Here is a 72,089-nt window from a genome sequence, read left to right on the forward strand (position 1 = left end):
AGTGTGTAGCTACATGAAGCTACAGAGGGACCGCTTAAACCACAAGAGAACTGAACTCTTGCAGTCCGGTAGAAACCGACACTGGGTCTGTCTGTACAACTGCGTTTTTGTTCTTCAATACATTTGGAGTTTTTCCTCTCAAGGCCAAGACACCGTAATAAGATGATGGTTTAAGCTCTGTGTACATATAGACTGGAATGATAACTGGTATGTTTTTTTCCCCCCGCTGTACGCTTACTGGCAAGCTACAGGAGAATTTCCCATTAAGTTCAGTTAAACTGTGCTGGTGAGGCACCCATGTACCAACATAGGCACCCACATATTTGGTACAGCCACTTTCCAAGGTTGCTGGCAGGGATGTCATCATTATATTGGCTAAATAAACCACTGCTCAGTATTCCAGTGGACAACCAAAGGAAAAAACATAAGCCTGTAACTAACTCAGTAGAGGCCGCTGTCGTTGTTGTAGGAGCTGGAGCTGGGGAAGGTGGGGCAGGGCTTGTTCCAGGGGAGGGTGCCGGAGTGGTCGGCGGTGGGGAGGCTGAGGGTGCTGGCGCTCTTCAGCCTGTTCTTGAGGCCCCAGCTGAGGAAGGACGACTTCTTGGTCACTTTGCGGGACTTGGGGTTCTTGTCGTCGTCGTCGAAGGCCAGGCAGATCATGGAGTAGGTCTTGGGCAGGTTCCCGCAGAAGGTGGCGCTCTTAGCCGGCTGGGCGGAGGAGAGAGGTCGGAGGTGACGTTTAGTGGAAAAGAGGTGGATGCATTTGTTTGGTCAAAGACCGGTCAATATATTGGGTCAGTCAGTTAGTGTTTAAAGGATAAGGCTGGTATTTTTTTATGCATTTCTTACCATCAACAAATCCTATGAAAATAACAAAATCAACAATAATTTTGTTTTACTAACAAGTCTCGTCCATGTATCCGGGTCCCAATGCAGCCATGTCCCAGCAGCCATAGAACTCCATTGTATTAAAAAAACGATTAAAAACCCGTCACAGAGCCATGCTGCTGCTCTGCAGCATATTTCATCATCACCATGCACCGGGCCGGACCACTTTTTCCTCAAACAACTTAATAAGCCGGCTGTAAACACGTTTTCCATCTCAGGAAAGTAGTTCCGTAGCACAGAAAATAGTCCCCGGCGTAATGAAGAATTTGTTCCCATTTGAATTTGATTTGGTAATAACTACAGCAGCCTGACTTTTCATGGTAACAGTTAGCGATTTTTAAAATGTAAACTATGTCTTTGTGAGCTGTATTTAAAGGTTTTTAGCTTACAATTGGAGCCGATGACTTCCGGGTTAATGGCTAAAAACGGAATGTAGGAAGTCAGAAAGTAACGGGAGTAGAGCAAACGCATTGTTGATTTTGTTATTTTCATGGGATTTGTTGACGGTAAGAAATGCATTAAAAAACAACAGCGTTATCCTTTAAAGTTTTTTTGTCACAGTTTTAACATGAAGGCCAATAAATACCCAGAATCATAATCTGACTTTTACTTATGTTTTTATGTGATATCTTATGTGCAACTGTGGATTAGTCCACAGCAAAATGACAAACTTTAGCCCTTTGTCGTTAAATGTTGGCTACTGGCATATATTATACCATTTCATACACAATCCAAATAAAGGAAGCTCTTCTGCTCTGGGTTGGTCAGCTTACTTTCTGGCTGTAAGATCTCAGACTCTCAGCTTTTTCTCATGGGAAACAGTATGGTCTATTTCCCTTTGTGGGAAACACTACCTCAAAAGAGAAATCTGAGACTTGCTGGTTAGCCACCTGATGCAAAGACCAATTTGTTGTCACCATCAGAGAAATCAGACGGATGACTTTCCTCTGAGCCAATAGGAGAGGAAGGGGGGTGTGGCTTACCATGGGCGGGTTGCTGTCCATCATGCTGACCACCTGGATGTTAACCCCCTCCTCTTCCACGTCTTTCAGCAGCCGCATCACCTCGCTCACGCCCAGCCATTTGCAGTCGGCGTCGCCCACGGCAACGATGTAGTCGCCCTCTTTCAGCCCGTCGGCCTGGGCAACCGGAGATAAGGAGGAAGAGGAGGGGTTACTGAGGAGGGCCAATGAAACAGTCAGTATTCACAGCTGCGGGTTTATTTGCAGGGGAACAGATTTGGGTTCACCTTTCCTTCAACACTCTGGTTTAGTCTGAGCAATCCAGGACAAAGCTATTTTTAAATGAGGTAAAACACTTGGAACATGGTGGCTGCGTGTGTGTGTGTGTGTGTGTGTGTGTGTGTGTGTGTGTGTGTGTGTGTGTGTAGCAAGGTGACGACACTCCAAACTGTACCGGAGCACATCATTCCTGAGCTGTGGGAAACTTGCCTTATCAAATCAAGCTCGGCTATTTCTGTCTGATAACGCGATCCACTTTAGCGAGAGGCGTGTCAACACAGCTCGCAGGAATCAGTCAATTCTACAATCGCGGTCCTGTTGAACGGAGTATTAAAGTCATAAATAGTTTGGCCTGGCTGGGTTTATGTAATACCGCTAATCTGGTTCTCTGCACAGCTCTTTGTTAGCGCCTCTTAATGAGCCGTCAGCCTGAATGGATTGCACTGGGCAGAGACTCGGATTCTTAATTAAATTAGCGGCCAGAGTGGGCAGGGGTAGCTCCCAGTGTTCTCTGAGGCTTAATCCTGTTTCGGGTTTCCAAGAATGACTTTGTTTCATTTCGTATTAGAAAGTTCACGCTGTTGGGTCTCCCGCCGTAGACAAAGCTGCTCCCTGTCGGTTAATCCTGCTGTAGGCATCATGAGTTAACGTGAAGTAATCTGTGCATCTGGCTTTTGCTAATACAGGAAAAAAAAGTATTGAGCATGGCAATAGAGGTCCGTGAACGAGCTTCAGTTTACCTCTGGCATTAGAAGCTGTAGATTAGGGCTGAACGATTTTGAAAAAATATCTAATTGCGATTATTTTTACTGACATTGCAATTGCGATATGATTTGCCATATTAGAGGGAATGATCATTTTTACATCATTATTCTCATTTTCATTGAAAAACGTTTTAAAATGATTATGGTGTGATTTTTGCAGGGATCTGTACCAAACAAAGATGTTTTCTTAAGTCTGTAGAATATGATGTGTAGGCCAGGACATCTCTGCAGCACCACAATATTTCATTTAAAATGATATTTTGACACATTTCACCTTTAACAAATATTGCGCCTCCTGCGATTTGAAAATTGCAGTAGGCCATATTGCGATTTCGATAAAATTTCAATTAATTGTTCAGCCCTACTGTAGATGCACCCAGTGATGTAGTGGTAAATAAAGAGGAGGGTAAACTATAACAGCCAGTTGGTGATCATCATGACACAAAAAACAACAATAAATACAAAATATTTTCAGAAAAGCATCAATTTCTGCTTTTTTTTTTTTTTTTTTAAAGGTACTAAAGAGTACTTTCTGTGATGTACACAATGGATTTACATTAACAATATGACTGTCCCCTAGGCTTGGGCGATATCCAAAACGTAATATCACGATACTGTCCTGCCAAAATATCGCAATATCCGATATTATCACGGTTGGGGGGGGTCTTTCTTTTTTTTTTCTCTCAGGTTTTTTTAGGGGGAATATTTTATTTTATTTCTTCCAAATTACATCAAATTACAGCAATTTCTAGGCTATAACAATAATAATCATTATTATTAACAAGCTAGAAATTTGATCTTACTATTCAAGCATTGGAGGAAACAACGCCCATTTAGTATAATTTGCTCATTCCTGCTATTTCCAGAAAAAACAGGCTGAATTAACATGGTGCCATGGCCGGGAGGGGTGGGAATTTTTTTTTTTTAATCTTTTTTTTTTTTTTGGGGGGGGGGGGGCATATTCAAAATCGCAGGAAATATCGCAATATTCACAAAATATACTGTCACCCTAAAAAGACGGGTACACTGAGTTTAGGTGCATCCCTGGGTGCGCCATAGCTCTGCCAATATCTCCCCCTGGTCAGTCAATGGTGAAGTATGAGGGGGCGAACTCACGGCTGCCGGGCAGAGGGGGTCCAGGGAAACCACCTGGACCGGCGGCTCTCCTTTCAGGGTGAAGCCCAGGTCTCCGTCGTCCGGGCGAAGCCGTATCGTCCGCGGGGCCGTCCACCGCTGCTTGGCCGAGAAGACCGACAGAGGGCCCTGCATGGAGACGGGGCGGGGACACTGGGGTTAATACGCGGGTATTCTAGACTGTGCCGGATTATATGAATCAACTGCATAAGCACAAAGAGCTTAGTGAAAGCCTGAGGGGGAAACTTGTTAAAATCCAACGAGATAATCCTAGTCTTACCAACAGAATAAACAGTTACAACGGCACTAACTTCAACAGGCAACTCCTATCTTCCATTATTAATACACTTCATATCTGATAGGAAAATCTCTCGGCCTTTAATTATCATCATAGTGATTGTATGGAGCAATACTGCTGGATTTATCTTTTTATCCTCATCTCTCCCTACGGTGGCCCTGAGGGTCAAAACACAACATTTCAGAAAACACAACATTTCACAAAACACATTTCAGAAAACACATTTCACAAAATGTTCACAAAAAATGTTGTTTTCTGAAATGTTGTGTTTTCTGAAATGTGTTTTCTGAAATGTCGTGTTTTCATGTCGTGTTTTCTGAAATATCGTTGTGTTTTGTGAAATGTCGCTGTGTTTTCTGAAATGTTGTGTTTTCTGAAATATCGTGTTTTCTGAAATGTGTTTTTTGAAATGTTTTGTGAAATGTCGTTGTGCTTTCTGAAATGTTTTGTGAAATGTTGTTGTGTTTTCTGAAATGCCATTGTGCTTTCTGAAATGTTTTGTGAAATGTTGTTGTGTTTTCTGAAATGTCGTTGTGTTTTCTGAAATGCCATTGTGCTTTCTGAAATGTTTTGTGAAATGTTGTTGTGTTTTGTGAAATGTTGTGTTTTGACCCTCAGGGCCACCGTACTCCTCGTATCTCAAGAGATTTGAGCCTCGTCACTGAGGTTGTGAGTGAACCCAGTTATAAAGAACTGGAAAGGATTTTCCAGCAGGACCCAGGGAGGAACTGATTCATAGAGATACTTTAAATCTGCTGTCTGGGAACTACAGCTCTGACCCTTGACCTCCTTACTAGTGGATGCTTGTTGATCTAGGAATTAACGTTAAATAAGTGTTAGCAAAATGGTAAACATATATACAAGTGTCTCTTTCAGGAGACTTAGACAATAGATTCCCATTTGAGGAGTTTGGTTTCTAAATGATTCCGGCCATTTGAAAAAATGGACACCTACTCCAGATATTGAATGATGAACTTCAGGTGAGACTTTGTGAATATGCAGCATTTTAGAAATTAATTCAGCATTTGTATCTTTTTCTTCCAGAAGTGTAACGTTATAAATTCCACATAACTATTCACAGCTATAGTAATAGGTTTATTGTTTTTCTTACTTGTTGTTAATGCATTTTGTTGTTGTTCAACCATTTTCCTTCATATTGTGTTTCTGATACTCAGTTCAGCTGTCTTAGGTGCCTTTCACACCTACATCGTTTGGTGCAAAGTTTTTGCCAAGTTTGGGTCATTTTGACCATGTGGACTCGGGCATAGACCGAAAACTTCTAAAGGTTCACCAGATTCAGACCCTGCTGCGGCTCATTTCTGGTGTGAAAACAATGTCAAAAATTAAGTCCGACCCAAAGAGAGGAAATGGTGATGTGTGTGCACTGTGTGCGGGATGTGGATTTGGGTTCTTCTTGCTTTGAAAAAGTTACGATAGCGAACTGCCAAGTGGAAAATTTGTTTTTCCAATTTATCGATAGCACATGAATGCACCATTCTTCTCTGCTGCACTCTCTGTTGCACTCGGAATTGCTTTCCATGCAGACGCCCACACCTGTTGTGTGGGTGTGGACACCAACTGTCACCTGTTGTGTGGGTGTTGTGACACCTGTTGTGTGGGTGTCTGCATGGAAAGCATTTCTGAGTGCAACACTACGTCTCCGCCAGACAATAGTGCCTGCAGAAAAAATAGTTTTAAGAACCAAATTCAAACGTCCATTACTTCTAAACCCGGGCACGAATGTTAGCTGGAACAGTAGAGGAAAAAACATAAATCTAAAAGAGTATGGTTAAAAGGTATGGTATTTGAAAAATGGTCAGTAGTAATGTAAGGTATGTGTGCAGTGTAGTAAACAGGCTAAAACATTCCAAAACAGTATGGTCCTTTAAAGCCCGCTCTTCAGCCCTCTGGTTTTATAGAGTGACACCGAATCAAAACACAACAGACAGGACTGACAGAGGGAGTCACCCCCCCCCCCCCCCCAACACACACACACACCCACACATACCCAGAGGCTTTTATCCAAAGCACCTTACAGGACCATGAATGCATAGATTTTTAGGATGAGTTGTCCCAGTGACACAGGAGGAGTGTAGCAGTACTGCTGTCGAGGCAAAACCTTGCATCTTTAATAAGTCGACTTTTCAGGAATGTAGAAAACCAGCCTTCTTTTCAGATTGACTGCCATGTATTTGTAAAATGTCATCATGGGTGTTGAACAGGTTTCATGGGGTCAAGAGACTGGTTCTGGACCATGGGAACCTTCAGTTCATTTAAAATCACCAACGTTACAGTGCGTTTTCTCCCCGCGACAGCAGCGCTCATTTATAATGGCAGTGTTCAACTCCTGGGTGATTTTGATTTCTGGTTGAATAACTTGTATGTCGTTCAAAGCAGGATCAGAGCACCTCTGTCCATGGTTAGTGTTAGTGCTGCATTTGTTGAGAGTCCAGGAGGCTTTGGGAAATAGTTGAGACTATGTACGGACTGTTGGTCCATGCCAAAGCTTCCAGGAGACTCACTCTCGGCTGGTTGTATTCAGGAATGACAAGAAAAAGACACTCTGGGTGTTATAATTAAGTATGCTTTAAAATTGCAAAACACAAACCCAGAGCCGTTTCATGTCCTGTCCCGAATAAACCAACATATGTATGTGAAAAACAGCGGTGTGAGTGGAAGAGGATTAGTAGCCCACATACCAGCCTCTGGAAAAAGTCGTTGACTTTCACCTTCGTTGACGCGGGGACCTCCAGCTCTGCTTTGTGCTCTGTTTTAGCTATGGGGAGAAGGGGAAAACAAAGCTGTCATCCCACTGTGTTTATTGTCACAGCCGCACTTCAAATGTCCTCCATAGAGAAGCAGGCAGTGTCAACATTACATCATCTGTACCTGGAAATACGTCTGGTTTATCTCATCTGATTACAAGATGTGGAGGTGTGGCTGGCAATACAAAAGCCCTTTTAGAAACGGTTTGCAGAAAGACAAACCTCATAAAACAACAGACAGCGCATGGCTACTGCTTGGCATTAGTGTCATTTGTGAAGTGTTTGTTGCGGTGTTGCTGGAGTGACCGGACCGAGTTTCTGTGTCAACCGCAAGAACAATAGCCGTCACCTCAGTGACAGTAAATGGAGACTCCAATAAACTATACACTTCCCACTGAGCAATTTTACGTTGATTAGACGTTTAAAACACGTCTAAATGGCCCATAGCCGTCTAGCCTAAATTAAGTTTAAATGGGGTTGAAAAGTGAAAGTTTATTGTGATGTCTACGTGTATTTACTGCTTGGTCTAAAATAGGTCTATACATATCCGTAATGATCCTGGGCTATATGAGAGCTAAAGCATAGACGCGACGTTGAAATCATGTCTTTTGCTCAGTGGGTTGTCCTATTCAATACTAATATATCCTGTACCATTGTATTCTATGCTATCCTATTTCATTCTATTCTACCCTCACATGTCCTATTCTATACTCCTGCATGCTAAGTCATTCTATTCTGTGCTATTCTATTTTATTTCATCCTATTCTATATTTTGTATGTTATCTTCGGCAAACGGAGCATTTTTACTGACCATTGTTCCACACTCAAATTCTATCATATTCTGTTCTACTCTATTCTATATGTTCCTATGTTATAGACAAAAACGACTCTGAACCATGGTTCAGCTGGCAGGTAATGTCTGATGATATTCTATCATGTCATATATTCTAGGAGATAAAATTAAAAGAACCTTGTTTGAACTTTGCCCATATGTATCATCATATGTATGTTCTCTTTTGTAAAACACAAATAACTCAGTAACTTTCACTGAATACATTTTCAATTAAATCTATGACTTTTATCGCCCTCTATTAGGGACCAAGGCATTGCAACAACAGTGGCAGACACAGCTTGGTGGCCTATAACTGACATAAATGATAAAGTTAGTGTGTGTGTGTGTGTGTGTGTGTGTGTGTGTGTGTGTGTGTGTGTGTGTGTGTGTGTGTGTGTGTGTGTGTTGATAAACTACCCTATCAACCCCCCGCAGATATATTCTGGTCATTTTGTGCTATGGGACCATAAAATTCGGACTTTTTGCACTAGGGCTGAACAATTAATCGAAATTTTATCAAAATCGCAATATGGTCTACTGCAATTTTCAAATCACAGGAGGCGCAATATTTGTTAAAGGCGAAATGTGTCAAAATACCATTTTAAATGAAATATTGTGGTGCTGCAGAGATGTCCTGGCCTACACACCATATTCTACAGACTTAAGAAAACATCTTTGTTTGGTACAGATCCCCGCAAAAATCACACCATAATCATTTTAAAACGTTTTTCAATGAAAATGAGAATAATGATGTAAAAATGATCATTCCCTCTAATATCGCAATTCATATCGCAATTGAAATATCAGTCAAAATAATTGCAATTAGACATTTTTTCAAAATCGTTCAGCCCTATTTTGCACCTTTAAGTATATTTTTACACCAGTAACTGACTTCACGCTCTCAGAAAATACTGTAGCTGTCTTTCCACTCACAGATGATGTCCGGTGCCTCCATGTAGTCGGTGAACTCGTCCTCATTGTCGTTGTCGGTGAACTTGTTGAGCGAGCGCTGCAGGCTGGCCTGAAGAATGTCGTGCAGGACCTCCAGCTTCCTCAGGTGGCGGCACAGACCGTAGATCCTCAGCGCCTCCTCGTGGCCCAGGATGGCCCGGCGAAGGTGAGCTTTGCCTGAGGAGAAGGGAGGAGAGGTCAGCGGGAGGAGGAGAAGGATATGGGGATGGGAAGGACAGAAGAAGAGGGGTGAAGAGGAGAAAGTGGAGAGGAGAGGGGAGATGGAGAAGAAGACAGATCAGAGGAGAGGAAGAGGGAAAGTCAGACCAACGGAAAGTTAGCGGAACCTGGATCATAGTCAGCTATTAAAATATGGATTAACCACGGGACTGACAGAATCTACTGGGTTCTACTGCATTCTGCTGGCTTCTGCTGTATTGAACCTGCATGTTGGGTCTTACCGATGCGGCGGCGTTCCTCTCTCTTCTTCAGGATGTCCAGAGGAGAACGTCCCTCGGGAAGGCGATCATAGACCTGAGACAAAGTCTTCTCCTGCTGGTCCTCATCATCGCTGGGACTCACTGGTCACACAGAGGACAGGGGGAAAGAACGACCTATTAATTTTGAATTTTCAAATAAATTCTAAATCGAGGGTCTGCTCTCAGACAGTCTGTTTAAATAATAATATCAGAGCCTTAGTTCTCAATAATTGAATAGACCGGATAGAAGAAGACTTCCACTAGAAATCCACTTCTTCACAGTTGATAGAAATGAACTATATCAAGATATTTTAAGGAGGCAAAGTATAGTATGTACATGAAACTACTGAAACCAGTCACTAAGCAATGAGAACCCAGACACCTGAATAATCCTTGTAATCCATCCGTCTAATAATCCATGAGTAGCTAGGCTACTTATACAGATCACATAAGAGGAAAATTCAAGACAAGCAAGTTTCATGTGAATAAGAAAACACAGCCGAAAAAGTAAGTTATAATCAAGCTTTTAAGCTGAATGGCCCCACAATTGAATGATGATGAATTTAATAAGAAATGGTGTAAAATGAAATACATGAATTACATGAAATAGCAAACCATGTAGCTTGGATCATTTTTTTTTTTGATGTGCCAAATGGTAACATGCCTATAACATTACTTTTACAACAATCAGAAGGCAACATACATTCTAAGGCAGAGAAATAAATGGAACTACGGAACTACCCAACACCGACAATGATGCTACATGTTAACACTTTAGCATTTTAGCATACACTATGTTGAGTGATAGTAGGCTCGATGCTAACACTTTAGCGTACACTATGTTGAGACAGGGCTCCATGCTAACATTTTAGCATACACTATGTTGTGTGATAGGGCTCCATGCTAACACTTTAGCATACACTATGTTGTGTGATAGGGCTCCATGCTAACACTTTAGCATACACTATGTTGAGTGATAGTAGGCTTGATGCTAACACTTTAGCGTACACTATGTTGAGTGATAGTAGGCTTGATGCTAACACTTTAGCGTACACTATGTTGAGATAGGGCTCCATGCTAACATTTTAGCATACACTATGTTGAGTGATAGTAGGCTGTATGCTAACACTTTAGCCTACACTATGTTGAGATAGGGCTCCATGCTAACATTTTAGCATACACTATGTTGAGTGATAGTAGGCTGTATGCTAACACTTTAGCCTACACTATGTTGAGATAGAGCTCCATGCTAACATTTTAGCATACACCATATTGCGTGATAGGGCTCCATGCTAACATTTTAGCATACACTATAAGTGAGGCCACTAGCATTATACCAAAAGTGAGAAAATGAGAACTTGTAGCTATAAAGCAAATGGTACGTCATTTTGGTACGTCATGCGGCTAAGTCTGGCAGCTTTGTGAAGGAGAGTAGAATTTACATGAAATATGATACAAAAATACAAAAATAACGTACTCTTTCGCACTACCGGGACTACTTTTCCTGTTTCCATAGGAAGTGAAGGTGGTGATCGATGGGAAACTGTGTGCAGCTAAAAATCATCGCACAGTGGATGAATATGTAGTTGCTCACTTAAAAAATAACATTTTGTAAATAATACAAAATAGTTCCAGAAATGAATCCAAAGGTGGATTCAACAGGTAAATCATAAGGCATAAGAGCTTTCTATTGAATTCACCTAACTAGTCAGACAGTATTCAGTGTTTTAATATTGAACTGTGGTTGTAGTTTATCTGTTTACAGCAGCATTCTTCATTATGTCCAGTTTCTGGGCTGAATCCTCTCTCCACAGTCTGTTAATTACTACATTCTCCTCATTCACACAAGAATCTGTTAATGAGCTGCCAAACTCAAAGTGGCTTTGCTCTGTCACCCCTCCACCCGGTCCTGTCCCATTCAGACTGCACTGGACCAAACTCTAACCCCTTATCCCCCCCCCACCACCACCATATAGTGCCTCTATTAAACTATTTCAATTTGTTTCTTCAAGTTCAAGTTTCAACTTGTTTGTTCACAGGGGGCATTTGGAATCACAGCAAGTATTAAAAAAAGACTTACTTTTTTACTTACACAGCCTGTAATGCTTGTGGCAAGATTATTGAAAGATTTATTATATCAATGTACATTTTCATATACATAAGCTTCTGAATTCATTAATTGTTTAATTTGCTTTCAATTTTGTCTCTCCCACAATTACCTTTTTATGTTAGGTTACATTTGTTGTATATTTGTATGTCTGTCTATACGACACATTGTAAACGTGACGGTAACGCTAACCCTAACCCTTACAGTTAATGCTTAATAAGGGTTAGTTAATGCTTAACAAACATTAAAACTAACCCTTAATTAACAGTTAATGTGTAATTTACTAATGGCGTTCATGTTAACTAAGGTATTAATTTATACATTATTTAATAGTCATATTAAATGACTATTAAATTATAAACTATTAAATAATGTATAAATTAATACCTTAGTTAACAGGAACACCATTAGTAAATGATTACCAGAAACATTAGTTAACTGTTAATTAAGTGACCCTTATAGTAAAGTGTTACCAACGTGACTGATTGCCAATGCAACAGATTTCCAATGCAGGGTGTCAGTGCAGAGTTTCAGGCAAACAGCATCAGACTAAATCAACAGCAACACCAATTGTGGAGGATTTCTACTCACACAGATATCTTTCTCTTCCTCCTTTCCCTCCTCCCTAAGTCGCTCAACCTTTGTCTCTCTCCCTCCCTCCCTCTCTCTCCCTCTCTCTCCATCTCACCACCTGATTATGCAGATAGCATTAAAACTGTAATCCCCCCCACCTGACTACTTCTATTTCAATCCAGTTTTTTACCTTTCAACCATTCTCTCACTCATTCAATCTCTTCGTCTCTCTCTCTATCTTGCTGCCTGACCATGACAGCATAAAGAGGCTGCAGAGTTCCTCACGGCTGGAAACACAGCCTCTCTTTACCATGGGGAGTGTTTTGTGTGTGTGTGTGTGAGAGAGAGAGTGAGAGAGAGAGAGAGAGAGAGAGAGAGAGAGAGAGAGAGAGAGAGAGAGAAAACTCTAAATAGCTGTTATGTAATAGTGTTGTGGCTGGCTGTGGTTCAGTCCAGCTCTCTCATATGACTGTAGCGCTGGCCAACACAGTGCTCTACAGTTTGTTTGAATGGGATATCTGATTCTCCGGGGTGTTTCAAATCAGACAGGTAAAGTCCTGAAACACTGATCCTGGAACAGCCTGATACCTTCCTGGTATGTGAATGTACACTGCAAAAACTGACAGACTTGTTATGTTATTTTCTCTTGTATTTTAGTGAGATCATCTTACTGCACTGGCAGATAATTTTAGTTTTAACACCTTTGTTTTTCAGGATAATGTAACTTGTTAAAATCGTCTTGGAGGTTAGTGTTAGGGTTAGCTTCTTGTTTCAAGATTTTCTTCATTGTTTTATGATGATTTCTTGAAAGAAGTCATATTGGCAGTGGTGGCCTAAAGGTTAGAGAAGCGAGCTTGTGACCGGAAGGTTGTCGGTTCAATCCTCCGGACCGGCAGGATAACTCTGGGTGGGGAAAGTGAAAAGCAGCGCTTGCCCCTCCCTCATTACCACCACTGAGCTGCCCTTGAGCAAGGCCCTTAACCCCAACCACTCCAGTGGAGCTGCTCAGTGGCCAGCAGATCAGACTGAGGTTGTACTGGTCAGCTTCCAGGTGTGAATGTGTGTGTAAATGTGATCAGGGCGTTCCTGAAACTCCCCCTGAATAAATAAAGGTGAAAAAAAGAAACTGGCATGAATCAAGTGAAATTTATTGAAACCACCAATATTGTTTGCCAGTGCAGTGAGATAATTTGACTAAAATGTCATGAAATAAGCTTGATAGGTCTGGAAACAGGATAACATCACTTGACAACGTGTCATTTTTTGCAGTGTACTGTACACCAACCTAGAGCTGGCCTGGTGTATGAACACACGCTGTGTTTCCCTCACGCAGAGAGCTCAGAGTGGTTTGGAGTAGAGACTAGTGCAAGACAAGACAGTTTACTGTGTCACAGTAACCTACATTTAGAAACAAATCCACCTTATCACACTATTTACTTTTACTTAGAAAATACTGACTTTCACCCACACCACAACGATCTTTTTCAGGAATCTCTCTCTTTTTCTAGCCTGGCTGTTATATACTGGATTTCAGACATTATTTGCCCTCAGCCAATTCAAGGTAGATTTGTGACACAACTGCAAAGCCTCTATTGCCTCTTAAAATATTATCTTTCTTAAAGCAAGTGCGAACACATCTGCCAGTGTGGTGAGATCTTTTCCACTGTTTCAAAGACAAATGAACTTGTTTCAAGAATTTTCTCAAATCAAGTGTCATTTTCTTGATACTAGTGAAAAGGAGAGATAAGTAATAAGAGACTAAATTAGTTGTTATGATAGTGCATATGGCACTACAGTGTATTTGGTTCAGTCCCACTGAAGCGGCGAGGTTAGTGGATGTTTCCCTCAAACTAGTTACATATTGGTTTTCTGCATCTTTATAATCACTGTATTTGGCTTACTGCTTCAGATATTTCTATTAGTCTTTAAATTTTCCTTGATTTCCTCTAATTCTCAATGCATTTGCTTTAATTTTCAAAACCAGTCAACCACATATTTTTATCTCGGTAAGTGAGTTGATAAAAACGGAGGGCGAGAAAGACAAGCAAAATGGAATTAAATAAGAAATCTGTCTATGAAAGCCTGTTAGGTCAGCCTGAAACTGGCTATCACATCCAGTCTAAATGAAGGTTAGAAGCTGTTTCTCTTACACTGGTGGTCCAGTAGCGCAGTGGCTACGAAGTAGTGAGCCAGGGAGCGGTAGTGGTTGGTTTTGACCTGCGACATGGTGGACCAGAACAATGGGACGTTGTCTTTGATTGGCGTCTGGATCATGGACTGGTGGACGTGGTCGTAGGTTTCTGAAACCTGGCAGGGAAGGCAGGATAGAGTTACCGGGAGTACATTAACAGCGCCGACCGGTACAAATTCCAAACACACTGATAGAAGTGGGGAATCTGACTCTGAAGTGACATTATTACTTTACATTCACACTTAATGCCATTCCTAATGGGGCCACAGGACCCATCAGCACTTCAAAATAACCATATTCAGTTAAAGGGAGAGTGCAGTACATGGAGAAATCAAGTCAAGTATAACAAAAAGCAGAAGGTGCTTTACAGAGCAACAAATACAGAACAACACAAGAAGGACATCACATTTTGTATAGGATAGAGCCTGTGTGTGTATGAATGTCTGTTGTGTGTGTGTGTGTGTGTGTGTACCTTCGCAGCCTCCTGGGCCATCTTCAGCAGGGAGTAGAAGTGGTTCCGGATGCCCGGCAGAGCGGTCTTCTCAAACAGACACTCCTGAGACTGGGCCAGCATCATCCGGATCAGCATACTGAGCATGGCTGGACTCATGTCATAGCTGGGGGTGTGGGTGAATGTCTCCTTCAGGTGGTTCAGGATACCTGAGGGGGGTCAGCACAGCTCAAACTCAGACTACGTCTTAAATTCACAATAATCATAGGTAACCCTCATTTAACCAGGCAACTTGACTAAGAATGTGTTCCTGTTAACAGCAATGGCCTGTCCTGCACCAGTTAAACTTATGTTCAAATGTAGGCTAGTTTGAACGCAACGTCTAACCAAGTCTGAGTTTACGCATTACTAAAATTTTAAATGATGGCACTAACTGAAATAGCTATTTTAATAATCCAATATTTCAGTTTCCCAGATGATGTACATTCCCGATGTTAATATTGCCTACATTTGAATTCACTTCACTTAATGCTCCAGACAGTCAGAACTGGGACGATCTAAATTATTGCTAAATTTGTTTTTAGAATTTAGATCATTGAACTGACGGCAAACTACATTTTTCGCTAGCTATCAATAAAACAAATGGCCTAGGCCTAACGTTTTTCCACCGTTAGTGATGGGATTGCATGCTTTACTGAAATTAACGGTTAAACCACTTGACGTCACTATTGCTGTCTGTAGCCTATTAGTTACATCCAGTTGTGTAGATTTATGTCTGTGGTTGTAGAGGGTAAGGGAGACTAACGAGAAATGAATCCTAATACTTTGTAGCCTATGCCTTGGCTACTAAATAACATAGGCCAACCTATTTGTTAACGTTTGTTGACATTTCTAAATTTGTAACTTTTATCCTCTTTTTTATGATATTAATTTATCAACCGTTGATTTGCAGTGGTGGAAAGTAACTAGGTACATTTACTCAAGTACTGTACTTGAGTCTAATAAAAGGAGAAAAAAACACTGCTAGCAGTGAGATCAATGTCTATGTGCTGCTTTTAAATTGAGCCAAAACAGAAACCATCTGAAATTAGTTTTTCATGTTAGCTGGAAGCAACAAGGCTTTCTGCGTTCCAACTGAGCACAACTCCCTCTTATTTTACAGATTAAAAACTTGGCAGCAGAGGGCTATAGACAGCTTAATAACAGAGCGCTGTCTCAGTAGTCTTCAGCTGTGGTTCTGCCCATGTTAGCTCACTCCTCCCATTCTCTAAACCTCTCTTGTTTCCCTGACTAAAGGCCGCTGCAGCAGCCCATGATCTGCCCCCAGGGCGAAGGCTGACTCCCATCTACACCTAGCATCTCTGGCTGTCACCTCCCGGCCAAGTTTATTACAGGTTCTTCATACTGGAGACAATGTTTCCCATAACAGTATAATTGTTTTATTTCATACAAGACTAAATTATAGCCATCGCAACAACATAACCAAGCCCTGGGCAGAGCTGTAATTATTGTGCAATACTCCCTCCGCTGCCAGGTCATAATTCTATCAAGACTTGTTTGAGCTTTCTCAAACCACTGAGGGCAGGGGAACTACCAACATGACATGGGAGCCACAGGAAGATCGTCAGCACTCATCCTCCATCATAGATAAGAATGGCGATGACACGGCAGAAAGGCCACACCTACAAAGCGCGGGGCAAGTGCGAAACCCTAACAAAACAATAAATCATAATTTTCTGTGCTTGCTTCATCTGTGTTCTAATAATTTATGTGAAATGTATATGGTGTAAATGATTTGTCGTTACCTTTTCATGGCTGTCAAACAATAGCAAGATCATTAAAAAGTTTTTTCTTGAAGCCTCAAAATGCTAACATGAGTCCTCTCTTGAACAAGAGTTCAAGAGAGTTTGTGCAGAAGTTTGCTAGCTTGTTAGTGAGCTAGCTTGTTAGCTTGTTTGACAGACGTGAAAAGGTTATGGGCAACAACACCACATTTCACATAAATTACTAGAACACAGAAACGGCAACCATTGAAAATGTTGATTTTTATGTTTTCGGGTTGTCCGTACATCGTACGTATGTACGTCCATCCGTCTGTCCGTCCCATTCTCGTGAACGCGATATCTCAGGAACGCCTTGAGGGAATTTCTTCAAATTTGGCACAAACGTCCACTTGGACTCAAGGATGAACTGATTAGATTTTGGTGGTCAAAGGTCAAAGGTCAAGGTCACTGTGACCTCACGTCCTTCCCATTCTCATGAACGCGATATCTCAGGAACGCCTGGAGGGAATTTCATTACATCTAGCACAAACGTCCACTTGGACTCAAGGATGAACTGATTCGAATTTGGTGGTCAAAGGTCAAAGGTCAAGGTCACTGTGACTTCACAAAAGACGACAACCAGGTCAGGGGGCCTCCTGTTCCTCTGGTAGTCCACCACAAGCTAATTGGTTTTGCTGATATTGAGCTTCAGGTGATTGTCGTTGCACCATGTGACGAAGCTCTCTATCAGTCCTCTGTACTCCTCTGTAAAAATAGTCTCTAAGTGAAGACAGCATGTTTCTCACTGGAAATTATTCACTGGAATCATACATGTCAATATAGTGATAACTTCCATTTCGCCAAAAAATACACTTAATATCTTTTATTAAATTCCTTCAAAGTCTTCACAACATACTGTATATTTTATGAGTCTGGACAGACATGGATGTAAACTGCAACTTGACTTGTTGGCGGAGGCATACAAATGTGAGGCGGTTATTTCTAGTTTCTTTTGCCAGTAGAAAAACTGAATAGGGTTTAGCACTTGTACCGCACCTTGTAGGCGTGGCCCATTTGAAATGTCACACCATTCTTATCTATGGAGGAGCAGTCGCAGGGTGGATATGGCACATGGCTCTGCTCCTTCTGGAGAATGAGGCGTTCACACTAGTCGTCTTTTTACAAACTGCTTAATGTCTTTTTTATATTAAAGTCAATGGTCAGAAGTTAGCCTAGGTTCTGTTATCATTTCTATCAACTTTCTATCAGCTATTGGGCTTGTGGCTAAACTGTAAGGTTGGGGTCTGTTCAGCTGAATTGTTTCAGACTGTAGCGTATACTGTATGTCCCATTTTGTGATGGTATTGCTCTTCGTTGGTCATGTTGTTGGGGCGGCTGGGGATGGGGAGAGGTGTTGGGGCGTGGTGGAGGTGGGGTGGTGGGAGGTCGTTCTGTCACTGGCTCCCTATTCTCAGTCTTCCTCTCTCACTCCCTTTCTCTTCCTTTCTGTCTCTCTCTTTCTCTTATCACAGGTGCCGTCTCAGGCTATCTGTGAACACTGTCTGTCCGTGAGAACTCATGTTAGAGAAGCTCAATCAATCCCATTGTTCATTGAGACTGGAAGATCCTCTTTTCTGCCAGTTTTCCCACAGGATCATTAAAGTCTTTGGGGGGGTGGGGGCTGCCCAACACTGGCTGCATTTACGATAAAGTTCATAATGCTCATATTGTACAACAAGGTAGACAACACCACTAATATCATCAGCTGCATGTGTATACTACACATTCTATGGTTCCAGATGTCCTGTGTTAATAAACATAACTCCGGAGGGAAATGAATGCAACAGTTGGAGGATGAAAACCACATATCTGCAAAAAGTCTGATTTGAAGGAATGAAGGAAACAATGCTACTTTTCTCATTTGACACCCATGAATCTTGGAAATTATGCAGTGGGAGTTTTAACAGGTTCAAGGGTGCAAGGATGGTTAAAAGTCAGTCAACATTTAGAAAAGTTGACATTAAAGAAAACATCATGGGTGTGTGGTCTTTCTGACTATGTTAGTGGTTTTTCACAGTTATTTGACATCACCAGGATATCGCTCCTCGCCACTGCATACCTGCAGCTTTCTGGAAGCTGGAGATGGCCTCCTCCAGGCCAGCGATGGTCTGCCGGTCACTGCGGGTACCGATCTGCGTGTAGAGGGCGGCCATGTTAAAGAGGATGCTGGCCTTCTCCAGCGAGAGGTTCTGCTGGCACACCGGCACTCCGGTGAAGGAATCGTACCTGAAGGAGAGAGACAGGAGCACTCAATATCACATCCTTTGTTGTCATAGGCGGGTCACAAATTTATTGAGCCTGCAAAGAAGTGATTCCACCTGTGTTTTTTCACAGTATGACTTTATGATATTGGTCTTAGGTTTTGCCATGATATGCAAATTACTTCACATTTGTCTGATATAGTGGAAAGTTTGAGAGTTTACCAAAACTTACGCCTCACCCAGGTGGTGATAATGTAATACATCAAGTTGAATATCACATTTATTGCAGTTTTTCTCAACATGACTTCATCACTTGACTAATTATCACATTTAATTGGGACTATTTTCACTTTTCCATTGTTGCACACTGTTACCTCTGGTAGCAGTGAAGAGGCAAAACAAAACTTGAAGCAGAATGTCTCCCTCGAGACATTTAATTCTGGCCGAATGGATCTACTTTTGATACAATGGCAACTACAATAATTGTGGCGCTATAAAGTCACGTTAGGAAAAAATACAATAAACCTGTTATTTAAATGATCGAATATGTTAGTCAAGGCAGCAGTATGTCTCTGCGAGTTATTTAATGGATTTGGTCTAAAAATAAAATGACACCTTTAATACTGTGTACACATGGCAATATTAGGACATTCTTTCTCATACAGACTTCCATCCCCTTCAAAAAGTCCATGTCTTAGTGTCTCCAAGTTTAAAACTCCTTCTTTAGTCTGTCGCCTCTCCTTCATCTCAATGTCTCTTATGGCTTAAACCTCGGACGGTTTAAGCCTTTAAGCTTATCCCCTCCATCTCTCCTTTATGGCTGAAGTGGATATAATAGATGATATCAACAAGAGATCAGAGCTTTCACCTGGATTCACCTGATCAGTCTGGTTGATGGAGAAAGCAGAAGCTCTGATGGGTTGGACACTGGTAATCTGACCCTGTTGCATGCTGGAGGTTCATGGTTATCTTAATCACTGATCAGAGGTTTTAAAAACAACACATGACCTGGTTAGACCAGCTACATGCTCACAGAAGTCATGTTTAGATGAAAACAGCTGATGCTGAAGCGTCTGTTGTGAGTACGGTAAAGGTTTAAGTTTTTAGTCATGCATATCAAATGTATTCAATATTGAAGGAGATAAGGACTTGAGATTGCCAAAGTTTCCATCAACAGGCATGGGTCCTGTCCGTGAGCAAGGCAATGACTTGCTCAGGCTGACTTGCTCACTCATTGTTAGTCCCTCTCTGTGGATAAAAGTAACATAAATATGATGTAACATTACTAATCTATAAATTACATGAGCTTTGAAGCCATTTCTATCTGTGCTCTGGACTGGAACCACCTGCCAACTCAGTGTCCTCCTTTAAAACACTTCAAAACACACTTTACTTAAACTACTGTTTGTATTGCTGCCTTTGCTTTAATAATTCTGTGCATTTTCCCTTTTGTATTTTATTCTTTATTTATTGTTCATGTATTTTTATGCTAACCAGAGGGGCAAGCGTTTCTGTGTCCTGATGTGTCTAGGAACCTGTAGTATTTTCATTAGGTCCTTGTTGAACTGCCATGTCTGAAATGCCTGTGGTTTTAACCTTTATAGGCCAGCTGATGGACCGCAAGTTAATGTGTTTGTTAAGTATTTGGCTAGCTAGCAGACGATTCCTTTCAAGTTCCCTGTTTTCCTGGTGTGTCATGTCATTTTACAATGTTAGATTGTTTGATTTAGGTTTTGCAGAAAAGTGTTATATCAATAAAGTTTATTATTTTAAATTTTTTATTATTGTTATTACAATTATTACATAATTTGGCAAGATTCTTCTAGGTGGCAAGCTTGTAACTAGCATTAAGCTAGTTTTCACTTGTTTGTTACCTCCGCCAAAGAGGTTATGTTTTCGGTGCCGTTTGTTTGTTTGTCTGTTAGCAGGATTACGGAAAAACTACTGGCCCGATTTTCATGAAACTTCGTGGAAGGCTGTGGGCCAAGGAAGAACCCATTAAATTTTGGAGCGGATCCGGATCCAAATCACGAACAAGCTGTAATAGCACGAACCTTGGCAGAGGTCTGCGCTCTCCGAGTGCCCTTCTAGTTATTGCTGTTTTCATGTACCTTGTAAAGCACTTTGTAACTCTGTTTTGATAATTAAGGTGGATATCATTATTATTATTATAATCATTATGTACCAGGTGAAGAAGATGCCGGTCTGGCGAGTTGGGGAGAAGAATCGGCTCTCCAGCAAAGGAAGATGGCTGAAGTATTTTGCCAGCATCTCCATCCCGGCCTCACTTCGGCTCGGCGTCCGGCAGGCCTGGGAGATGAAAGGAAACCGTAATAATGGAGAATGTCTGGTGGTGAATTAAGACGGGCGGAAACCCAGTAACTCCACTTTGTACTGGGATGAAGGATTTCACGGTCCTCTAGGTGAAAGAACATTTTATGACTCTTGGGAGTATTAAACTTGGCTAAGCTTGGCTGTCCTCATTCCTAAAAAGTTCACACTTTGGATACTAATGGGTTTCACCAGACAGCAGTGATAGACTAGTGTAAAAAAGCTACAGTGTCAGAAATGGTATTATATCATATATCCAGGGTTGGAAAAAGAAAGTACTTTTACTTAAGTTGAGGAAAAAAAACAACTTAAAAGTAAAGCCAGTTTACTCTTCTGTCACACACTGTGAATGGCTCCACATTTGGCCAGTTTCTGATGCAATGCTTATGGAGAGTTTACAAAAATTGTACTCTGTGATGGATGTGATTTAAAATGTAGCAAAGTACAATACTCTGATCAAAACATACTTAAGTTTAAGTAAAAGTATTGATTACAATAAATACTCAAAAAGGTACATTTACACAAAAAAACTGCTCAATTACAGTAACAAGAGTGAATGTAATGAGTTACTTCTACCCTTGCATATATCATATATCAAATGATGAATGTACAGTACCTGTCGCAGGTCCATTAGATCTGCAATTTCATCATCGAAGCTGTTCCCATCCTCGCTATAGTGCTCCAAGATGAAATCCTGTGAAAAGCCAACACATCACATCTCACTGAACGCTACTGATCCGCACATTAACACTACTAGTCACCAGTGGTGGAAGAAGTACTGAGATCTTTTACTTAAGTAAAAGTATCAATACAACAATGTAAAGATACTCCATTACAAGTAAAAGTCCTGCATTCAAAATGTTACTTAAGTAAAAGTACAGAAGTATTGGCAGCAAAATGTACTTAGACTATCAAAGTAAACATACTCATTATGCAAACTGTCCCCATTTAGAGAGTTATATTTTTCATAAATTATTGGAATATTAATACTGATTTATTGACACACATGTACATGTAAGTAGTATTTTAAAGTTGTCAACGTGAAGCTAATCTTAACAATTTAGCTTTACTTTTGGGTAGTCTAATCTATAACAATGCTATTTTATAGTTATTTTATAAAGATGATCAAATATTTTAAATATAAAATATTGATCTGAGAAGTAACTAATTTAGTAACTATAGCTGTGAAATAAATGTAATGGAGTAAAAACTACAATATTTCCCTCTAAATGTAGTGGAGTATAAGTACAAAGTAGCATAAAATGGAAATACTCAAGTAAAGTACAAGTACCTCAAAATTGTACTTAAGTACAGTACTTGAGTAAATGTACTTAGTTAGTTTCCACCACTGCTAGTCACCATAGCAATACGAGTAATCAGTAAAAAAAAAAAAAGGAAAGTAAATTGTAGATTGTGGATTTGACTGCATCTTGCGACTTAAACCAGGTGGCCTAGTTGAGCTAATCCGGCAGCCTAATTGTTTGGTCTATTTAAGATGGCGACTATATACCTTTTTCAAGTCTGAAGAGGAGCTGTGGCGGTCGAAACGTCACTCTGTGGTGCTATACAGTAAAGTCAAAGGGAGCTACAGCTACTTTCTTGCGTAACAACTGTCACAGTTAGGAGGTGGCCTCTTTACCGATCTGGCCACTCTGCCACATCATCCCTAAACTCTAGCGTAGAAGCCAAGTGCAAGTCACGAGTGCCAAGTGGGCTGGTGAATGCTGTCATTGTGTCAGAGCCAGCCAGAGGTAGGAGACACCTGGTCATTAAGCCCGAGGTGCGATTACAGTCGATAAGTGGAGCGAAATTAACCCGCCCAAAGATCAGGAAGTCAGGACGCCTCCCACAATGCCAGCCAACAGCCCTAATCAGCATGCAGCTCACTGTAAATGTGCCATCGGGGGTATTTACAACATGCTTCACTGAGCGGAGAGGCAGCTGTGTGGTGGTAAGGCACTGGTTGTGGCGGGCAGGCTTGGGCGATATTCCAAATGTAATATCGCGATACTGTCCCGCCAAAATATCGTGATATACGATATTATCGGCAGTTTGTTTTTCCAGGTTTTCATCACTTTTATTACTGCCACTTGCCACTCAGTCACTTTAAGATTCTACCCTACCTTAATGTATAATTATTGTGTATTGTTATGTATGGTGTGCGTTGTCTTTTATGCCAGTGCCAAAGACGAATTTCCATTCTATGTAAATTTAATGGACAATAAAGTAGTCTGAGTCTGAGTTTTTTATTTCTTCCAAATTACATCAAATTTCAAGGCTATATTAATAATTATTATTATTATTATTAACAGCCCAGAAATTTGATCTTACTATTCAAGCATTGGAGGAAAAAATGGAGGGGTTATTGTATGTAAAGAACTTTGTAAACATTGTTTATTATCCTTCCAGTCAATAATCACTGACCTACTTTTGGGTAATTAAACTATTTTCGTTTAGTCAGACGATCTATTGTTCCTCAGTTAATTGTGAGGATAACATAATGACTTCTTTTTTTTTGTTATCAATTGTTTGTATTTCAAAAAAGCAATAGTCATTGCAATGACAAACACAAAGTATCAGAGTATATTTTCCCCCACTAGGACCAAGATAATGACTTCTTTTTAAGTCATAGAGAAACTGTGGTCAGTTCTACTGTACCTTGAATGCAACGGAGAAGTCCACCTCTTTAGTCTCCTTCAGACCCAGAGGAATGAGGGGGATGTTTGCCGTCTCCCTGTATGCAAATCAGACAGAAACAGAGATATCGGAATGAGTCACAACTAACATAGCAGCACAGTACATACTGTCATACAGTGCATGGTACAGCAGGGCCGAACACACAGACACTAGACTACACATTCACTGCCTGTCAAAGGTTTGGGGACACCACATTTTTCTTTATTTTTACTATTTTCCACATTTTAGAATAACAGTAAAGAAATCAAATCTATGAAATGACACAAATGGAATTATGCAGTGACTAAAAACTGTTAAACAAATCCAAACTATCTTATATTTTAAATTCTAGTAGCCGGCCTTTGCCTTGATCCAAAGGCAAAGGCTTTGGAAAGAAATTCATACGTAGGATCAACTTCACTATTTACATTTGTCTAAGAAGCACATTTCAAGCATTTAAGAAGAAGCCTTTAGATCAAAATGGCTTTAAGAGAATGAAAAACGTGGGACATTCAATCAGGTGGGTCCAAGCTTTTGACAGGCAGTGTATCTAATTCACAGATAACACAAAGCATGTGACCAAGCAGCAAAACACATTATCAATCAATCGGCTAATGGTGGAAAAAAACAGAGGCATTAAGGTGTGATAAAAGATATCAGGTGGAAGGAACTCCCTTTGACGACAGACCAAGCCTTGTTACGCACGACATGCTGTCAGCACAGTCAGATCACAGTTTAGAGTAAATAACAACGCGTACTGTACTAGGTACAGCCCAGTCACACCAACCACAGAATTTTCTATTTGTTCAATTTGTTGCCCATGTCTACTCTCATTGTACTGTATGATAAAAATGCCCACCACTATACACACTGCCCGTCAAAACCTTGGGGACACCTTATTGAATGTACTGTGTTTTTCATTCTTTTAAAGCCATTTTGATCTAAAGGCTTCAGCTTAAATGCTTGAAATGTGTTTCTTAGACCAGTGATTCTCAACATTTTTCATATCAAGGACCCTCATTTAGTCCACATTAGGGCCACGGACCCCCATTTGATGAGATTTTGTCTCTCGGACCCAAATCTGAGAATATTTTTATTGTTAGATATGATTTTGTCTCGAATTCCATGACTATCTGTATTGTTGGGAGAGAGATAACAATGAAACTATGATCAAAACAGTCATCCTTATACATTCTCTAATTGTGTTAATTTGTTGTAAATGAAACAATGCTGAAGTTTAACAATTCATCAGTTTGCTGGGGACCCCCTGGAACCCCCTCAAGGACCCCTGGTGGTCCCCGGACCCCACGTTGAGAACCACTGTCTTAGACAAATATAAATAGTGAAGTTGATCCTATGTATGAATGTCTTTGCCTTTCTATCAAGGCAAAGGGTGGCTACTTTAAAGAATCTAAAATATAAGATAGTTTGGATTTGTTTAACACCTTTTTGGCCACTGCATAATTCCATCTGTGTCATTTCACAGTTTCAACGTTTTTACTATTATTCTAAAATGTGGAAAGTAAAATAAAGAAAAATGTGGTGTCCGCAAACTTTTGTAGGTCGACTGAACTGCACCTTTCTGGACTTCCAGCCCTACCTCCTCTCCACTAGCTTCTGTCAGAACAGTCATCAAACAGCAGATAAACCCTGCATTCAGGCCTCAGGCGTAGATATATAATGGTTTCCAGCTAGCTCTGGTAGTATAAACCAGGAGGTCCTTGTTGTTGACAGATGGAAAGCAGGTCCAGCTTCTTATCGGAGCTAAGGAAATATCACCTGACAAATGCCTGCTGCTGATTAGACGGTCTATAAAAGAAAAAGACCCAAAACCTCCTCCTGCCGTCTGGGGGAGAGAGGCGTTTCTAAATAAATCACCCAGCTTTAAATCAACCTTCACATTTACATTTGAGACTTTGTTGTCACGACTTTAACAAATGATGTTGTCCAAACTCGAATTTTAAATCAGCATTCTTTCGGTGTAAGGGATCAGAGGTGCGGTGCGGCCTTATCACTGTACAAGAAGTCCGAAAATACATGTTCAGAAAAGCACAGCCCCAGTCTCATTCATCACTTGATGATATGGCAGCATTCCTCTAGCGTACCGTGCTCTGTGAATGACAGAAAGGCCTCATTCATCAGAGAGAGGGGGAGAGAGAGAGAGAGAGAGAGGGAGAGGGAGAGAGAGAGAGAGAGAGAGAGAGAGAGAGAGAGAGAGAGAGAGAGAGGGAGAGAGAGAGTGCAGTGTCATCCATTAGTACTTCCAGATGAGATCACTCTAGTCTTTTCTCTGGTTTGGGGGGCTGAGGACTTCTCTTCTGTTGGAATGTTGAAATGTTAAAAGCCTCCCAGCAGTTCAGCACCCCCCCCCCCCCCCACACACACACACACACACACACACACCCCAACCACCACCACCGCTCTCCTGCCCATCGTTTAGGCTCCGATGCCTAAGACATGGAACAGATGAGTATCGCCATGGCAGCCCAGCCTAGCTCTGGTTTGCACCGACGGCAGCTCAGCACAACCTCCACCCTTTACTAAATACCAAAACCACAGAGACTCGTAATCCATTTAGTCACCAAGTGCAGGAAACAGGAATTAGTCTTGCAAACATTGGTGCAGAGACATTGCCAGAATGACACAGTAGTGCACAGCACATACTGACACACACAGTAGAAATAGGGCGTTTTCACACCTGCGCTTTTAGTCCGGTCAAATCGGACTCTGGTTCGTTTTCCCCCTTGGTGCGATTCATTTGGACAGGTGTGAACACAGTAATCGCACTCAGGTGCGGACCAAAACAACCGCACCGAGACCCTTTAGAGGAGGTGGTCTCGGTCTGGTCCCGAACAAACTCTGGAGCGGTTCGTTTGTGGTGGGAACCTGATCCGACCTTGATCCGACCCAACTACCAGGTGTACTCAATTTACTCCGCAAGTTTGAGCTAAACGGCTCCTGTAGCAGGTACAGCAGGTACAGCAGGTAGAGCAGGTAGAGCATTTTCAAGACGTTTCCTCGAAGTGCATTCGGCATTCTGCTAGTACAGTTAATTACAACAGTTATGCGCAAATGCAATGCCGTTGCTCCACGTTGCATAGCAATGTGCACTAGTCCAGAACACAGGACCTTCTTCCTGTATTTACTTTCCTGCTCCCGCCCCAGACACATCTGACCAATAAGCGGAGTGAACGTTCTCACGTGGTTTGTAGTGATGCATTTTGGTTCGCTTGGATTTTTCTCTGTGTGAAAAGAAACCGAACCAAGGGGAAAACGCTCCGAGTTTACAAACTCATCAACTGATTCGGACCAGAGCAAACCAACTATAGGTGTGAAAACGCCCATAGAGTCAGTCAGTTGTACTGTATACAGTATACTGGTGTGTTTCACCTTCAGGCTGTAAACAGCAGGAGGTTTTGGCTTTTGGAACAATGGGAGAATGCACAACAATATCTGCCACCAAATGCACAATCACATGTTAAATATTCAAACTGATGTTCATCGCATTGAACTGCACTGATTAGTAATATAAAAAGTATGATAAAACTCTATTTTTCAAAGAATATTCCCTAATTTTGGATAGCATTTTGTAAGGCTGGACGATAATTCAATGTTATCGTTTATCGTCTTTCAGTGGGATTATATTGTGATGATGTGGTGATTTTGGGATATCGAGACGCATAATTCTGCTGTCTGAACTGATGAGAACAAGCAAATTTTATTTAGAAACTCAGACAAAATGAAGTATGGTAGGAATATTATGTGAAAATTTCAGTTTAGTTTGACATCACACCAAACATTGCCATTCGGCTCAATATGATGAAGATTAATTTGATTATTTAACGTGACTTCGCTTATGCGAGCCGTATCGTCATATATATCGATATTGAAAAAAATCTTTATGATTATCGTGATATTGATTTCAACCATATCGTCCAGCCCTAGCATTTTGAGATATTTTAAATAGTATTTGCTTGTATTGTTAATTTAAATAACAGAATAGTTCACGACGGCTCAATTTCATTATTTCTTCACAATATGATTCTATTGAAAGACAAAAAAAAGACAATGGTTTCTTGTCTCCCTAAAATTATCATGGCTGTGTCAGGTATTCAACCCAATCTATCTAATCCAGGTATGTTTTTTTTGTAATAATGTTTTTATTATTTTAAGACGAAACAAAACTTACAGCTCAGTTCTATGTATATTTACTTAGTAAAACCTGTAAGAGCAAATTGAAACATAGTAAAAGACAGAGTCTGCTTAGCCATGGATAAGTGCCAACAGGACCAAGGAAACCGGCTGCAAAAGCTAGAGTGTTGTATGAACAACTCTTCCCAGCAGCTATGATGGTTTCACATGGAAGACCAAGCAATAGTGAAACAGGGTCCATATCAAATTTCTAGTATTTCTTCCATTTCCTTAAGGATTTTGTTCCAATACTGCTGCCAGTTACGTTAATGAAGCAGCCTGCAGCATAGAGAGCCTGCTTACTGGCTGCCTATTGTCAATTTTGCCATGCTAGTTCAGAAGCTTGAGATTGTTTCGGGTTTTTTTTGGTCAATTAAACTCATTACACCAGGGAACTGAACAAATACTTGCATACACCATCACAAATCACACTATGAAAACACTAACAGTAGACTAAGTAAAGTTTTCAGTTACAGAGAAATTTGACAAATAATAAACAACTACACTGATACTGGTGAATATCACACTGATAGAAATAAAGTCTATAAATACATTCCTAAAATTAGGTCAAATTATTTTTCATGACTCCTTGTGAAAACTAATTATAAAAGTTCTCATATTATAGAGGACTGGCAATAATACAGTGTACTTTAGCTGCTTTAGTTTTTTTTATAGGGGAGGTTCAGGGAGGTCAGTATGAATCCTCACTAACTTCATGTACTGCACATGTAACTGTCAGCTATTTGTACCACGCAGCTAAAAACATATTACCTTCTCTTTGTGCTATGCATTACCTCATGCCAAAACCAGCTGGATCTGGTCTGAGCGAGCAATAACCTTAAAAAGACACTATTCAGAGGAACAGAGAGCTGGTGGGAAAAGCCCGAGAGAGGCGAGGAGAGGCTTTGTCTCCTGGCTGAAGGCTGAGCTTGTGTTTCAGGCAGGTAGGAAGGGGTTAACGCTCCTCTGTGGCTGCACAGTGTCGTCCTGCCCAGACACCTGCTGGGAAATGACAGGGGACGACTGTCTCGACACCTCTGGTGTTCCCACACAGAAACCAGGCTTGGGCGATATCCAGCATTTTATATTGCGATACTGTCCCGCCAAAATATTGTGATATACAATATTATCTTTTTTTTTTTTACAGTTTTTTCTTGGGGGGGTATTTTATTTCTTCCAAATAAGATAATTCTTCCAGATAACAATAATAATAATAATATAATAATCTTGTTAATAATTACAACATTTTATATTGCGATACTGTCCCGCCAAAATATCGCGATATACAATATTATCTTTTTTTTTTTACAGTTTTTTCTTGGGGGGGTATTTTATTTCTTCCAAATGATAACAATAATAATAATAATATAATAATCTTGTTAACAATTACAACATTTTATATTGCGATACTGTCCCGCCAAAATATCGCGATATACGATATTATCTTTTTTTTTTACAGTTTTTTTTTTTTTTTTTAAATGCTCTCCTGTTTTGTTTTGTTTTTGTTTGTTTTTGAAAATGCTCTCCTATGTTCTTTTTTACAGTTTTTTCTTGGGGGGGTATTTATTTCTTCCAAATGATAACAATAATAAAAATATAATAATGTTGTTAATAATAACAACATTCTATATTGCGATACTGTCCCGCCAAAATATCACGATATACGATATTAGCTTATTTTTTACAGTTCTGTTTTTTTTTGGTTTTTTTTAAATGTTCTCCTATGTTTTTTTTGTTTTTTTTTAAATGTTCTCCTATGTTTTTTTTTTTTTTTTTAAATGCTATCCTATGTTTGTTTTTTTTACAGTTTTTTCTTGGGGGGTTATTTTATTTCTTCCAAATGATAACAATAATAATAATATAATAATGTTGTTAATAATTATTATTATTAACCGCCTAGAAATTTGATCTTACTATTCAAACATTGGAGGAAACAATGGCCATTTGGTATAATTTGCTCATTCCTGCTATTTCCAGAAAAACAAGCTGATTGTGGAAAAGGGAACCTACTTCAATTTAATTAAACAAATTTTTGCAATTCAAGTATGATTATTTTTGTATCACTGTTTGTATCATTGTATCACGATACATTGCGATACGATACATATTGTGATATGTTGCAATACTCTACATAATTTACTGAAAATGTAAAAATAGAGCTGAAAATACAACTTGCTGTGTACCACCTGGGTAGTCTAATATGTAAATCACATTATATTGATAAGTCAGCGGACAAATTGAGTCAAAACTATTTAATTCAAAGGGATTTGAGGGAAATTTAAGGACATTTTAAATCCGTTTAAAACATGAATAATCTTTTTTAATGTATCGGGCTGGAAAATCGATGCAGTATCATGGAAAAAAATATTGAAATACTCAGCTGTATCGATTTTTTTTGCACAGCCCTACACCACTAGTAGATTATAGGTTTATAAGTTTAAAAGCTTGTACAATTGTGATCTAAGCAACATGGCTGGGAGGGGTGGGGAACGTTTTTTTTTTTTTTTAAGATAATCAAAACAGAAAGAAAATACATCTAGGAAAAAACACCCTGTTGATATGTGAGGTGTAAAACCCACCCGTCCGCCTGCAGCCCTGCTGTTATAATGACTTATGAGAATCGGGTTAATGTCTCCTGGTTCTCACAGCACTCCGACCCTGTGAGCAAACCATACTAATCTGGGCTTTCCCCGGTGCCAAGGAAACTTGGTATTTGGGGTTTTATTAGGTCATCGGCAGATTTCCGTCTGATTTAAAGGGGAAACCCGAAGTTAGAGGAAAAACTGAAGTAGGTCAGTAGCTCGTTAAGAACAACTTAATGGCGAATCGACTGCTGTTTGGAGAAAGGGAATAGCATTCAGTGGGAGATCTGCTATATTAGCAGCCTGGTACTGGGTTGGGAACGATGTTGAATTCCTGTGAGTGACCCTCAGAAATGTCGCTATGGTTACCACCTGACAACCCCCCCCCCCCATCCCCCACAATCCCCCTCCATCCCTATCACTTTGTTGTTCTGTTGTGATTGGTTGTCATGGGTAACATGGCCTCTTCTAAAGGAGTGGGTTTAGTTTATGTGTGCATGCATATGTAGTGTGTGTGTGTGTGTGTGTGTGTGTGTGTGTCTGTGAACGTCTTAAGTGTCCTTAACAAGGAGTCACCTGAGAGCAGAAATTGTTGAATTTAAATGGCTTTAAAATCGTCCTTCATTTGCATTAAAGCACACAAAAGAGAGACTGCCCTATGGTTTCAACTAGGAGAAAAGCCATTTGAAGCCTTTTATTCCAAAACTTAATAGGTTCATAATGGAAAAAATATTATTACCTGAAATTCATCATTCAGTATCTCTTTGGTTCCTTACTATTCTTTACACAGCACCACCACTTGGTTTAATCTTGTACTATTTGATAATTTTGTCATCATGTTGTCAAATATAGATTTTCATAAGACCTCTGTAACTAGGGCTGGGCGTTAATTCAATATTATCGCTTATCGTCTTTCAGTGGAATCATATTGTGATGATATGAAGATATTTTGATATTGTGACAAACATTTCTGCTGTCTAAATCGATGATGACAAGAAAATTTTACTTAAAAACTCTCATAAAATGAGGTATGGTAGGAATATTATTTGAATATTTCAGTTTTGTTTGACATCACACCTAACATTACCATTCGGTTCAATGAGATGAACATTAATTTGATTATTTAACGTGATTTTGCATACATGAACCATATCGTGATATATATTGATATCGAGAAAAATCCTTATGATTATCATGATATTGATTTCAACCATATTGCTCAGCCCTACCTGTAACCATTGTGTTTCTGTCACACACAGTGCAAGGCGTTACTGAGGCCCTTTGTGTCCTAATTACAGCTTTCTGCCATGTCTGGATGCATCGACACGTGACTGAGGCCACACATGCATCTCCATTACACACACGCACACCCTATAAACTCCCAACAGAAAACCTGGCTTGGCTTTAAAGAAAGGAAACACCGGAGCCTATCATCATCACACCCACACACACACCCACACACACACACACACACACACACCTGATCGAGACCGCCCAAAGCAGCCGTGCGTGCTGGATGTTTATCTTGGTTTACATGGAAATTAAGATGATCGCTTCCTCGTCGCACCGTGCATTGTGTCCAAAAACCAGCCGGTCCAGTTGAACGACAGCACACCTCTCTCTCTCTCTCTCTCTCTCTCTCTCTCTCTCTGTCTGTCTCCATGTCTTTCTATATGTGTCTCTCTCTTCCTCTACACCCTTTTTTTCCCCTGCTGCTCTGTCATCAAGCCTCTTTCATCTGCTGCAGTGCATAACACCCTAATCACAGAGTGTCAAAGCCTTCAGCCTCTTTGTTAACAATCAACGCTGCGTGTGTGTGTGTGTTGTGTGTATTCTTGTATTCCTATACTAGTGAGAACCGGTTTGAGTTTTAGACCTGAGTGAGGACATGTTTGTGAAATGAGGTCATTTTGTCTGGGCCTAATAATAAGGGTCTAATTTAGGATTAGGACTATGCATTAGGGTAAAGGTTAAGATTAGGATTCGGTTTTGGGGTTAAAATTAGGATCAGGTTTACATGAGGGTAAGATTTAAGGTTAAGCATGTTGAGGTGAGGGTGGAGGTTAGGGTTAAGGTGAAGGAATTCATGTAGTTCAGGTGTAGAGTGAGCTTTTCTGAAGTGGAGCACACTAAGCCAGCATCAACACTACAGCAGCATGTAAGCCTGTTTATGTAGTGCTGCTGTCAGGTGAAAACAACTTGACCCCAATTTTGGTGATCTTCATGTTTTCACTTCAACTGAAGGAGTGTTTTGTAGGATCGTCTACCAGTTGAGAAACGTCTACAACCCATGGGCTGCTGAAAGCTTTTCAAATCCCATTGGACAACCTAAAAAAACATGGTGGTCAAGCTAAAAACAAGGCTTAGTTCCTGAAATGTGACATTTGGGAGACACAAAAGTGGAGATAGACTGGCAGCTCTCTGTTACCACTTGAAACACTGCAGAAGTCAACAGTCTGCAAGTGGCTTGCTGCAAAAAGCAAACTACTGTTTACTTTACAAAACAATATGATTTAGGTGCTGCGGCAAGAAGGGGTGGGGTCAAGTGATGGGAGGTAAACAGACAAGGAGTTTCACTTGACCCTCGTCAAAGTGGCGATCCTCGATTTCTTTTGTTATTTCTATTTTGTCTCCATCTTTAATGCTAAGCGCTCATTGCTGTGGTGTTTTTGCACTGCACTTCCCAGAGATAGATAGATAGATAGATAGATAGATAGATAGATAGATAGATAGATAGATAGATAGATAGATAGATAGATAGATAGATAGATAGATAGATAGATAGATAGATAGATAGATAGATAGATAGATAGATAGATAGATAGATAGATAGATAGATAGATAGATGGAGTACTTTATTTATCCCCAAAGGGAAATTACAGTGTTGCAGCAGCAATTCACAAAAATGACGAAAAACACACACAATGAGGTAGGTAAAAGTCAGAACACGGAATTACAAAATATATATATACACACACAAAAACTACACTACAACTACTATAAACTATACAACTACAACTACTATATACTATACAACTACTATACTACACTACACTACAACTACTATAAACTATACAACTACATCTACTATATACTATACAACTACTATACTACACTACACTACAACTACTATAAACTATACAACTACATCTACTATATACTATACAACTACTATACTACACTACACTACAACTACTATAAACTATACAACTACATCTACTATATACTATACAACTACTATACTACACTACACTACAACTACTATAAACTATACAACTACATCTACTATATACTATACAACTACTATACTACACTACAACTACTATACTAGATAAAAAATAAAGATAAAGATAAATAAAAATAAAAAATAAGCACTTTGTTACTGAGTTACTAAGTACTAATAAGATTATTATTAGTAGTAGTAGTAGTAGTAGCAGCAGGATTAGTAGTAGTAGTATTTGTACTCACTGGGCATTCTGGTAGACCTCCACTGAGCTGTTGAGTCCCTCCAGTTGCTCCATCAGTAGCTGCAGGTTGGAGTTAACATAACTCAGCTCCAACACAACCATCTCTCTGACCTTGTTGTTAGACGTGGCCCTGCGTGCAGGAGAGAGGATGGAGAGAGAGAAAGAAAGAAAGGTATATATAAAGAGAGACATGCAGAGTGAAAGAGGCATAGAGAAAGGTCAAAGAAACAGTTTGAAAAAGAGAATGAGAAATAAAGAGAGAAGAGGGGGGGGGGGGGGTTAGAAATATTAGCCTTGTTATTATCCACTCTGACGACAGCCAAACTCCCCCACAGCTGATTATGAAAACAAACGGCCGCCCCTGGTGTGCTGGACCACAGACCTGCGTCACTGTGCCCTGCTGTGCGCTTGATTTGCTGTCCGGCACACACCGATTAACCAAAAGCTCTGAATCACAGTTCCATTCCTGGCATACCTCAACGGGTAGAGCAAGGCACCAACACTGCCAGGGTTAGGGGTTTGATACCCATGGTAAACTCACAGTATTATAAGGCATTTGGGATAAAATCCTCCATCACATGACAGATGTGATGTCAATATGCTGTACTTGTTTCTGTTTCGCAGCACTAGACCTCCCCGTTGCGCAGGTGGCACAGATCACATTGGATGCGATGTACAGCAGTGATTCTCAACCTTTTTCATATCAAGGACCCCTAATTTAGTCCACATTAGAGCCACGGACCCCCATTTGATGAGATCTGAAAATATTTTTATTGTCACATATGATTTTGTCCAGAATCCCATGAAAATCTGTATTGTAGGTAGAGAGATAACAGAGAAACTATGATCAAAACAGTCATTCTTCTACATTCTCTAATTGTGTTAACTTCTTGTAAATTAAATAATGCTGAAGTTTAACAATTCATCAATTTGCTGGGGACCCCCTGGAACCCCCTCAAGGACCCCTAGTGGTCCCCGGACCCCACGTTGAGAACCACTGATGTACAGTATGTATTGCTTTTGAATGCAATACATACTGCTTGGTAAAATAAGGATGCATTGTGCTGCTGAATAGTTATTATTGGGGTGAAAATCAATTTCACCAAGACAAAGCCCTCTACATTTACACTACTGGGAGATTGAAGTGATTCTCATTCTGTTTGACCATGTTTCTTTAACATTTTAGTATTGTTTTTTTAATAAATGCATTTTTATGAAAACAAAAAAAACCTGTTTAATAAGGTACATTTTAGGGATGGGACGATATGCTTATCTCAACAACATAGGGTTCGCGATTCGATACAACCACGATACGATGTAATGAATAAAAATTCAATGACAACAAAGTCTGACTGTGCAGAATTGTGTTCATTTCTGAGCCACAAATCTAGAATGTTGCTAGAATGTAAACAACAATTTAAATGACATTAAAGCACAGCACAAATAATATAATTTGGATGGAAATTGTGATGGGCCCCACGATACATATTGTCACTTTTTTGTATTGCGATATTGTGTGTGTGTGTGTGTGTGTGTGTGGACTGCGTATGTGTGTGTGTGTGAGTCTGTGTGTGTGTGTGTGTGTGTATAGACAAGGTGTTTGGATCCACTGTAAAGCAGAGATAAGGATGTGTTGTCACTTTGTGAAAGTGCACACAGCCTTTCACATGCATCCATGGTGATTGAAGGTAACACACACACACACATACACACACACACACACACCTCAGTGGTATCATTATTGTGTGTCTTTATCTCTGCTTGCAGTGAACACCTTGTCTATTGATCCTGACTCATGGGACGGACACAGAAACACACACACACACCCCCTACACAAACCTGTCAGTCTAGAGATCTTTGACTGTCGCCAATCAATCAACCTTTCTCACTGTCAACAAACACACAGAGCTTACCTCTCTCTCTCTCTCTCTCTCTCTCTCTCTCTCTCTATTTTGTGCCAATATTCAATATATTTCAATAAAAACTCACCCGGGTGACTTTGACAGGTGAGTATTACTCGGGGGACAGACGGTTGTCATGACGACAGACAGATCAGACAGACAAACTCCACTCAGAAAATGTACATTGTCAAATGATACAATCTTAAGAATTGGTTCACACTGTCCGCTAGCGCCCACCATGCTGTATTTTGGCAGAAGACTGTGGGACTAACAGGCGAACAAACTGTAAAGGTTGAAATTTCATTGACATATGAGCTGATTGATGATTGATATGTATGCTGAATTGATCAGAAAAACCTAACGAGTCAGAAAAGGTCTTGAGTCATGCTCTACCAGATATGTATCGTTTGCTGATAAGAAAGGCCAGATTAAATGACCAGATTTTTGAATGGAGTTTGGCGATGGAGTCTGCCCACCCACTCCATCACTTTCTTTTGGTCTGCTGAAGGGTTTTCTGGGGAGGGTGAGTCTGGGGAACCCATCAGGGAGGAGGAGGTAGAGGTGCTGTGGTTTGGACAGGATGGACTCCATCTCTCCTGCCCAGAGCCTGTTATTAATATCTATTTTAATATCTAATCGTCCACCACCGAGCCTGGGAACCAGACTGTAAACTATGAAGTGTGGTTCAACTGAAGCCTTTCTCATCCTCTTCTTTGGAAATGAGGGTTTTTTGGGGGGTTTTTTTGGCATCAGATTTATAGTTTCTAATTTTCTCTGACATATCTGGTATAGATTCTGGTTATGGTTTCTATATTGACATAGCGAGTTTCTCTCTATTTTCTTCTCTAGCGGGTGCCATAGAACTACATATGGTTTCTCTGTGTTTTACTTTGTAGTTTTTTTTCTCTCTCTCCCTCATTCTCCCTTTCTTTTTCTCTCCATCCTTTTCTCTCTCTGAGCATCATCTCACCAGAGGAGAGGAGAGGAGAGGAGAGGAGAAGGAGAGGAGAGGAGAGGAGAGGAGAAGGAGAGGAAAGGAGAGGAGAGGAGAGGAGAGGAGAGACTAACTGGTCGGACCAGTCTGACTCCACCTGCTGCTGATAGACTGAGGAATGCAGAACTAGAGAGGGGGAGAGAGAGATTGAGAGTGATTGGGGCACCAAAACAACACACACACACACACACACACACACATATAGATAGAGCTACAGTCAGACTGCATGTGATTTACGGTTTTAAAAACACACCTGAAAGCACACCTGAAATTCAAACACACACTCAGGCTGTGCTCTGTGCTGCAGCTGGGCTGGCAAAGACACACACACACACACACACACGAACACTTTCATGTACACACACACACACACACACACACACACACACACACACACACACACACAGTCCATCTGCCCCTGGCCTTCGCTGGGCAGGCTGTTTGAAATACTGGAGGAATGTGGAGGGTTCTGAGGCTGACAGTAGCCTTAGACAGGCCTAATGGAAAACAGACAGACACACACACACACACACACACACACACACAGAGGCCTCCTCCCTCACTACTTACGGTTCACTAACCTCAACACTGTTTGTCCGTTCTGTTCTGTACAATAGGTTAATTATCTAATCTAAGACTGAATCGAGGCATCCTGGTGTAGAAATGCACAATTTGCAAAAGCACAAATGTGTCATGGATCAAGTCTGATCCCACTTGGTTTATACAGAGGGAGGGGCAAACAGAAAGAGTTTTTGTGTCTCTCTACAGGAATCTACCAGCTGACAGACTGGTTCCTCTCCAGTCCAGCAGGTTCTAGTACATGAACCTTTAACATGGAGTTCAGAGAAACAAACCATTCTCCCATTCTCCACCGTCACAGGGGGCGGATTGGGTTTCACATTAACCAGAAAATCTAGGTCAAATACATGTGTACTCTTTTTTTTTTTTTTTTTTTTTACACTTTTAGTCATTTAGCGGACCATCTTATCCCTAGCAACTTACAATAGAATACACTTCAATTGCTAGATCACCAAAAATCACAAGCAATCAACAATGAGGCATGAAAACCTTAGTGCCCTTACAATATTATTGCTCCTTTGCTTAGACCCCTGCATTGTGTTTCTGTTTATCTGTCCTTGTATAGCCTCATTTGTAATTGCACAATATATACTATGGAGGGGTTTGGTTATTTTCCATATTTATGCCATCAGCCACCATCCAAAAACTAAGAAATAAGAACCTTTTAATATCCCAAAGAAACATAAAAGGTTCTTGAAAGGTTCTTCAGAGGAACCAGAAATGCCTTCTACCATTTTCGGTTCCAGTTCGCACCGTTATTTTTCCTTGTGTACACAGAAAGCTATGGCCAAACATTTTTCTAATTTTTCTGTAGAAATTTTAGCCAAAAATCAGAGTTTTGTCAAATGTTTCTTTATCTATTTCTAATAGTTAGAGGGACTGTCCTGTAACTGTAAGATCACAGGTCCAACCTCCTCCAGCAACCGCCATGTATCCTGTCAAAGTGTCCTGGAGCAAGACACTGAACACCCACCAGAACCCTAGTCTCTATCCCCTGTAATCCTAGGGCTGGGCAATATGGTTGAAATCAATATCATGATAATCATAAGGATTTTTCTCGATATCAATATATATCACGATATGGTTCATGTATGCAAAATCACGTTAAATAATCAAATTAATGTTCATCTCATTGAACCGAATGGTAATGTTAGGTGTGATGTCAAACAAAACTGAAATCTTCAAATAATATTCCTACCATACCTCATTTTATGAGAGTTTTTAAGTAAAATTTGCTTGTCATCATCAATTCAGACAACGGAAATGTGTGTCACGATATCAAAATATCTTCATATCATCACGATATGATTCCACTGAAAGACGATAAACGATAATATTAAATTATCACCCAGCCCTACATAATCCTCTACTCCAGAAGTAGATCCATCGACCTGCCAGTATGCATATTACTGCCATATCAGTCCACTTTAGATTTCAGTCATGGAAAGTTATGAGTAAGGCGTAATAATATGTCATTTGGCTGACACGCTTATTGAGAGTGAGCAGGATGTGTCTTGCTCCAGGACACATGGCACTTCCTGGACACAATTCCAAGGTTGAACTCGTGATCTTACGGTTACGGGACAGTCTCTAACCACAGGCTAAGGTCCCTCCCGGCCTCTCCTGTCCCAAGCCAAACCGAGATACCGCAAATAGGGGGAGAGTGGGTCTCAGAGGAAAAAGAGGAAAGGAGGACCAGCAGATCGCGGTGGACAAGGGTTAAGAGTTAACTGCCCTGTAAAACCACAGGCCTCCTGTCTTTCATCCAGAATACTGTCCTTGATCAAAACCACTGTCCTCTGTCCAAACTACTGTCTTTCATCCAGACTACTGCCCCTGATCCCAGGGATTTTCCTGCAGAGAGATTTTTTTGCTGGCCACCAAAGCGTACTTGGAGAGTGCAAAAGACACCAGAATGGAAAAAATGATAATTTGGTGCAAATAGATTTTCCCATGTTCTACTTATGGCTGCTATTAGGGCCGAACGATTTTGAAAAAATATCTAATTGCGAATATTTTTACTGATATTGCAATTGCGATATGATTTGCGATATTAGAGGGAATGATCATTTTTACATCATTATTCTCATTTTCATTGAAAAACGTATTAAAATGATTATGGTGTGATTTTTGCGGGGATCTGTACCAAACAAAGATGTTTTCTTAAGTCTGTAGAATATGATGTGTAGGCCAGGACATCTCTGCAGCACCACAATGTTTCATTTAAAATGCTATTTTGACACATTTCACTTTTAACAAATATTGCGCCTCCTGCTATTTGAAAACTGCAGTAGGCCATATTGCGATTTCAATAAAATTTTGATTAATTGTTCAGCCCTAGTGCAAAAAGTCCGAATTTTATGGTCCATGGTGCTTTATGGTTCTTGTTGATTCTCAACCTAGGACCCCTAATTTAGTCCACATTAGGGCCACAGACCCCCATTTGATGAGGTTTTGTCTCTCGGACCCAAATCTGAGAATATTTTTATTGTTAGATATGATTTTGTCCAGAATTCCGTGACTATCTGTATTGTAGGTAGAGAGATAACAGAGAAACTATGATCAAAATAGTCATTCTTCTACATTCTCTAATTGTGTTAACTTCTTGTAAATGAAATAACGGTGAAGTTTGACAATTCATCAATTTGCTGGGGACCCCCTGGAACCCCCTCAAGGACCCCTGGTGGTCCCCGGACCCCACGTTGAGAACCACCGGTACAGAGGGTCGATTGAACGCATTTGCTGGCCCACACAAGTACCACCGAAGCCCTTTTTCTGAGCCAGGAAAAACCCTGGATCCAAACGACTGTCTTTCATCCAAATGACTGTCCCCGATCCAAACAACAGCTTCATCCAAACTCATGTCCCTAATCAAAACTACATTCTTTCATCCAAACTACTGTCCCCGATCCAACTACTGTCTTTCATCAAAGCTTGAATGGCTAAGCTTGAATGGCTGAGCGTTGTCGTCAGCTCTGACAACATCAACCATTGATGAAAATGATGGGAAGCCGCAAACCTGAAATTAGTCACACAAGTTCGGGGCTGGTTGGTTTATAACTCGGACCGGGAGAGAGAAGAACAAAAACGTGAGGTTGGAGGGAGCGTGGGAGGACGGTACACTTTCTCTTTTGTTGTGTACTTGCTGAGAAATATAATCTCCGATTCCGTCATCCAACCCCGGCGAGAACATGCGCTTCCACGGGAACAAGACGTTTCCCCGATTCATCTTTTGAATCCCGAACAACGGGGACACCCGAGGGTGCTGAAAGCTACTGTCCACAACACACCTTGGAGGCAGTCGCTCCGAGACCGAGATCCGACTTTCCCCTCCTCTGTGAATTCACCTTTTACGTCAGCGGCTCTCCAACACGTGACGACACAACAGAGACGGCGTGCTAGAAACCGTCAGCTTCACGAGCCGCGATCCGGAAAACAAAGGCGTTCAGAATGTTCCGGAGGTTTCGTCCAAACAGTCGGCCTTTGTTTTCCGGCTCCGTGGAATGCTCCTCTTCGAGATTTACCTCGGTCTGATATTATCTCCCCCCCCTTTCGTTGTCTTCAAGCTCACCGAGGACTCATGACAACTCTGACAGGGAGATGAAGGAGGTGAAGGCAAACTTGTCCAACATCAACAAACCAGCTGGAATCCCTGTTACTGGAGGCCAATTATGACATAATGACATAACTAGCAGCCAAGTCACCAGAACTCTCTAACACCACCTCTCTGTATGAATGAGCGGGGCGAGCAGAAAGACAGAGATTCTGAATATCTGATTTTGTCTTATGTAACAAATGCGTATGTCTGTCAGCGTCGGTTTCTGTGTGTGACACTCTAAACCGGTGGTTCTCAACCTTTTTCATATCAAGGACCCCTAATTTAGTCCACATTAGGGCCACTGACCCCCATTTGATGAGATTTTGTCTCTCAGACCCAAATCTGAGAATATTTTTATTGTTAGATATGATTTTGTCCAGACTTCCATGACTATCTGTGGAGTAGGTACAGAGATTTCAGTGAAACTATGTGAAATGGTCATTGTTCTACATTCTTTAATCGTGTTAAACTTATTGTAAATGAAGTAATAGTAACAATTCATCAGTTTGCTGCGGACCCCCTGGAACCCCTTCAAGGACCCCTGGTGGTGCCCGGACCCCACGTTGGGAACCACTGCTCTAAACCTTGGAAAATGTGTACAAGTGTGATGATTCAGTCTTTACTCTCATAAAATATACGTCTTCAGGCGTGCAATGCAAATCTGACATTTCTTATCGCACTCCATTAATTTTGATATTAATTTAGTCTATATGTAATACTTTTGGACTCCGTGTCCAAAAGTGGATGTGGATATACAAACTTCATCAATGTTCAGATTTTTATTTCTGGGTAAACTATATCTTTCAGAGCAGGTTTTATTTTTTTCTGATCTTTTATTGTGTTTACCAAGTTTATTTATCAACATTATTTATAGATTCTATTCCACATTTTAGCTCCTTGGTGTATTGTTCGTTTGTATGTTGGTGGATGTTACTGTGTTTTTCTGTGTACAACAAGCTGTTTTCTCAGCCCCAACTTGATGGTAATATGTAGAAAGGATGGATTAAAAAGAGAGAGGGTTGGGATTCAGGGGGCCCCATGCTTGCCTTTGCCTAGGGCCCCCAAATCACTAAGTCCGCCCCTGGTGACTATTGCTTGCTATGATTATGAGAATAATCTGTTTCTACACGCACAAAAGAAGTAAATAGTCCCATGTATATGCCATGTTACGTTACCCTGACTATTCAATGTATAGGCTACATCTGCAGCCCCCCCTCCATACGCTATAATGCATTATACATAGGCTATAGGCTAATATAGTAGATCTCCATGTGACCATCTCCCTCCTTTCACTCTTACTTCAGCAGGTTCTCAGCTCCAGCTCTCATCCTCATCTGCTTGATGATCTGCTGGTTGAGGCTGGCTCGCTTATTCTGCAGTTTGCTTCGTCCGGTCTGGGCGAATGGGTTACAACCCTGTGGAGGAGGCAAGGAGATGGAGGGACAAACATGTTAGATGAAGAAAATAACTTCAATTTAAATAACTTATCTTAAATATCTCTAAATTGCATGTCGGCATTCTGCAAAAAATAAAAAAAATCATACATTCACACATTGAGAATAATTCCCTTAATCGCAATTTATTGTAGTTAATGTTTAAGAATCTCCTTAGTCAATGTTCTATTCCCTGTGTGTGTGTTTACTTTTGCACTATAGGGGCCAAACGGTTTTCTTACCGTATATTAATTAATTTTCTTAGTCTTAGTTATTTAAAATATTCCTGTATTAGATATTAAGTACTGCCTTGTAGATTCGCCTATGGAATAGCATATAAATCGTTTTGTACTTTTTACATCGGAGTCTCCGTGGATGAATAACTGTATCAAAATATATTTATGGTTCATAATACATAAAAATTTGCCAAAAATGTAATTGTACATGTAGGTAGGGCTGGGCGAAAATTCAATATTATCGTTTATCGTCTTTCACGATATCGTCATATCGTGATGATATGAAGATATTTTGATATCGTTACACACATTTCTGCTGTCTAAATTGATGATGACAAGAAAATTTTACTTAAAAACTCTCATAAAATGAGGTATGGTAGGAATATTTTTTGAATATTTCAATTTTGTTTGACATCACACCTAACATTACCATTCTGTTCAATGAGATGAACATTAATTTGATTATTTAACATGATTTTGCATACATGAACCATATTGTGATATATATTGATATTGAGAAAAATCCTTATGATTATCATGATATTCATTTCAACCATATCGCCCAGCCCTACATGTAGGTGAAATATATTCTGGACAACGAAAAGCATTTTCTTTCTGTGCAGTGTTGCCAACATACATTTACAAATTGGCCAGTTTTGCATTTTCTTTTTAAACATATCTGTAAAACATTCTGAAGTATAGGTGAAATGTATTTTTCTGCAGTATGGGTTGAGGTGGGATACGTATAAGTTTATATTAAAAGAAAAAGAAAAATCGAAATATAAATCTGTTTCTAAAGAAATGGGTTCCTTTAAATGCCATATTTTTGGTCACTCAAAACATATTTCAAATGAATGTCATATATATATACACAAATACATTTTTCATCACCTGTCGCCTATTCTGAGGTATATATGAAATGTATTTTGGTTGCTGCCCATACCACTGTGAATAGTCATAACTCAGTAGACCATGGTATCACCATGAGTATCTTAACTCTGTTCTGGTTCAGGGCGTTCAGATAATGTTTTGGTTCAGTCATAATGAACCAGGTTCATGCCGGTCCATGTAGTTCTACCTCTTATGTCTCTCTATCCCTCCTTCCCTTCCTCCCCCTCCCTCTCCCTCCGGGGCATCAAGCAAATGACCCTCCTCTCTGACAATGTGGCCAATGTGCTAAACTACAAGATCAAAGTTGGACTCATTTAGACCAGGGCATGAAAAGAGCCACACCTTGTTATACCCAATTTAAACCCATGCTCTCTCTCTCTCTCTCTCTCTCGCTCTCTCTCTCCCTTCCTCCCTGTTTTACACCTTGCGGTCTGTATCTGGCTGTACTGTGTGTCCTTGTCCCTATCACAACCACAAGTGGCCCAGCCTTACTGAATCAACAGACCGTCAGTCATGGCGCTAGAGATATACGTCTACAGACATTCACAGGGCCTGACTCACAGCACAGCAGAGGCGTGGCCTGTACATTACATGACTAGGTATCAAAAAAAACAACAACAGCATAATGCAAGCAGACCAGTTGGCTCAGTAAAACCGGTTTGTTTTTAGCCTGCGACAATGTGACACAATTACATTCTAGTATGTATGTATCCAGTTCTATCTGAGGTCAACAGCAGAATAAGATTCAATTCCTTTATCAGCAACATTACAAGCAATAGTAAAGAGGTCAAAGGTCCTAGTAAGTACACAGAAACAGCCTGGGAGTTTTTATGTATTTGTTCATATTCTATTGATTCCTGAGGGACAATTTCATCTTTTTTGCCCCAGACGTCAGGGTCAGCCACAGAGTCAATTCCACCGGAACTGGTAGGGATTCAATGGATTCAAGGACTTGAGCTCCAAGGACAGTTCAGCAGAACAGACATTCAGGGTCATGGGGGCTCAAACCTGGCATCCTGCAGTTACGAGATGGTCTCTCTAACCACTAGAACCCCCTGGCAGTGCAAATCAATTCTCAGATCACTGTAGAACATTGACTCAAACGGATCTCATGGGAGAGAACACTGAATGGATTCCCACAAAGTAGATGACTGAGGCACTATTGTGTTAGTTTATATCTGCTGTTAACACCAGCGGTCAGTTGCATAAAGCTAGTATAAGACTAGTCTAAGCCTTAGACTGGTCTTAGATTCTCAGGTTGGACTAGGCTAATTAAGACTGTCTGTTACTGAAATATTACGACTTATTTTGAGGTAGGAAAATTAGCCACCTTCACCCTGGCTAATCTTGTCGGCCTAAGTCAGAGTGGGAAGTTTAAATACTGAAGTTATTTCATAAAAGATGGTAAATCTTTGGTTTTGGGAAAGAACCTGAAGAAGAGAGAGAGTCTTCAGAGACAGAAACAAGCCATTAGAGATCTACAACAACCAAGAAGTAGTAGGAACAGGTAAATATAAGTGTCTATAGCAAGTTTGACTAAAGGTCACATTTAAGTCTAAGACTAGGTATGGGAATCAAGAACCGGTTCCAGTTGAGAACCGGTTCCAAATTGTCCAATCCATTGGAATCATATGCCTCCGAGGTTATCAATTCCTTTTATCGATGCCGGCATGTTTTTCTTGCGCATGTGCATTGCAATTGCATTGCATTGTTGATTTTATGTGTTTTATATTTGGTTCATGCTTATTCCCTTTTGAAAAGGAGTATTGTAATTTATTCAAATGTTACTAGGCATACATGCCTATTTTTCTAAAGAAGAATTGTTTATTTTATCAGTCAGTTTTATATTTGTTTTCCAAGTTATATCCTTTTAAGAAAAGTAGCATTGTCATTTATTTTAACATGTTCAAATGTTATTAGGCAGACATTCTACACTGTGTTCAGACCCCAGATTATAAAACAGCTGCGTTGATGCTGAAAACCTGTGTAGGCCTACTTGTTGTTCCACACAGAAAATTGATCGGGAATCAATAAGGGAATCGACAAAGACTCGGACCGATAAGCAGAATCGATAATGGTATTGGTATCAATAAAATCTTATCAATTCCCATCCCTAAGACTAGGTCTATCTTTATGCAACTGGCCCCAGGGGCCTGGTGAAGAACTGGGTAGTTAGTATGAGCAGCGATAGCCACCATGGCTGAACAGACAAAGAAAAGAGAAACTCAAACTGCATCGACAGAAAATCCAAAGAACAAGACGTCACAGTACTGGACACACCGTTTGATTGACAGGTGATCTCTGGGAAGTGCAGTGCAGAAACACCACAGCGATGAGCGCTGAGCACCAACGGCTTCAAAGATGAACTTGAGGATAAGCACTTTAAGAATCTACAAACGACGCATCTCATCCAGCCTCTGTGTTTTCCCTGTCACGTCTTTACCGTTTACATTTCAGTCATTTAGCTGACACTGTAACATGACAGGACATACGGTCACTGCAAGGATCAAACCTGTGGCACGTTTAGTTACAGTACAGTCTCTCCAACGTCTTGTCACTTGGGTGTTCCCGCACAAACAACACGTCGACCCGAGAGAGTCTAATGATTAACCGTTCAGATAGATCAAAACCTCGTTAAGTCCATAACAGAGTGGTAATGAGGCTGTTAGGGGGGGCGGGGCATGACTGGAGAGCAGCAGCTATTGCTACTTGGAGAGCTGGGTGATCAGAGTTAGCACAGGGCTGGAGAGGCCATATGCAGATACGTCAGTCATTACATCAAAAGGGAGGGAGTGGGGTGTGTGTGTGTGTGTGTGTGTGTGTTAAGAAGGGAGTGGTTGGTGATTGATAGTAGCCATGGCACTATGTTCTGTTTGTAATCCTTTTAATTATCCCAATATACACGATGAAACTTCAACCCATGTCACATTCCAAAGTGTTGACTCTGATCCTACAGCAGCAACACTGGTCTGATCACTGGCTCGTTACCTTCTGTTTCGTCAAGATTTGAATACATTTGGTCATAAACCTGCTGGTTTGATATTAGACTTATGCCTTTTGGTGTGTAATGCTGAAATGCTTCTGACTGCACCTGAGACATCACTGACCATTAGGGCTGCAACTAACGATTATTTTCTCGATGAATCGATTAGTTGTTCGGTCTATAAAATGTCAGAAAATGGTGAAAAATGTGGATCAGTGTTTCCCAAAGCCCAAGATGACGTCCTCAAATGTCTTGTTTTGTCCACAACCCAAAGATATTCAGTTTACTGTCATAGAGGAGGAAAGAAACCAGGAAATATTCACATTTAAGAAGCTGGAATCAGAGAATTTTGACTTATTTTTCTTAAAAAATTACTCAAACCGATTAATCGATTATCAAAATAGTTGGCGATTAATTTAATAGTTGACAACTAATCGATTAATCGATTAATCGTTGCAGCTCTACTGACCATCACTCGCTGTCTGTTTGATAGCAGCAGTAAGTGGCAGCCTGGTCACACTGAAAGTATCAAAATCACCTTGTCTACCTATTGATCTGCGCAGGGAATTGAACCCTTAACCCTGTCAGTGGTGCTGCCTTGCTCTACCCAGTGGCATGCGGAACCAGTACAGCCTTTCACCTAGGGCTGGACGATATGGTTGAAATCAATATCGCGATAATCATAAGGATTTTTTTCGATATCGATATATGACGATATGGCTCACATAAGAGAAATCACATTAAATAATCAAGTTAATGTTCATCATATTGAACCGAATGGTAATGTTTGGTGTGATGTCAAACTAAACTGAAATTTTCACATAATATTCCTACCATACTTCATTTTGTCTGAGTTTCTAAATAAAATTTGCTTGTTCTCATCAGTTCAGACAGCAGAATTGTGCGTCTCGATATCCCAAAATCCCCATATCATCACAATATAATCCCACTGAAAGACGATAAACGATAATACTGAATTATCGTCCAGCCCTACTTTCACCATAGCCCAGAGGCTTCATTAGAGCAAAACACAAAGACAGCCCCAGTCCATTATCACATCCACCAAACAGCGAGTCAATCTGCTGTTGTATAACTTAGACTTCATAAAGAACATGCAAAGCAATGATTCATGGGATAGTCGGGTTATACAACTGGTGATTAAGGCTGGCAAGCAGCCAGAGAGAGGCTTCAGCCATGGCCCAGTTATGGCAGCATAACAGACTTTCTATTCCTTCTTCTCCCTGAAACTACACTGAATAGACTCAATATTAGAGTTTCCATGACAAGCCGACTGACCAGGTGAGTCCATGTAGGAGCTGTGATCCCTTATTGACTTGAGCTACGCTTAAATCATGGTGAAGACACTGCCTTGAGAGAGTTTAGACATGGACTGGGCAAAAGGGGGCGTGCTTCAATCTGAGGAAAGTGGTCTTCACATTTTGTGCACTCAGTGTGTTTCTGAGTGAGACAATACTTGGCCACTGCGCGATCTCTCATTTGTCTCTCTCCAATATAAACCCGGGCAGAGGAAATTTAACCGTTTCCAACTCGAGCGCTGGGGCTGGTCTCCGCACCGAGACACATGTTGTCAATTTGTCTCTGCGGTGTGGCTGGAGGACGGCCTCGGGCCAGATGCTACGTCAATGCGCTCGCCGGGCCGTGGAGAAGAAGGGAGTAGAAACATGCCGAGTCGGCTTTTTTTTTTTTCACTCTGACGTTTTTCCATCCCGCGGCCGTCCAGTCAGACCTCGGCCAGCTGAAGGTGAAAAACAGCGGAGGGTGGTGGGGGGGGGGGGGGGGGGGGGGGGGGGGTTTGGAGGGAAGCCCTGAACCGCAGCGGCTCCCTGGAGCATCGGTCAACCCGACGAGGCCTTGTAAATCATCAGACTCATTTTCACTCTAGAGAGGGAGGAGGGGGGGGAGAGGGAGAGAGAGAGAGAGAGAGAGAGAGAGGAGGAAGCGAAAAAACGCTCTTGGCTCCACTTAGCTAAAATTTGGCCAAACCGCTTCCAAATCGCAAATCGCTTTAACGTTACAAAACCATGAGAATGCAGTTACTCATTGCCCTTCGGAGAATATGCAAGCCTTTTTATACTGAGAAGGGGTCCCACGATGGAAATAAAGACTCCTGCAGGGGCATAGGAAGGAGGAAAAAGAAACGACAAAGCAAATCTTGAAAGGAAACTACAGTGTGCCTAGCAGTAAGAAGCTAAACAGTTTATGATAGAGGTATTAAACCCATCTTCCCCTGTAGCAGAGCCAGACCCTGGCTCCCTATTGGCCTTTTTATAGACACAGGAAGTGCAGCACAAAGCCTAAATCCAGACAGTGTTCAGATGGGGATTCAGGCGGATCGGAGGACACAAAGGCCCCGTTCAGCTGCCCATCTAAACATGCTTGGCTATAAAAACACTCCGCTTGAGGACCCCGGTACAAATATGCGGCGGGATGCGGTCACGGCAGCCACGGAACATAGTAAACACGCATTAGATAATCACGCCGCCACCGCCGAGTCCCGTTCCCACAGGCTCCAACTCAACATCAAGGCTCTGCCGGCCACAAACGGCAAATTAAAATGCCCACAGCCGCAGGTACATACAACGCAGGACCGGTTGGAGAGCTTCCTCCGCTGGTCCGGATGCACTAAATGCTAATTACACCGGCGATCGCAACTGTAGAAGGGGCTGCTCACCAGCTCATTTGCATGATGAACAGGCTTCATCTTCAACACAAATAAAGGCAGGGGGAAATGCTCCTCTCTTGCCTGAGTAACAATTTAGATAACCTTCCACTGAACACATACATTTACATTTTAGGCATTTAGCTGAGAGCGTTATTGCGAGTGACTTCACCAGAGTGCAATATACTTCCATTCCTAGATCAGCAACATTGCAAGCAACCAATAGTAAGGGGCGGTCAAAGGTTAGCGTTCGATATACAATATTCCTGTGAGTGCATAAGGATCATATAGGAGTGAAATGCGGGGAAAAGAGATAGAAGAAGAGATAAAAAAAAAAAAAAAAACAGGTCGCCTTTAAATTATTTATCCCTTGGGAGGAGGCTAATGTTTACCAGCAGTATAAACAATGCTGTGGAGGAATCATATGGGCTCTCAGTCACCATCAGAGGTGGAAAATAACTAAGTAGGCCTACATTTACTCAAGTGCTGTACTTAAGAACAAAACTAGACTATTTCCATTTTGTGAGACTACTTTACCTCCACTACATTTCAGACTCAGAGGGAAATACTGCAGACTTACTACATTTATCTGACGGCTGGGGTTACTAGTTACTTCTTTTAAAAATATATTTTTATAAAAAAAAAAGGCCTTTTTAACATCTTAATGTTTCCTAATAACGTTTTCTGTTCACTTAGTACATTCTTTTAATATTCTTACAGCATATTTAAACAAAATGTCCTTTAAATATCATGTTGTGTATGGTTCTCTGGTTTCTGTATATGTATGGTTTAGTTTCCCCTGATTACAATTGTACTGCTTGCTCTTACCTTTGTTTTATTCCTTTTCTGTATCCAATGTTTTACTGTTTTTTTTATTTTATGTTTTCTAATTATTTTATTGTAAAGTACCTTGTAACCTTGTTAAGAAAGGTGCTATATAAAAAGTGTATTATTATTAGTATTATTATTATTATTACTTTCCAGAATAAGGTTTGACATGCAAAACATATGATCAGCTCATAAAATATGTTTAACCTCAGAGTTTAAACTCCCCAACAGTATATGAAATACTTCTTACAGGTTAATGCATCAATAATTTAACACTGAAAGAATTAGGGCTTTTACTTTTGATACTTTTAGTGCATTTCACTGCTAATACTTCTAAACTTTTTAATTTTTGTACGTATTTTTCCATTATGGTATTGCTTCTACTTAAGTAAAGGGTTTGAGGACTTTTCCCACCACTGGTCACCATCACACACCTCTGTTAACACCCAGCAGAGAACAGATAACGTCAATATACCATTCTCTAAATAGCTCAATGGCCAGTATCAGCCTGGGAGGAGATGCAGCTAGTCTACTGACGCGCACGCGCGCGCGCACACACACACCTGAAACTGACAGCGCTGTTTGTCGCTGCTGTTGGTGACACATCACGAGCTGCAGTTTGTTCAGATTTAACCTTGGAAACCATGTTGTTTGTAACAGTGAACATGACCTGTTTGGCCTGTGTTTCCCACACTGCAGTCAGCGAGGAAACAACTTTTGAATTTTTTTTATAAAAGTATACGTCACCTTTTCGAATTTCAGTTTCAACAGGACAAAAAACATATAATCTGACGGGTGTAGTGACATCTCCCTCCCAGTAAACTGTAAATACTGTGCGTCGAACAGATGTATAATGTGTTTTTCCCGAACTAAACTAGGCTATATTATCTAAAACTCACCTTTTTGAAGTGATTATTGTCTCCCCCGCTGTCTTTGATGCCGTTCGGTAAAATAGTGTCCGTCATCCTGAAGGCTCAGACTGAACAACAGTTTTTCGAGAATCTTGGAGAGAAAAAAAAGAGGAACTGAATTTAAACCGGGTCGCTGCTCTTCCACAGGTGAGTCTTTCGCTCTGCTAACAGCAGGCCTATGTCTGTTCTGACACCACCAAACTGAGCCAGGGATTTTTCCAGGAGAAACTCCGCCCAGGGGAAAAGACAAGCCTGGGTGGTGCGTTCGCAGACTGTGGGAATAAACACAATTTACAGTTTATGCTGCATTCACGTCACGGGAAAATACGAATTTCATACCAGAACGTGCCGTTCACAGCATTCAGATAGTAAATAGAGAGACGACGTCTTACGTTATTTTATAGCATTTCCATTTGGTGTGTAGTCCAAATCTCTATCGAAAATATAGCAAAAATAGTCTGTGCTATACAGAGGCTTATAGATATAGTACGTTTTGTTTTATGAAATAAAATGTGTTAACTAAAATCACCCAAGGAAATACCTGTCTTCAAGTGCAGGGAATCATAGATTCATTTCAAATAAAATGAACAAAATATACCTTATATAAAGAATCAAAAAAAGGTTCACTGAGCTCCATATTCTATTTCAGTACAGTACAACCACAGTGTAACAACCCCAAGGTCTTCAGGACGAAGTTGACTAATCTCAATTTCACCAATTTATTTTGGCCAAGTCAACCAACATGCTAACGTTTCGGCTTAGTGGCCTTCATCTGCAGGGGCGGACTTAGTGATTTGGGGGCCCTAGGCAAAGGCGAGCATGGGGCCCCCTGAATCCCAACCCTCTCCCTTTTTAATCCATCCTTTCTACATGTTACCATCAAGTTGGGGCTGAGAAAACTATGCATGCAAGGGCACTTTTTGTTGTTTTTCTGCCCCATTTGTGTAGCTTGCTTTTTTTTTGTTTCTGGTGTTACTTCTCTCTCAGCTACTGATGCAGTGGCAAGAAAAATTTGCGTAAGTACCGAAATAATAACAAAATAGTAGAAAAGTAGCAAAATTGCACTAGAAGTGGAATATCCCACTATAGCCTGACTGATTAGGGAGGACCATGACTGAAGATTGAAATAATGTATTGTAACAAAAAGTACATTTATTTTATATTGATTAAAAAATAAGTTTACATTAGTTCTATTCTTGTCTTTTTTGGGGGCCCTCTGGCTGCCAGGGCCCAAGGCAGTCGCCTACCTTTGCCTAATGGTAAGACCGCCCCTGTTCATCTGTGCATAGAAGAAAATGGAGGTCATCCACTTTTGTATACAGGTGCTGGCATGTGATTGGCTTACAGGGTCACATGGTAATTCATTCAACCAGATCCCATAAATATCATCCTTTCTAACAACATGACAATGACTAAAACTCTTCCTGAGGCTTTATCTGTTATAGATGGATGGTAATTTCTTTCATTGAATCTTGATTTCAATCTTTACTGAAAAAAAAAATTCAAATATACAAACAGTGCATACATGTGCTCAGCATAGTAGTATACAAAGAAACAAGAATATGAATTTAAATAAACAAATAAAAGTAATAATAATTATTATTATTTACCCCCAAAAAGTCCCAGAGTTGGGATAAATAAACTTCATTAATATAAAATTATGATTAAAAAAAAAATACAAAAAAACATGTTATTCTTCTTTAAAGAGTTCACCATACAGTTTGACAGTTTTATTACTTTTTTTTAGTGTTTATAAGTTTGAGAGTCTTAATATATTCATTAAATTCATATAAAAATCTAGTGAAGTTGGGGGTAACTTTTGTTATTTATGGATGTGAAATTTACCATATAGAATCAATAAGTTTACAATGAATTCAATGTTATATTTATCCTGTCCAAATGTGTAATGACATTTTTACACTCAATTTTAATATTATGATTAGTTTTACACAATATATAATCTTCTATTCGAGTCCAAGAAGTACTTGAATGTATACAATGGCAAAATAAATGCGTTAAGGATTCTGGTTCATCATTGCAAAAATTACACTTGTTTTCAATATCTAAAAATTTGGAGAAATATAGATTTGTTGGATATATATTGTGTAAAATTTTGATGTGTACTTCCTTAATCTTATTGGTAATACAGAACTTATATGGTAATAGCCATGCCCTCTGCCAATCAGTACCTGTAAAAATGTTGTCCCAAAAAGCTTTCCCTCTAGGAGTAATTTTCCTTCTTTCATAGAATGTATTACGTATATATTTATTGTTGCATTTAGCATTCATAATGTCAATACCATTTATCATCAAAAGGGGTTCTATCCTCAGTGCTTCTTGAAATTGAAGAACTGTTCACACTTTCTCAGCTGGGCCAAGGATTTGAACCTTGCAGTCACAAGATGCCCGTCAGTTTGTTTCCTTCTACACTCAGTGACTGGAACCAGTCTGCTTGTTTCTGGCTGGGTTTGCCACTGTGGAGTTCCCGGTTATGGAAGAGGTGGTTATTAATGTCAGGAGAGGATTATGGGTGGTCAGTAAACCTTGGGGTCAGGCCATGGGGCCGGGGTGTGGAAACCAGGCCAAACCTGTCTTTGTCTGGGACATTAGTGCATCTGAAAGCCAGACAAAGGATTTTATAACTGAAACATTTTGGTTTATAACGTCATTTAACGTCTGTATTCTCCAACAGCGGCTGAATTATTTTGGTTCACTTTGACTCACTTTGTTGCAATCAGCTTATATTGGATAAATAGCTTATTAAATAACCTGCAGTAGTAGCTTATTAAATAATGTATACTGCATTAGTCGCTTACAAAATTTTTACTTTTTAGGTAACTTATTCTGTTATAGTAGCCTATTAAATTAAATTAAAACTTACACTTCATTATAGTGCTTATTAACTGTGTGTTCTGAGGGTTTTACATTGACTGACACATAAAACTGATGATTACCCAGGTCATAATGTTTCCCATCTGAAGAGATAGGCAGGTCTGGTAAAAGACGGGGGAGTTTGATGCTTGTTCTGCACGTGAAGCCCGGGGGGGCGAGGCATTTGTCAGCTGATTATTAATAATAATGGTAACACTTTACAATAAGGGTACATTAATTAAGGGTTAGTTAATGCTTATTAAGCATTAACTAACCCTTAATTAAGGGTAATCATTTACTAATGGTGTTCATGTTAACTAAGGTATTAATTTATACATTATTTAATCATCAAGTCATCTTTATAAACTATTAAATAATGTATAAATTAATACCTTAGTTAACATGAACACATTAGTAAATTACACATTAGTTAACTGTTAATTAAGGGCTTCTTAAGCATTAACTAACCCTTAACGTAGTGTACCCTTATTGTAAAGTGTTACCAATAATAATAATAACTTTACTTGTACAACCACAGTCTTCTACTGTCAGCATCTCAACATTTGCTGAATCCAAATGTCCACCCTCCGGACTTGTGGACTGACCCCTCGCGGACTTGAGTCTTACGTACCGAGACGTGTTCACCATCATCACGTCAAGTCTGCGAGGGGCCAGACTGCAAGGCTGTATGAGCCGCTGACAGACAGGCCTTTAGTGTCTGCTCATCTGTCCCTGCAGATGACAACATATAAATCCCATTTAAAGGCTTGTTTTGTGAGTGAACAAAATGATACTCATACATTTCTATACAACATATAGGCTACACACATTCAAATACAGTTTGTAAATAAGGAGCTGACTATGGCTAAATGAATTGGGTATTTCTTACATTGGAAGACCTTCTTTTGTGGTTTTTCGGCCATTTTTCATAGCCTGGATATTTGGCATTACACTGCACAGCTTTTATAGGCTACCATCACTTAAAGACTACAATAATAAAATGCGTTTTGATTTCCTCTACAGCCTATACTTCTACATATTTCTGTGTCATGATGTGGTTGAATATTATTTCTGGCCTACATGATTCAAGCAACGTTTTAATAAAGTCATTGTTTTACACTTTCATAATAAGTTCTTTTGTTTTTTTGTTCGGCAATTGGAAAAACTACAACGTCACGTCCGTATTGCAATGAATTGTGGGTAATTAAATCAGTGAAGTAGTCTGCACCCCAAGCGGACTTTCTGGAAGTCTGCAGAAAGTCTGCTCGAGGCCCCTTGTGGACTGGATGGATTGTGGATTTGGAGCCCTCAGCACTCGCAGACTTCCTGGGAACGGGCCCGCAAAGTCCGCCAGTCTGCAAGTGAAGTCTGGACATTTGGATTCAGCTGTAGTTGTTGAGGGAGGGAAGAGCCTCATTCATTCAGTTCTCCCTCCCCTCATGTCCCCAGCTGGCGGGATTGACTCGGCAATCTTCCCTTCACAAGTGTGTTTCTCTAACCTCTGGGCTGCATGCCACCCCCAGTGGCCTGAACTCCACTACAACCAGACAATAACATTTCACAACAGCCATTCACTCATTTTCTTCACCCGATTTATTCCTGCTCTGTGTCACAGGGGTCTGGAGTCTATCAAAGCAGGCACTCACATATCATCTTTGGAATGTGGGAGGAAACCCATGTGAACAATTCAGTTACACTCAGGCCCAAATTCTCCAGATGAAAAAAAAGTATACTTAAGTTGTATTTATTATACTTTAACCATGCTTATACTAAGTTCATACGAAATATGCAATTTTGGAACGAATGTATTCAGATTCGGATTTTATTCTATAGCAAATATTTTTTGTTTAATTAATTGTAATTGAAGTTTTTAAAATATTTAAAATATACCTTGAGTTGTATTTGAAGTGATTAGTAAAATCTCACTAGTTGTAGATGGGCGAGTGACCTTTTACTGGAATACAGAGTTGCAACAATCTAACTGAGAGGAAATAAAAGCATTCATGACTTTTTCCATATGTGTAATTTTAATTTTAATTGTTTCTCAATTGCAAAAAACATGACTGGGAAACTTTATTTACTTGCTCATCAAATGTTAGAATCGAAGAATACACCTAATTTCTAACAACTGGCTTTATGTTTGAAGATAAATCGGTGATTGTGAGTAAGACTGGTGTGGTTTGGAGGGCCAGTTACTATTTCTGATTTGCTTTTGTTGAGTTGTAAAAGGTTTTGTGACATCCAGCACCTGATGTCTGCTTGGCAGTTGTGCAGCTGTCATGGTCATTGATTTATGGGGATGTACAACTGAGTGTAATTTGAATATAATTTGCAAGCATGGACGGATTGTGTTTCTGGGTTATGTGGCCAAGAGGAAGCATGTATAAACGGAAGAGAATTGCACCTGAAACTGAACCTTGACACACCCATGAGGAAATGTTTGCAGCGGATGAAGATGAATTGCCAATCTTAACGGGAAAAGTCCTATTTGACAGATAAGCTTTGAACCAGTTTAATACAATCCCAGTGACACCAATCCAGTTTTGGAGGTGGCTGATTTTAATAGTGTGGTCTACCGTGTCAACCGTGCACTAAGATTTAGGAAAATTACAACTCCTTTTCCAACCACTTCATATCTTTTATGAATCAAAACCATTTAACTTGAGACTAATGCTTTATTTTCTGGGTCCACAATTTCCTAATAATTTCCTGGAAAGGAACTGTTAATTTCTTAAGTTTCCTGGAAAGCACCATGAAATGATGTAGTAGTTCTATAGAAAATGTAAGCAGTCTGGTGGAGTTGATAAGATACTGTCAATTTCTAAAAGAGTTTCCTGGAAAGAACTGCAAAACGGTAAACTATTTATTGGAAAAATAATAGGCAGAGGTCAATTTGGTAACCCAAATTATTATTCATATAATTATATAATATAGTTCTTTGTTGTATTCCTCCCTCTAATTTAACATTTTCTATACAACTGCTTCATAATTTCATGGTTCTGTCTTGGAAACAACAGAAACTGGAGGTTCTTACCAACTACCATTGAATTCTTTCTCTGTTTTCCCTGTAATTAGTACATAATGTAATGGTTCTTTCCAGGAAACTTTCTAAGAAAGTAACAGTTCCTTTCTATGAAATTCTTAGGAAATTCAAGTGAAATAGTTTTGATTCATAAAAGATATGAACTGGTTGGAGACTATTTTCTCTAAGAGCTTTGATAGAAATGCCAATTTGGAAATTTGTCTATAATGACTTGGGTCCTGGGGGTCAAGTTTGGGTTTCTTAAGCAGCGGTTCAACTACTGCATGCATGAAGGTAGAACAGAGGAAGGTACCTGTGGCTAACAAGCTATTATCATGGATACAGTGTAGGGGAGACGAGGGGAGAGAGATAAAGGAGACTTTAAGAAAGTTGGTGGGAACAATATCTAATGAGCAGGTGGTGGATTTCATATTAGAGATTGTTTCCTGGAGGAGTGTAAATGAGAAAACAGTTAATAACATCAAATAAAATCTTGGCGTTATGACAATTCTTTAGGATGAGGTTGGAGAAAGATTTCGCTCTTGCATCTTCAACTCGCTCTGATATTTGTGCATTAAATCTTTTAAAGTTGTTAGACGTACTGTGCAAAAGTCTTAGGCACATGTAAAAAAAAAAAACATTTGTAAAGTGAAGATGCTTTCAAAAATAATGAAATGAAAAGTTTCTAAATATCAAAACATGTATTATAAAGAGCAATCTACTGAGACACTAATGCAGAAAACAAATAAACATCTAAGACAAAATTTAAATAAAAAATCTAGGGTGCTTAAGACTTTTGCACAGTACCATAGATTTATGGAAAATGTCTGGTAGATGTAGATTTATGGAAAATGTATTTTCAGTAAATGAGATTATCTACTGAACATGACTAGAACTCGCTCGCTGAGACATAAAGGAGCGAAAATACCTACTGATTGAGGGTACCTTATCTGCACCCTCTCTCTCCACAAACAATATCCTAAAAGTAACTTTTAAAAAAGCAATACAAACCAGGTTTCGTTGCTTCAGGTCCGTCTACTGCCTCCTCTCAACCTCCTCTCTCCTGTGAATCTTCCCACATTTAAGGATGTACAGCAGGAGGGTGAGGAAATGTAAATCTTTACAACAGAGATTGCACAGATTAGACATTAGAGACATCAAAGCGATACATATGTACTGTATGTGCATACTGCTGAATTTTACATACCTTTCCCCACAGATACTGGCATCATATTCAATTATATCATGTGGAAAATTACAGAATATGCTGGATAGACTTGGTAAAAGAGGAAATTGAAGTGTTAGCACAAAAAAAGCTATTAATGAAAAATGCCTTAATAAAGTGCAATACATATTTTTACCAACTATGTCATATTTTTCCTTTCTTGTTTCATTGATAAAGATGTTCTCTTTTCTCTTCTCCTTTTCTCCCCATGTCTTGATTTCCTTTCTGTTTTTGAAAAATGAAAGAAAAATCAGTGGCAGCACTACTGATGGGAAAATGTAAAGCTCTAAAATACACCATGGAACAACATATAAAGTGACCTTGCCATTCTTTGATGCCATCTTCAACAATTTGGTTGTATAGCCCTTGGACTCAGGTGGCACCACAGACTATTTTCTTAACCCACATCCCCATGAAATTACATTTTAAACATTGAATGTATGGACACCTCCCACAAGGCAAGAAGAGAACACTTTAAAGAGTAACTAAACCCCAAATCTTTGGTGAAGCCTGACACCTAATGGCGAAAACTAGGGTACTGAACTGGCCATCTGCTGACAGGTGATGCCACCACCTGTTGTACTCTATAGAGGGTGACATCACCTAGCACCAAAGAGCCGCCAATAGCAGATGGCCAGTTCAGTACCCAACTTTTCACCATTAGCTGAAAACTAAGATTTGGATTTGGGGTTTGGTTACTCTTTAACCTTTTTTTTTTTTTTTTTTTAAATCCTAAATAGCCTGGATAGTGGTTCCTTGTTTGACCTGAGGTCAACTGAAGAATAGTTGAATACTCATGTCAATATTTTGTGTAAACATGTGTAGCAGGGAGCACTGTTCCTGACTGGATTCCACTGCATCCCTAGTGGGATCCATATATGGTAGTAGGATCCCATATGGTAGCGACAACTCCTCCTACTAGCAATCTTTCAATCAGTGCAGGTAGTATAAATAGGGGCTAGTTTGGTAGCTGAGGGCACTCCTTCTCTGCCTGTGGAGCCAATGTTTCCCCCTGCTGTGGCCTGTGTTTCAATTTTCCCCTTGAGGTATGTAGGGAGCTAGTGTCATGCTACATGGTCCTTAGCATGTTTTGTGGTTTTAATTATTTTAAGCCATTTTCTTTGTAGATGCTTGGCTTTCCTGATGGCGGCCATTCTCCAGGTCTACTTTGGGTAGTAGCAGACTGTCATTCAACGAGGTATGAATCTGATTATAATTGGCCCATGAAAGTTAAACTTGGTAAGTAGGGTGCTCCAAGTGCCTGAGGTAATTGTCGGTCTATGGTTGGCATGGCACCTTATTAATGTTATGTGTCTTTATAGGTCCCTGCCACCGCTGCTGTTTTGCTTGAGTTTTATTGTTTGTAGTTTAGAGTGTGTTCAGTGTTGCTTACCATTGTACAAACTATAGCTGACTGTGAACCAACTGGTATATTTCCCCTTGGGGCATGTGTTTATGAGGTTTTTGTGGGCTTCTACAGTGGAGGTGAGTGCCGCCCTGGTGGGGGTTAGTCCGGTCCCTTCACCGCATGCTGAGTATAAGCACTGGGCACCTTGTAGCTTGGTTTTGCTGTGGTTTAGCTTGGTCTTGCTGTGGTTACACGAGTGAGTATTGCACCCCCTGGGCTTTTGCCCTCTTAGTCTACCCCTGCTCCAGCGGCCCTCACCCACTCTAGTGCTCTAATATCTTACTGTAGTTTTAATAATTGTCCTAGTTTTATCTATAGACTGGAAGTAGTTTGATTAAAATAAGATATTGTATTGTGTCATTGAATAAACTGTCTATTTTTCTATTGCTGAAATAACAGTTTATGGCAGTCTTATTTCATTAATTTCATAACCCTGTTCTTCCCCAGCTCCTTCCTTTTTTTTTTTTTTTTCTTTTTTTTTATAAATCTTAATCAACTACATATTTTATTTGGAAACGCGTCTCTGTCTTCCTTAGTGGATAAACCTATGCATACTACTTTGGGTATTTAGTCTGATACCTGTGATATTTCCTTGGGTGAAATCCCCATGGCGTTGTCTGCTTCTCCTTTCCTTACCACCATGTCACACATGGCTTATGGTATTGACAAAGAGATAGCTTTGGAGCCCAGCTGAATTCGTATTCTCATAAAAATCATGCAAAACAATGCTCTCTCTGCCTCGCAGCTTTTGAAACCCGCAAAAAAGGATGTTCACAAGAGAAATAGTCCTACTTCCAACAATGTAGCCGATTGTGGTCATGGGGTATCGAAATCTGATAGTAGCTCTCTCATTTCATAAATGACCCTTGAATTTAAATTTATTTTAAAGCCAGTCAAGTCAATGAAAATGACTACTGTTGTTTGTTCAAAACTATCAGACTATCTTTCTCACATATAGACACAAACACAGTCACACACACACTGTTTCTGCAGTTTGAAATTGCATTCTACAGAAGTATTATCTTCTTCATTAGATCAGACAGTTTGGGATAACCTACAAGCTAGTCAGAGACAAGACAGACAACACACAAAAAGGCAATGTTCCTCAAGGGTTCCTCAAGGGTTCTTCATGAACTCTAAACGCATGACAACACCATCACAAGGAACAAGATTAAACACTGGAGCATGATCCAGACTCCATGATCCTGAAAATGCGTGCTTAATGCTTGAAGTGCTAAGATCATCAGGTGTTGTGAAGTCAACCAAACCGGAGGACAGCTTTCATGTTTAGTTTGTTGCCCTCCAACAAGTGAAGCCTAGCCTTCTTCGCACCTGCACCCAGTGTGTAAATAAACACACAGTATAGAACCTCCTTGGTTATGACCTCCCAAGCAAGGCAGAGTCCATGTTGAATAGAGGCAATAGGCCCTTTTCACAAACATGGCTGCCGTACTTCCGCAGGGTATAGCTCAGTTCTCACCATTGCCAGCAATGTTAAAAAGGCAACTTTCTGTCACCCAAAACTCTGCTGTGATCACTTATTCTGTGTTTCAACATAATGTATAACACAGTACAGGTGTTGTCACTGATATATCTTTCTGTTTCTTTTGTCAGACAACTGCGCAACTATAAAAGTAACTGTGATCGAGGATCGCAACATGCTAACAGTACAGAAATTAGCGTTCGCCTTGGTAAGCCAGTTAGCATTTTGTGACCCTCGATCACAGTTACTTGCACGGTCGTCTGACAACAGAAACAGAAAGATCTGTCAGTGACAACACCTGTATTGTGTTATACACTATGTTGAAACACAAAATAAGTGATCACAGACAGAGTTATCGGCGACAGAAAGTTGGCTTTTTAACATTTTTATTTTCATGGCCGCACAGAGGAACAGCAGGCAGATGCAAGGGGGGATGATTCTGATGTTGAACGCCGTGTTATGGAGGACAGGAAGTCCTTCAGTCCTTGACCCTGTTGAGGGAGGAGATGGAAGAGGAGCTGCTGAGAGGTCCTGAGGGCACTACTATAGAGATAACTGGATAACATTGAAAAGAGACCGGGGGCAATTGTAACAAGGGGCAACCATCAAAATGGTGTCCGGCTTAGTAACAACTGTGTTACAACTGTGACACCACAACTGTGAAAGCCACTGAGACTGAGACTGCCAACCTCACTTCAGAAATGATAAGAATAAGAGAAGAGAATAAAGTTCTCTCCGTTTGTTTTAACTTCCATGCGATTGTGTTCCCATTTTGTCAGTTGTCAGTTTTCCAGTTGTTTTTTTTTATAACTGTTAGTTATATTATTATTTTTTTCTGCATTCTTTTCTAGAGATAAATTTAGCAGGTTGGGAGCATTGGCAGTTGCGGTTTCTGTTGCTTATTAATTATAAATTGTTTTTATATTTGTATAATTATATAATTAATTAAACTGTTTTAATTAAACTGGAATTAATTGTTCAATGGATATTAAATTGTTTTAACTATATCTATATTCTTGGGAGTGTATTGTGGTCCTTGGTATTTATATGAAGGTATTACATGTGTTGTTACAATTGCCCCCATATGCTGTTACAATCGCCCCTGCACGTGGGGGCAGATGTAACATTTGACTTATAGTGTTTCAATCAATATTGTGACTCTAACATTGTTTGTAAAAACATTTGATGGCTGTTAACAAGTAGAACACAGATACAAGTTACCTATATAAAAATTGTATCCAAATAGTTCAAGAGATTTTTGAGTAACGACATCAAAACCAAAAATTGTTACAATTGCCCCCGGTCTCCCTAATGTATGATGAGCACTGATGATATGAATTTCAAGATATCAGTGTTTTAAAAAATGTCTGTTTTCATCCAACAGAAGAAACATTTAATGATCAATCTGTTCAGTTTATGGATACTTTAATACTTTCTACACACAACATACAATTTTCAATACAGTAGCTTATGTTGTGAAAGAATATTTGCTTGTATTCATGGTCTCTTGTGACCATCAGTTGTTAGTCAACACCGTCAGTGATTGTCAACACTGTTGTTTGTTCATTTTCAAAAAATATGTTACTCTATGTTCAGTTAATGCTGATGATCTATTAAATCACTCACTGATCTATGTCTTAAGGATGTCTTCTTTGCCTAAGAACATTGTTTTATATTTTTAATATAGAAAACGATTAAGAAAATTAACGACCTTTATCAAATACTTCAGGACTTTAAACCCTTGTTGGACTGAAGATATTAAAATAGCATGCTTTTTATTGTGTCTGATGGAGTTGACAAAAATCAAGGCACACACACACACACAGAGAGAGAGAAAGAGAAAGAAAGAGGGAGAGAGAATGTACAACCATTGTTGTACAGAATTGCCTTGACCACTAGATGGCAGTAGAGGTTGAGTAGAGGTATTGCCACTGTCCACTCATTTGAATCACTGGTGGTTCTACTTTCCTAATAAGGTTTATTTTTTTTCTCCACATCACTCTACATAGTTCCACTTTACTGTAACCATCATTCATTTATGAATCAGTTTAACAAGCTAACTAACATTTTATGGTATTTCTGAGTTGAATGAGATGGTTGTTTTCTGGGTCATCAATTTACTCACATACAAAAAAAATAAAATAAAAGATACTAAATCTCAAAGGAGATTTTTACTGTCCCACAGCACAAAATGATCATACCTGTGGGGGATTGATAGAGTTTGGTCAATACCAATGACTCAACAATTATTTTGCCAAGCACTGAGATTTCTGGCTTTCAAAAATCACTTTCCGGCCCATGTTTTGACCATTTTTATTTCACATCCCCCCTTGCACTACGGAGGCCAGCCAAGGACAAATATTGCAAAGCACCGTGCATAAAGGCTAACAACAAATCTTTTGTATTTGAAATATTGCGGTACATTCCACATTGTAGTGATACCACATTTTGTTAAGTATATGGAAATTGGTATTAATGTTCCAGATTAATTCATAACTTGCCTAATCAATAGTCATGTAGTATGCTGTAAATGTGGTATAGTGTGGATAATAGTTAGTTGGTGTTATCAGTGTTTCCATATGCAATGGCAGGAAATTGTAGCGTGACACGGACAACTGAGGTGGAAAAAAAGATAACTTGTATTTACTGGATATGTACAGATATTTACACAATACTCCTCACAGCCTCCACATGTTCACCACATTTTTTTCTTCATTGGTATTAAATACTTTAATACACACATTCCATCTGTCAATGAATGGTTGTAGTTTGCAGATTTGCTGCTGAACTGAATCTTGGCTGATTTCCTGCTAGCTGTATTAGATCCTCACTCTCGTAAAGAATCCTCTTGTTCGATTGCATGCGATTATGCAGCTGAATGTGGAGATTATGGACCTCTACTGATGGAAACTTAAGGCCTCCTTTGTTTTCTGAGGATGTTGAGTGCTGGGTTCTGGTGATGAATGATCACATAATTGTATTATCTGTTACCATATGGAGCAAGGCAGAAATCCTCACGACTTGCACTCATTTCTCCTGAGCTCTTTGCCACTACCCACCCTGTCAAATAATGGGTGCCATGCCATTGTTCCGACGGCCCATTATTCCGAAACCCCAATAGTCCGAAAAATCTGCCTGGTCCATCCACAACTGTGGCTTCTGACAGCCTTGAGCGTAAGCTTGCTCTAACCCTAACCTCAGTGACTCCATGCCTCAACCCAACCACCTCCGGGATGTCGGACAAATGGTCTTTCGGTCCAATTATGGGATATTTTTCGGACTATTGGGGTTTCGGAATAATGGGCCGTCAGAACAATGGGCAGTCCCCCAAATAGTGTCTGGGCTTCAAGTAGGAGAGGCTCCTCAGCTGATGCTGGAGGCTTCTCTGTGTCCATGGTATTGAGTACCATGACCAGGTACTCAATAAGGGTCCTGCCTTTTTAATTTGGCTGAAAGCTTGAGCCTTGACCTTCATTCTCCTGCTGTAGAACGGAGCGCATTGTTGGACCGCAGCTGGGAGTGAAGGTTCTCATTCGCATCGGTTGAGATTCGGCCAATGAGGAAAAACTGCATTGTCAGTATTTCCCTGCCAACGTGCTGAACCCATTCCTGCTCCGTGAGGATGAACCTGCGATGGAATGCAGGCAGATGTTGCACCGCCTCTCCCAGGAACAAGAGGGATCCAGGGAGAATGAGCATCATCGAGGTTGCCATGTAGACTCCAGTGTGGGATGGCTTCCAACCCCCTGTGCTGCCTGTCTTGTTAGAGCGAAAGATGGTGCTTGTTCCTACATTTGGTGGATACAGGGCTATGTAGATGAAGGAAGGCACAAATATATACCTGGGGAAACCTGTTATGTTATTACTATCGCTCTGAAGCTGCCTAATGGGCTGCAAGTCCAGATAGCATGCATTAGCATTGAGCACTAGCGTTCAGCTGTGAAGCCTTTTTCCCTGACCATTGGACATCAAGATAATTCATATCAGCCCATGTCAAGTCGTTTGTTATAGCTAGTTTTAGCTATATATTTTGGCATTAGTTGCACACATTGTGATGTAATTTATTTGTTATTTGGGGTTTTTACCTTTCCTTGTCATTGGTAGCTAACAGTAGTGAGCAACATTGAGCATGTTTACATGGACTGCAACATTCTGATATTAACCCGATTAAGACAATACTCTGAATAAGAAACTGCCATGTAAACACCATTTTCTGATTACCTTAACCCGAATAAGGTCATAGTCGGAGTAAGCAATAGTCGAATTAAGACATGTGGAGCATTTGGAGGATTTTAGTCACATTATTGAAGTGCATTGTAGACATGTATGCACCTTAATCGCACTATGACGTTTTCGCAGCATTTTGCGACACGTAGGGGCAATCCAACTGCTTGACGACGCATGCTCTAGCTTCCAGCGAGTGTTGCGCAACTTCTTTACCGAAGAAAGGATTGCACTGGTAAAAACAAGTCCCAGCACATACTCACATGGGTAGACCACGGTAGCAACATGACAGAAAGGGTTTCAGGTTAAATTCTGGAGGGAAACTCGGACGTAGGATGTAATGTGGGTGTGTGTCTTCAGCCATTAATCGGACTCTGCTCTGTAGCATGTAAATGGGAATATGAATGGAATATTCTATAAGCAACTCATGTAAACACCTTAATCGAAATATTGTCTTATTTAGAATAAGGTCAATAGTCGGATTATTGCAGGCCATGCAAACATAGTCATTGTTTATGGTGTGTTTTGGTTTGTAGTGATCTTGTGTCAGCACTGGGTGCCACCATTTTGGAAGGTCCAGATCTCACGTAAACAAGGGAATCGGTGAGAACTGTACTGTATATTTTCTCATTGAAATAAATTTGAATTGCACTACACATGAAGATATTGAATTATTTCATATGGGATTGCTATTCCTTGTAAAATTGTTATTTAGGTACACCACCTTACACACACATGCATATAAGACTTACCTCATACCACCCTCCTATGGTGCTATTGGTCTTTTCCCCTGACTCAATTGAATCAGCCTGAAGAAATTGCTGAATTTGTTTGTTTAGTGATTGGTGCATGGTAATTTCATTGGTAATGTATAAGTGAACTGAATTACAACTGAATCTAATAGTGTTATTGTCATCGCATATGGTAATAGGTTGTTATTGTCCTTGTAAATAATCGGTACCACTTGATGAGTAACATTCAAAGTCTTTATTTCAATACAAGTCGGCATAATCTTTACATTCAATTCACTGTCTCTGTTTCATTCAGCTGAACCTACTGATTCTATTAAAAGAGTAGTCTTATTTTAGTTGTGTATGATATGAGTCTCTTGTATGTGTTACACTTACATGCTGGAAGTACCTAATTAATTAATCTGAGGTACCTACTACCTCTTCTCCGAGGGACACCACCTTTGTCATGGTGAAGAAGCTTGCGTGATCCCAAGAGATAAGCCATCTAGAGTTAATCGCCTGTCAGGGGCACCCATGGCGGTATGGAGGTTCCTGACCAAGCATGGCCCAAGAAGTCCTCAGCGGTGGAGCAGTATAGTGCGGTGGGTGTCCATACAGCAGTCTCCACATGCTAAAAGATCTCATGCACAAGTCCACCTGGAACAAACCACCTGCACATCTCTATGAAGACCTGTGTCGATCGGCTAATGGTAACGGTAGCAGGATAAAAGAAGAACAGCCATGGTCACTAGGGAATTAAGCAGGTTTCAGATTGACATTGCAACGCTCTCTGAAGCCAGACTGGCAGAAGAGAGACAGCTGAAAGAGTAGGTACATCTTCTGGAAGGGAGGACCTGCTGATAAACCCAGAATGCATGGGGTTGGATTTGCTATACGGAGCACACTGGTGAACTATCTCCCTGAACTCCCCATGGGCATCAATGAATACCTCATGACTCTTCGTCTAAGGCTCAGCAACAACCTGATGGCCACAGTGATGAGTGCTTACGTCCCCACTCTGGACTCACAGGAGGAAGTCAAGGAAGCCTTTTATGCCAGTCTGGATAAAATCCTTTCAGACACCCCAAAAGAATACAAAGTCATCCTGTTGGGAGACGTCAGTGCTCGAGTCATTCGGGTCTATAAACTGTGGCATGGCACCTTTGGAAAGGAGGGGGCAGGCGACAACACCGATCCTAATACTCTTCTTATGGTCATATTGTAAGCCCTTTCCATTGGCTATCTCATCACTCTAGAATAAAACAATGTAATTAAAACCAAATGTATACCGGGATGACATTCCCCATTATGTTATGATCTAGTTTCAATTTTTTGGAAATACTAATTAAATAATGGCACACCTTCAAAACAATGAGACAGGAATACTCAGGATAGTTGGATAATTTCATTGACATTAGGTCTATGTCAGATTGACTCCCAGGGGTGAATTGGATGGGCTCCAGCCTCCTGGCCAGTGTTCTCAAACTGGGAATTGGATATGAGACCACAAAATACTGCAAACTAGAAGGGCACTCGGAGAGCGCAGACCTTCGCCAAGGTTCGTGCTATTATTGCTTGTTCGTGAGTCTGATCTGGATCCGCTCCAAAATTTAATGGGTTCTTCCTTGGCCTATGCTACACCCTTCCACGAAGTTTCATGAAAATCGGGCCAGTAGTTTTTCCGTAATCCTGCTAACACACAAACAGACAGACAAACAAACAAACAGACGGCACCGAAAACATAACCTCCTTGGCGGAGGTAATTAAACTTCACTGCAGGTGCAAATGGATTCATATAGGCACATAGGGTAAAAAAGGTTTCCATGCAGAAAGACTGCATTGAAATTCACAGCATATAATAGTTAATTGCTGAGCTTTCAGCCTCAGGCTTTTATCATAACAAAACATAATGCCAACACAAATGCCAAGGCTGTGTTTAGAATAGGATATTTCTCTCACTTAACACACTACATGTAATAGGCAGTATTTCACTATGTTACATGCTTTCTTGATTGTCTGAAACTGAGAGCTCAAGTGAATATTACACACTGTATATGTCAATGCGGTCTTTCTTGTCACGGGAAGGTGTGGTGAGGACCCAAACGCAGGACAGCGAGGCAGGTTGTGATCAAACCCCAAGACTGGGTGTTTAATTGAACAGATAGTGACACAGGAAATCCAAAAACAAGAGCTCTACACAAACTGACACAAACCGAACACAAGTAACAGAACACAAGTAACAGAACAATGAACCGACCAAGACTGACTGGGGAAACAAGACTAATATACACATGGGGTGATTACAAATGTGAGACAGCTGGGAAGACAGAAAACAAGGTACACGTAGAACTAATAGAACTAGACAGGGAAACAGACAAAGAAATACAAAACATAGACCCAAAAAGTCACAACCATGACAGTACCCCCTCCTCTAGGGACGGCTCTCGACGTCCCACAAGGTCCATGAGGAAGGGGGAATTGAGAAGGGCACTGGGGATCGAGACGGGAGGTCACACAGACAGGCAGGCAGGGAAAGGGGCTGATACCCCCCGGAGCTTTCTTCCACTGCCGGGACGAGAGGGTAGGCTTGTGAGCACCGGGAAGACAGACAAGCAGGCAGGGAAAGGGGCTGATACCCCCCGGAGCTTTCTTCCACTGCCGGGACGAGAGGGTAGGCTTGAGAACGCTGGGAAGACAGACAAGCGGGCAGGGAAAGGGGCTGAAACCCCCCGGAGCTTTCTTCCACTGCCGGGACAAGGGGGTAGGCTTGAGAGCGCTGGGGATACAGACAAACTGGCAGGGAAAGGGGCTGAAACCCCCCGGAGCTTTCTTCCACTGCCGGGACACGAGAGGGTAGGCTTGAGAACGCTGGTCAGGCAGACAAGTGGGGCTCACCAGGTGAAGGTAGGCTGTGTGGTAGCTGGATGCTGTCCGCTGGGTCCAGGCTGGTCGGTTCATTCTGTCACGGGAAGGTGTGGTGAGGACCCAAACGCAGGACAGCGAGGCAGGTTGTGATCAAACCCCAAGACTGGGTGTTTAATTGAACAGATAGTGACACAGGAAATCCAAAAACAAGAGCTCTACACAAACTGACACAAACAGAACACAAGTAACAGAACACAAGTAACAGAACACAAGTAACAGAACAATGAACCGACCAAGACTGACTGGGGAAACAAGACTAATATACACATGGGGTGATTACAAATGTGAGACAGCTGGGAAGACAGAAAACAACGTACACGTAGAACTAATAGAACTAGACAGGGAAACAGACAAAGAAATACAAAACATAGACCCAAAAAGTCACAACCATGACATTTCTGAATTTAGTCCCTTTTTTACAGGCTTCCCATAGGTTATGTACTTTCTGGAATGTCACTGAATTGTTTTTTATCCCAGACAGGGAAAGTCAGGGAATTTTCATATTTTTTGCCTTAATCATGGAATATCAGGAAATATACTGTATGTTTAATCCACCTCCCCACAAAATAGGGCATTTTATCGCCCTTCCCTTGACATTTCAGTGCCTTCAATCAAACTGACTTGCAGTGTCATACTATAGTTTGTGTCAACACTCAAGTCCCGCACAGAATAATGATAGGAAGATTTGTTTGGTGTTAAGTTCTGTGTGTCAAAGGTTGTAGATAGACATCAAAATAAAGTAGCATGTTGATTTAGTCATGGAAGTCCCAAGTCTAAATGTAGATTACCAAGTCAAGTCTCAAGTATTCTCTTCAATTAATATTGTGACCCTGATTCGAGTCCCCTCTTCTGGGAAAATCTGTTGGATCTATGAATTAATTAGCTAGTCTGATTTGGCCATTGGGATAATGCCTCCACAAGTTACGGCTAAATGCTCCTCTCCTCCTGTTTTCTATGCTACTTTTTTCATCCTTGTCTGTTACAATAAAAACATAGCCACTTAAGCAAATTAGCCACAGCCAGTTAGGGTTGCGTTAGCACATTGGTTTATTTCTGGCAGCAGCATACTACAGTGACATGGACTTAACCAGCCGACCGGATCCTCTCTACTTGAATCTAGAGTCCCTCTATAGCCAAAGTGTATTCAGGCTTTAATTTAGGTTGCACCAACTATCAAATTGTGTTAGTTGTCATTTATCTTGTCACATAGACCAGTGGTTTTTGTTAAATACTGAAGAGTTTTAAGCCTCCTCTGACAATCACATGAAACAAAAGGTAAAGGTAGCAGTTACTGTTGTTCACACAAGACATGCCTTTCCTCTTTTTTAACATAATGCTACCACTCACACATTCATATTGTTAAATTACTCTGTGGTCATTTCCTGGAAAGTATGTTTAGCCTTTGTGCCGGAGGCACTGCCGTTTGAAAACATGGCGGTTTAAGTGCATCAATGCTATGCTATGCTAATCTGTTCAGCTCTCTTATTTCCACGTCTGTCCAATCAAGGTTATTATCGTTAACAAAAACTAACGAAATAACAAAAACTAGGTGTGAAAAAATTTTTTTGTTAACTGAAATAAAAATAAAAACGAGGCTTTACAAAAAACGATAACTAACTGAAACTGTATTGTGTGTTTACAAAACTAACTAAAATAAACTAAGATTATAGAGAAAATGTCTTTAGTTTTCGTCTTTGTCAATTTATTTCATACATAAGCCTAGCATTTTGAATTTTTGAATCTGGCCCCTAACAAATACCCCATATTACAAAAAAAGACTAAAACTAACACTGAAACTAATAAAAACTAAACTAAAACTAAGCATTTTCAAAAAATAAAAACTAAACTAAACTAGCAAACCCGCTTTAAAAAATAATTAAAACTAAACTGAATTGAAAACAAAAAGTCAAAACGAAATAAAAATAAAAACTAATGAAAAATGCAAAACTATAATAACCTTGTGTCCAATTCGACATTTTTGCCAATCCTTCATCAAAAAAATGCTACAGCCCATTGTGAAGTGGCTTGCATTTCCCTCCTACATGTGGTCGAATAAACTCCTAACCTCCTTGAGAACTTTGTGATTGCCTCACACAGTTCGACAACAGAGTGTCGTACATCAGAGCATCCTAACTCAAGGCGCAGGCGTCGACCAGGACGGCCGCTTGTTGCAGTTGCTCTCGCTCTTTTCGCACTTTTTCGTAATTATCTTGTTTTATCTCTAAACCATGCGGTTTAGAGGAGTTTTAATCACTTTTCTGGCGCTTGGATTACTTTTTTCTGAGCGTCATGCCGCCAGTGCACAACTACTCAGCGGCTCTACTGGGACTGTCTACAGCCGGGATCAGCTGATGGCGCTCCGACCGGCCGGCATGGCTGGTGTAACCCACCAAATCCCCGAGGAGCTTAGAAGAAAGTTTCGGGGACGACGGGGTAAAGGAAGGAGGTCAAGACAGCGGAAGGCAGAGGCACGGAGGGAGAGAAGGAGATACAAGCCGTATCTCCCCTCTCTCGTCATGGGAAACGTAAGATCACTGGCAAATAAGATGGATGAGCTAACGGCGCTAGCCAGGAGTCAGAGGGAGTTCCGGGAGTGTAGTATTATGTGCTTCACTGAGACATGGCTGCACCAGGATATCCCCGACCACAACGTCTCCATCAACGGCTTTCAGACTGTTCGGGCCGACAGGGATTGCACCGAGAGCGGTAAGCGTAAAGGCGGAGGGCTTGCTGTTCTAGTTAACAACAGATGGTGCAATCCTGGTCACATTACGATCAAGGAACGGATTTGTTGCCCGGACATTGAACTGTTAGCCGTGGGACTCCGGCCGTATTATTTGCCCAGGGAAATGTCACATGTCATCATGGTGGCTGTTTACATCCCCCCCTCTGCCAACCCGACGTCGGCGTGTAACATCATTCACACCGCCATAGCTCGACTCCAGACTCAGCACCCGAGTGCTCTCATAGCAATCTCGGGTGACTTCAACCATGTCACCATGGCAACAACCTTGCCCAACTTCACCCAGTATGTGAGCTGTCCAACCAGAGAGGAGAGGACGCTGGACTTGTTGTATGCTAACGTGAAGGATGCATACAGCTCTTCTCCCCTCCCCCCCCTGGGTAGGTCAGACCACAACCTTGTGCACCTCAACCCCTGCTATGTGCCTCTGGTGAAAAGACAGCCTGCGACCACAAGGACAGTGAGGAGATGGTCGGAG

At 40.5% G+C, this 72,089-nt stretch overlaps 1 protein-coding gene across 2 annotated transcripts; it reads right to left on the minus strand.

Moving 5' to 3' along the window:
- Positions 1-222: 222 nt before the first annotated feature.
- Positions 223-51,153, minus strand: rhpn2 (rhophilin, Rho GTPase binding protein 2). Of its 2 annotated transcripts, none has more exons than XM_071535066.1 (15): positions 50,968-51,153; positions 42,317-42,432; positions 33,947-34,075; positions 23,688-23,763; positions 21,646-21,723; positions 20,884-21,008; positions 18,557-18,723; positions 14,696-14,883; positions 14,183-14,339; positions 9,335-9,454; positions 8,856-9,050; positions 7,055-7,101; positions 4,010-4,156; positions 1,872-2,027; positions 223-708 (listed from the first exon to the last, which is right to left on the minus strand). In XM_071535066.1, the coding sequence occupies exons 1-15, from the start codon at positions 51,031-51,033 to the stop codon at positions 442-444; spliced, it is 2,034 nt and encodes a 677-aa protein (XP_071391167.1). In that variant the 5' UTR covers positions 51,034-51,153; the 3' UTR covers positions 223-441. The 2 variants fall into 2 exon arrangements, with proteins under 2 accessions (XP_071391167.1, XP_071391158.1); XM_071535057.1 differs by having other exon boundaries at positions 7,025-7,101.
- Positions 51,154-72,089: the final 20,936 nt, after the last annotated feature.

The sequence above is a fragment of the Centroberyx affinis genome, unplaced genomic scaffold, assembly GCF_046629955.1.
Source record: "Centroberyx affinis isolate AG114_WGS23_722 - 3 ecotype Tasmania unplaced genomic scaffold, CSIRO-AGI_Caff_v1 ptg000172l_1, whole genome shotgun sequence".
In the NCBI taxonomy this organism is placed as follows: Eukaryota; Metazoa; Chordata; class Actinopteri; order Beryciformes; family Berycidae; genus Centroberyx; species Centroberyx affinis.

Excerpts from the sequence above, each read along its gene's own strand:
- rhpn2 (XM_071535057.1), bottom strand. The coding sequence starts at position 51,033 with ATGACGGACACTATTTTACCGAACGGCATCAAAGACAGCGGGGGAGAC. Across the intron at positions 34,076-42,316 it reads GGAGCTGAGAACCTGCTGAA|GGCCACGTCTAACAACAAGG; the intron begins GTAAGAGTGAAA and ends TCCTGCACGCAG. Across the intron at positions 7,102-8,855 it reads GGAGGCACCGGACATCATCT|CTAAAACAGAGCACAAAGCA; the intron begins GTGAGTGGAAAG and ends TTCTCCCCATAG.